The sequence below is a fragment of the Haliotis asinina genome, chromosome 11 (genome assembly GCF_037392515.1).
Source record: "Haliotis asinina isolate JCU_RB_2024 chromosome 11, JCU_Hal_asi_v2, whole genome shotgun sequence".
NCBI classification, from domain to species: Eukaryota; Metazoa; Mollusca; class Gastropoda; order Lepetellida; family Haliotidae; genus Haliotis; species Haliotis asinina.
The window spans coordinates 30,576,580-30,648,668 of NC_090290.1; positions in this window are offsets into that span (position 1 = coordinate 30,576,580).

Below are 72,089 nucleotides of genomic sequence, written 5' to 3' on the forward strand. Positions count from 1 at the left end.
AATTAAATGTTCAATTGGCAAGGTATAAAATTATAAGAAATCTGCCATCGTTATTTCATTTAATTCGATTTACGTTTTTGCTTAAAGAGACATTCATCGGTACGCTTTCACGGCAAACGGACTATAATCACGAAAGCGATGAGCAGTGATAAGCACATCACAATTTACAACATTCCCACCCACGGACGACAGTTTGTTTTAATTCATTTACATTGAATGTTCCATACCCCTATGTCACTTTGGGTTTAACTTGTAATTTTAAATTTACAATGGGTTATACCTGTATTGTATTAGCCGTTGATTATGTTTTAGCTATAATGTCTTACATAAATACATCTGTAATTAATGAAAGAAAATTTTGTTTCGTTTTCTTTCAATAATGAATATTACCAGGTCTTACTTGGCTCACGCTAAATAAGAAAACATGCCTCCGTGCAAACACTTGTGATTGAGGTGCTGTCAATAGCTCTAATCCTTTGTTTCGGGTTCGGCGACTGGGATTAGGTTGCGTAAGCGAGCGACCCGAAGCGAGCGACTGAAGCCCGCTTGGAGTTTGAGCACCCACCTATAGTGACGTGAAATATTCGTCGTGGGGACAGAAAGTCTTGAAATCCTGTAGAGGTAGGACGACTTCAAGGATTCTTCGGAGGGGCGACAGAGGACCATACAGGTAGGTGTATCCATATCTATTTGGAAGAAAATATGCATCTTCAAAAAGTCTCTCATAGTACACAGCCCTTTAGGTATAGATGGGAAAGGTTGATACTGGTTTCTGCATGTAAACGGAGTTGTAGTGTAGCCTAGTTGTTCAAGTGTTGACACGTCATGTTCAGTACCATTGTTCGAGTCCTCACTTAAATATTATGTCCCACGCCCACTTATGAGGCAAGTCGTTGGAATATTGCCCAAAGCGGCAGAAAACCACACTTACTCGCTGTTGTTAATGCAATCTACAAACGCGAGAAATGTGATTACTGATGCTTATGCATGACTCATTTCTTTCAGACGCAGGAACCCTGGCACACTCTGGATTTGGTGTTGTGTCACTCTAAACCCTTCCACCTGGACTTTAGTACACTGGCTTTCCGAGGGTCCGATGGGATGAGCTTTTGTCTCATGGTGGCTCCACTGTGCGTCTGCTCTCCGCGTAGCCCCCTGCCGAGCGTACATGGAGTAGGTTCGGTGCTAGGGCCTGACTGTACAGTCAGGATGGTTGTTACAGCAACCCAGCTAGTTTAGGGTTGGCACACTCTGTGGCCCCAGTCTTTTCAGCACCCCCAGTAGACCCAATGCTGACTGCACTTGACTGGTAGATTAGGGGTTAGTGTACATAGGGCCCCCTTCGTGCATGCCCTGTACGATGCTATCTATAGATAGTATAACTTAGTGTTAACCCACCATTCCGTCCTTCAATAGGTAGTTCGAGGCAAAGGAAGTCCCGGATGGTCACTTTGAAAGTCAGTGTACTGGCCACCTGCTGGTAAAGCATTCACTATTTCAGTTTAAGACTTTTGTTTTCCACGTCCCGACATATTTGCTTTGCATTTAAATGTAAGGGGATCGTCGAATACCCGCATGGTTAAAGTGTTCGCTCATGACGCTCCAAACAAACCTATTTCGATTTTCAATATCTGAATGATGTGTGGAGCCGATATTTGTTGTTTCTCACCGTGATATAGCTGGTATGCTGGTTAAAGCAGTGTAAAAACGACACTCGTGCAGTCTTAATATGTGCTGGAAGTATAAATTATGATACAGAATACTGTTTACCTTTATTAGCAGAAGCCACTGTCTTCTTCCAAACGATCTTTTAAAGAAAACACACAGTGCCTCCTTGTGTACAATGACGTCTACTGCCAAGTCACAACTTGATTTTCGTGTTTGAGATATGTTCTCGTGGAATCATACATTTTGCATTTATTCACACAGTACAAATGATGTAAAATATGTTTACCTTTATTATCAGGAGCGTGGATGCCATCGTCCTGGGGGCGGAAATGGACCCTGAAGTCCCCCAGAGGCAGGACGACTGCCGAGAAGATATTCCGTGGACAGCGGTGGATCAAGGTCTCTTCTGGAGCAGCATGTGGATGTTTTACTGTTCGGACATTTTGTGACAATGTACTCTGCGTGTCTACTACTGTAAACCCTCCAGTAGAATAGGTAGCGTTGCATACGTTGAGGGAACACGGTTCCAGAGTTTTTTTTCTCAAAAATGTTTTTTATCTCTGGTTTTACGTGTCGGGCTTCAGTTACCTTTGACCTTGTTCAAATCCCAAATTTGATCAAGATCAATTTAGACACACAATCTGCGACAACAATGTTGGTGTTTCTGTTCGAGGATTTGGTACTGTTCCATGTTGGGAATGATGACATTAATAAAACATAATCCGCACAGCTGGTCCAATTGTACTTGTTTGTTTTGCTGTTTTGTTTGTGAAACTTGTGAACTGGAGAAGAATTGTTTTTGTCCATGGAAATCGGATGTGCACGACTTTATCGCCTTATAGGAGTGCTTGATTTTAGCCATACACTGCCATGCACTGCTAAACACCGCCAACACAGAAACACATCACGAAACAAGTCCAACGTTAAAACAATAGATCAATACACGGGGGTATTCTAATGTCTACAAACCAGAACGTACAATACAAAAGCCTATCAACATTACTAGATCACATCGCACAGACCTTTAGTTCAATGTATGTACTAAACAATCCAGTGGTGTCTGTAGATGAGACAAGACATTAAATGAAAAGCTCCCACCAACATCCAACAGTCTAGAATATTACATTGCGCAAGTAAACAACCAAGTGCATGTTTGCCAATCATATTCCTTTACCAGTTGACCATGGTTAGAGCATTTGTGATGGTCAGCGTACCCCTGTTCAGGTGTTCAGATGTCGAGAGATGCTGCTCTCCATGGAATGGTTGAACTGACACAGAGTAAATGCAATAAAGTCAGTATGCCATCAGAGAGAGATCTATATCAAAGCAGATAAACTGAACAAATTGTAAGCTTCTGAATGTATCAAAAGTGATTAACAGTTATCTGACAGACCATTTGAATAGCTACTACGAGAGCTTAGAGTCAGTTATCGATCGTGAAGCATAGTTTTCTAATACTTTGGATACTGCTATTTCATCAAATAGTCAATGGCGGTCATTTTCATTATTTTCAAAAGCAAATATATGTCAAAAAATTTTACACCCTTTAGCAATACACAAACGTCACAATGACAGTGATCAGATTGATATTAGTTAAACTATCCATGATTAACTTTGAGATGTTGTCGGCCAGCAAACCAAATGTCATGAAAATGCTCACAGACCTCCACCACATAAAATGGCCTGTGAAAACTTGAGTATTAAAGGCCTTTTCATGAGCCAAAGACATCATACTAATTGAAGATAGTGTCAAACAAAGTCAGTACTGGGGAGACTACGACATCACCTGTTTTGTGCCCGAGTCACCACTCTAGAAGATACAAGTGTCAAAAAACATAAAAAGTATCAACATTGGCCGTAAATGGACACATTCGGTGTTAATTTTTATGTAAATGTAACTGCCGAGAAGACAATTCAAAATGGCGGTCATTTCCATTATTTTCAAAAGCAAATATATGTCCAAAAACATATACACACTTTAGCAATACACAAAAGTCACAATGACAGTGATCAGATTGATATTAGTAAAACTTCACGGGATTATCCTTCCTGGGGTGCCAAAGTTCACTTTCACGAAACTCTGCTTTGACCCTCTAGCACTCCATCAGGAACCCTCCTCTATCATTTGAGCTGGTTTTTGGAACTGTAGCTCCGATTCACATTTTTACATATTTCCAAACCATGATGTATCCACTATGACCCTTTCACGTGATTACCCTTCCTGGGGTGCCAAAGTTGACTTTCACGAAACTGTGTTTGGACCCTCTAGCACTCCATCAGGAACCCTCCTCTATCATTTGAGCTGGTTTTTGGAACTGTAGCTCCGATTCACATTTTTACCTATTTCCCAACCATGATGTATCCACTATTACCGTTTGACCTGATTACCCTCGCTGGGGTGCCAAAGTTGACGTTCACGAAACTGTGTTTTGACCCTCTAACACTCCATCAGGAACCCTCCTCTATCATTTGAGCTGGTTTATAGAACTGTAGCTCCGATTCATATTTTTACCTATTTCCAAACCATGATGTATCCACTATGACCCTTTCAAGGGATTAACCTTCCTTTGGTGCCAAAGTTGAACTTCACGAAACTGTGTTTGTACACTCTAGCACTCCAGCAGGAACCCTCCTCTATTATTTGAGCTCGTTTTTAGAACTGTAGCCCCGATTCACATTTTCACCTATTTCCAAACTATGATGTATCCCCTATTTCCTTCTCACGGGATTACCCTCCCTGGGGCGCCAAAGTTGACTTTCACGAAACTGTGTTTTAAACCTCTAGCACTCCATCAGGAACCCTCCTCTATCATTTGAGCTGGTTTTTTGAACTGTAGCTCCGATTCACATTTTTACCTATTTCCAAACCATGATGTATCCCCTATGACCCTTTGACGGGAATACCCTTCCTGGGGTGCAAAAGTTGACCTTCTCAAAACTGTGTTTGGACCCTCTAGCACTCCACCATTAACCCTCCTCTATCATTTGAGCTGGTTTTAGGAGCTGTAGCTCCGATTCACACTTTTAACTATTTCCAAACCATGATGTATCCCCTATGACCCTTTCACGGGATTACCCTTAATGGGGTGCCAAAGTTGACTTTCACCAATTTGTGTTTGGACCCTCTAGCACTCCATCAGGAACCCTCCTCTATCATTTGGGCTGGTTTTTTGAACTGTAGCTCCGATTCACATTTTTACCTATTTCAAAAACCATAATATATCCCCTATGACGCTTTCACGGGATTACCCTTCCTGGGGTGCCAAAGTTGACTTTCACGAAACTGTGTTTGGACCCTCTAGCACTCCATCAGGAACCCTCCTCTATCATTTGAGCTGGTTTTTACAATTGTGGCTCCGATTCACCTTTTTCCCTATTTCCAAACCATGATGTATCCACTATTACCCTTTCACGGGATTACCCTTCCTGGGGTGCCAAAGTTGACTTTCACGAATTTGTGTTTGGACCCTCTAGCACTCCACCAGGAACCCTCCTCTATCATTTGAGATGGTTTTGAGAGCTGTACCTCCGATTCACATTTTCACCTATTTTCAAACCATGATGTATCCGCTATGACCCTTTCACGGGATTACCCTTACTGGGGTGCCAAAGTTGACTTTCACAAAAATGTGTGTTGACCCTCTAGCACTCCACCAGGAACCCTCCTCTATCATTTCAGCTGGTTTTGAGAGCTGTACCTCCGATTCACATTTTTACCTATTTCCCAACCATGATGTATCCACTGATTACCCTTTCACGGGATTACCCTTCCTGGGGTGCCAAAGTTGACTTTCACGAATTTGTGTTTGGACCCTCTAGCACTCCATCAGGATCCCTCCTCTATCATTTGAGCTGGTTTTTTTAACTGTACCTCCGATTCACATTTTTACCTTTTTGAAAAACCATAATCTGTCCACTATGACGCTCTCACGGGTCTACCCTTCCTGGGATGCCAAAGCTGACTTTCACAAAAAAGTGTGTTGACCCTCTAGCACTCCACCAGAAACCCTCCTCTATCATTTGAGCTGGTTTTTAGAATTGTGGCTCCGATTCACCTTTTCACCTATTTCCAAAGCATGATGTATCCACTATTACCCTTTCACGGGATTACCCTCCCTGGGGTGCCAAAGTTGACTTTCACAAATTTGTGTTTGGACCCTCTAGCACTCCATTAGGAACCCTCCTCTATCATTTCAGCTGGTTTTGAGAGCTGTACCTCCGATTCACATTTTTACCTATTTCCCAACAATGATCTATCCCCTATGTCCCTTTCACGGGATTACCCTTCCTGGGGTGCCAAAGATGACTTTCACAAAAATGTGTGTTGACCTTCAAGCACTCCATCAGGAACCCTCCTCTATTATTTGAGCTGGTTTTGAGAGCTGTAGCTCCGATTCACATTTTTACCTATTTCCAAAGCATGATGTATCCACTATTACCCTTTGACCTGATTACCCTTCCTGTGGTGCCAAAGCTGACTTTCACGAAACTGTGTTTTGACCCTCTAGTACTCCATCAGGAACCCTCCTCTATCATTTGAGCTGGTTTCACAACCTGTAGCTCCGATTCCCCATTTTACCTATTTCCAAACCATGATGTATCCACTATTATACTTTCACGGGATGACCCTACCTGAGGTGCCAAAGTTGACCTTCACAAAAATGTATGTTGACCCTCTAGCACTCCATCAGGGACCCTCCTCTATCATTTGAGCTGGTTTTTAGAACTATATCTCCGACTCACCTTTTCACCTATTTCCAAACCATGATGTATCCCCTATGACCCTTTAACAGGATTACCCTTCCTGGGGTGCCAAAGCTAAATTTGACGAATTTGTGTTTAGACCCTCTAGCACTCCACCAGGAACCGTCCTCTATCATTTGAGCTGGTTTTAAAACCTGTAGCTCCGACTCACATTTTCACCTATTTCCAAACCATGATGTATCCCTTATTTCCCTTTCACGGGATTACCCTTTATGGGGTGCCAAAGTTGACTTTCACGAAACAGTGTTTGGACTCTCCAGCACTCCAACAGGAACACTACCCTATCATTTGAGGTGGTTTTAAAACCTGTAGCTCCGATTCACCTTTTTACCTATTTCCAAACCATGATGTGTCCCTTATTACGATTTGACGGAATTAGCCTTCAAGGGGTGCCAAAGTTGACTTTCACAAAACTGTGTTTGGACCCTCTAGCACTCCGTAAGGAACCCTCCTCTATCATTTGAGCTGGTTGTGTGAGCTGTAGCTCCGATTCACATTTTTACCTATTTCCAAAACATGATGTATCCACTTTCCCCTTTCACGTGATTACTTTTCCTGGGGTGCCAAAGTTGACTTTCACGAAACTGTGTTTTGACCCTCTAGCACTCCTTTAGGAACCCTCCTCCATCACTTGAGCTGGTTTTAAGAGCTGTAGTTCCGATTCACATTTTTACCTATTTCCAAACCATGATGTATGACCCTTTCACGTTATTACCCTTGCTCAGGTGCCAAAGTTGACTTTCACAAATTTGTGTTTGGACCCTCTAGCACTCCATCAGGAACTCTCCTCTATCATTTGAGATGGTTTTTAGAACTGTAGCTCCGATTCACATTTTTACCTATTTCCAAACCATGATGTATCCACTATTACCCTTTCACGGGATTACCCTTCCTGGGGTGCCAAACCTGACTTTTCCAAATTTGTGTTTGGACCCTCTAGCACTCCATCAGGAACCCTCCTGTATCATTTGAGCTGGTTTTGAGAGCTGTAGCTCCGATTCACATTTTCACCTATTTTCAAACCATGATGTATCCGCTATGACCCTTTCACGGGATTACCCTTACTGGGGTGCCAAAGTTGACTTTCACAAAAATGTGTGTTGACCCTCTAGCACTCCACCAGGAACCCTCCTCTATCATTTCAGCTGGTTTTGAGAGCTGTACCTCCGATTCACATTTTTACCTATTTCCCAACCATGATGTATCCACTGATTACCCTTTCACGGGATTACCCTTCCTGGGGTGCCAAAGTTGACTTTCACGAATTTGTGTTTGGACCCTCTAGCACTCCATCAGGATCCCTCCTCTATCATTTGAGCTGGTTTTTTTAACTGTACCTCCGATTCACATTTTTACCTTTTTGAAAAACCACAATATGTCCACTATGACGCTTTCACGGGTCTACCCTTCCTGGGATGCCAAAGTTGACTTTCACAAAAAAGTGTGTTGACCCTCTAGCACTCCACCAGAAACCCTCGTCTATCATTTGAGCTGGTTTTTAGAATTGTGGCTCCGATTCACCTTTTCACCTATTTCCAAAGCATGATGTATCCACTATTACCCTTTCACGGGATTACCCTCCCTGGGGTGCCAAAGTTGACTTTCACAAATTTGTGTTTGGACCCTCTAGCACTCCATTAGGAACCCTCCTCTATCATTTCAGCTGGTTTTGAGAGCTGTACCTCCGATTCACATTTTCACCTATTTCCCAACAATGATCTATCCCCTATGTCCCTTTCACGGGATTACCCTTCCTGGGGTGCCAAAGATGACTTTCACAAAAATGTGTGTTGACCTTCAAGCACTCCATCAGGAACCCTCCTCTATTATTTGAGCTGGTTTTGAGAGCTGTAGCTCCGATTCACATTTTTACCTATTTCCAAAGCATGATGTATCCACTATTACCCTTTGACCTGATTACCCTTCCTGTGGTGCCAAAGCTGACTTTCACGAAACTGTGTTTTGACCCTCTAGTACTCCATCAGGAACCCTCCTCTATCATTTGAGCTGGTTTCACAACCTGTAGCTCCGATTCCCCATTTTACCTATTTCCAAACCATGATGTATCCACTATTATACTTTCACGGGATGACCCTACCTGAGGTGCCAAAGTTGACCTTCACAAAAATGTATGTTGACCCTCTAGCACTCCATCAGGGACCCTCCTCTATCATTTGAGCTGGTTTTTAGAACTATATCTCCGACTCACCTTTTCACCTATTTCCAAACCATGATGTATCCCCTATGACCCTTTAACAGGATTACCCTTCCTGGGGTGCCAAAGCTAAATTTGACGAATTTGTGTTTAGACCCTCTAGCACTCCACCAGGAACCGTCCTCTATCATTTGAGCTGGTTTTAAAACCTGTAGCTCCGACTCACATTTTCACCTATTTCCAAACCATGATGCATCCCTTATTTCCCTTTCACGGGATTACCCTTTATGGGGTGCCAAAGTTGACTTTCACGAAACAGTGTTTGGACTCTCTAGCACTCCAACAGGAACACTACCCTATCATTTGAGGTGGTTTTAAAACCTGTAGCTCCGATTCACCTTTTTACCTATTTCCAAACCATGATGTGTCCCTTATTACGATTTGACGGAATTAGCCTTCAAGGGGTGCCAAAGTTGACTTTCACAAAACTGTGTTTGGACCCTCTAGCACTCCGTAAGGAACCCTCCTCTATCATTTGAGCTGGTTGTGTGAGCTGTAGCTCCGATTCACATTTTTACCTATTTCCAAAACATGATGTATCCACTTTCCCCTTTCAAGTGATTACTTTTCCTGGGGTGCCAAAGTTGACTTTCACGAAACTGTGTTTTGACCCTCTAGCACTCCATCAGGAACCCTCCTCTATCATTTGAGCTGGTTTTAAGAGCTGTAGTTCCGATTCACATTTTTACCTATTTCCAAACCATGATGTATGACCCTTTCACGTTATTACCCTTGCTCAGGTGCCAAAGTTGACTTTCACAAATTTGTGTTTGGACCCTCTAGCACTCCATCAGGAACTCTCCTCTATCATTTGAGATGGTTTTTAGAACTGTAGCTCCGATTCACATTTTTACCTATTTCCAAACCATGATGTATCCACTATGACCCTTTGACCGAAATACCCTTCCTGGGGTGCCAAATTTGACTTTCACGAAACTGTGTTTGGACTATCTAGCACTCCACCAGGAACCCTCCTCTATCATTTGAGCTGCTTTTATAACTTGTAGCTCCGATTCACCTTTTTACCTATTTCCAAAGCATGATGTATCCACTATAACCCTTTCACGGGATTACCCTTCCTAAGGTGCTAAATTTGACTTTCACAAAACTGTGTTTTGACACTATAACACTCCATCAGGAACCCTCCTCTATCATTTGAGCTGGTTTTGAGAGCTGTATCTCCGATTCACATTTCTACCTATTTCCAAACCATGATGTATCCCCTTTGACCCTTTCACGGGATTACCCTTCCTGGGGTGCCAAACCTGACTTTTCCAAATTTGTGTTTGGACCCTCTAGCACTCCATCAGGAACCCTCCTGTATCATTTGAGCTGGTTTTGAGAGCTGTAGCTCCGATTCACATTTTACCTATTTCCAAACCATGATGTATGCACTATGACCCTTTGACCGAATTACCCTTCCTGGGGTGCCAAAGTTGCCTTTCACGAAATTGTGTTTGGACCCTCTAGCACTCCATCAGGAACCCTCCTCTATCATTTGAGCTGCTTTTATAACTTGTAGCTCCGATTCACATTTTTACCTATTTCCAAACCATGATGTATCCACTATAACCCTTTCACATGATTACCCTTTATGGGGTGCCAAAGTTGACTTTCACGAAACTGTTTTTTGACTCTCTAGCACTCCATCAGGAACCCTCCTCTATCATTTGAGCTGCTTTTATAACTTGTAGCTCCGATTCACATTTCTACCTATTTCCAAACCATGATGTATCCACTATAACCCTTTCACATGATTTCCCTTTATGGGGTGCCAAATTTGACTTTCACGAAACTGTTTTTGGACCCTCTAGCACTCCATCAGGAACCCTCCTCTATCATTTGAGCTGGTTTTTAGAACTGTAGCTCCGATTCACGTTTTTACCTATTTCCAAACCATGATGTATCCCCTATGACCCTTTGACCGAAATACCCTTCCTGGGTGCCAAATTTGACTTTCACGAAACTGTGTTTGGACTATCTAGCACTCCACCAGGAACCCTCCTCTATCATTTGAGCTGCTTTTGTAACTTGTACCTCCGATTCAACTTTTTACCTATTTCCAAACCATGATGTATCCACTATAACCCTTTCACGGGATTACCCTTCCTGAGGTGCTAAATTTGACTTTCACAAAACTGTGTTTTGACCCTTTAACACTCCATCAGGAACCCTCCTATATCATTTGAGCTGGTTTTGAGAGCTGTATCTCCGATTCACATTTCTACCTATTTCCAAACCATGATGTATCCCCTTTGACCCTTTCACGGGATTACCCTTCCTGGGGTGCCAAAGTTGACTTTCACAAAAAAGTGTGTTGACCCTCTAGCACTCCACCAGGAACCCTCCTCTCTCATTTGAGCTGGTTTTTAGAACTGTGGCTCCGATTCACATTTTTACCTATTTCCAAACCATGATGTATCCACTATGACCCTTTCATGGGATTACATATCCTGAGGTGCTAAAGTTGACTTTCACGAAATTGTGTTTGGACCCTCTAGCACTCCATCAGGAACCCTCCTCTATCATTTGATATGGTTTTTAGAACTGTAGCTCCGATTCACATTTTTACCTATTTCCAAACCATGATGTATCCACTATTACCCTTTCACGGGATTACCCTTCCTGGGGTGCCAAACTTGACTTTCACAAGTTTGTGTTTGGACCCTCTAGCACTCCATCAGGAACCCTCCTCTATCATTTGAGCTGGTTTTGAGAGCTGTAGCTCCGATTCACATTTCTACCTATTTCCAAACCATGATGTATGCACTATGACCCTTTGACCGAATTACCCTTCCGTAGGTGCCAAAGTTGCCTTTCACGAAATTGTGTTTGGACCCTCTAGCACTCCATCAGGAACCCTCCTCTATCATTTGAGCTGCTTTTATAACTTGTAGCTCCGATTCACATTTTTACCTATTTCCAAACCATGATGTATCCCCTATGACCCTTTCACGTGATTACCCTTCTTGGGGTGCCAAAGTTGACTTTCACGGAACTGTGTTTGGACCCTCTAGCACTCCATCAGGAACCCTCCTCTATCATTTGAGCTGGTTTTTAGAACTGTAGCTCCGATTCACATTTTTACCTATTTCCAAACCATGATGTATCCCCTATGATCCTTTGACCGAAATACCCTTCCTGGGGTGCCAAATTTGACTTTCACGAAACTGTGTTTGGACTATCTAGCACTCCACCAGGAACCCTCCTCTATCATTTGAGCTGCTTTTATAACTTGTAGCTCCGATTCACATTTTTACCTATTTCCAAAGCATGATGTATCCACTTTTCCCCTTTCACGTGATTACCCTTCCTGGGGTGCCAAAGTTGACTTTCACGAAACTGTGTTTGGACTATCTAGCACTCCACCAGGAACCCTCCTCTATCATTTGAGCTGCTTTTATAACTTGTAGCTCCGATTCACCTTTTTACCTATTTCCAAACCATGATGTATCCACTTTAACCCTTTCACGGGATTACCCTTCCTGAGGTGCTAAATTTGACTTTCACAAAACTGTGTTTTGACCCTTTAACACTCCATCAGGAACCCTCCTCTATCATTTGAGCTGGTTTTGAGAGCTGTATCTCCGATTCACATTTCTACCTATTTCCAAACCATGATGTATCCCCTTTGACCCTTTCACGGGATTACCCTTCCTGGGGTGCCAAAGTTGACTTTCACAAAAAAGTGTGTTGACCCTCTAGCACTCCACCAGGAACCCTCCTCTCTCATTTGAGCTGGTTTTTAGAACTGTGGCTCCGATTCACATTTTTACCTATTTCCAAACCATGATGTATCCACTATGACCCTTTCATGGGATTACATATCCTGAGGTGCTAAAGTTGACTTTCACGAAACTGTGTTTGGACCCTCTAGCACTCCATCAGGAACCCTCCTCTATCATTTGAGCTGGTTTTTAGAACTGTAGCTCCGATTCACATTTTTACCTATTTCCAAACCATGATGTATCCACTATTACCCTTCACGGGATTACCCTTCCTGGGGTGCCAAACTTGACTTTCACAAATTTGTGTTTGGACCCTCTAGCACTCCATCAGGAACCCTCCTGTATCATTTGAGCTGGTTTTGAGAGCTGTAGCTCCGATTCACATTTTACCTATTTCCAAACCATGATGTATGCACTATGACCCTTTGACCGAATTACCCTTCCTGAGGTGCCAAAGTTGACTTTCACAAATTTGTGTTTGGACCCTCTAGCACTCCATCAGGAACCCTCCTCTATCATTTGAGCTGGTTTTTAGAACTGTGGCTCCGATTCACATTTTTACCTATTTCCAAACAATGATGTATCCACTATGACCCTTTCATGGGATTACATATCCTGAGGTGCTAAAGTTGACTTTCACGAAACTGTGTTTGGACTATCTAGCGCTCCACCAGGAACCCTCCTCTATCATTTGAACTGCTTTTATAACTTGTAGCTCCGATTCACCTTTTTACCTATTTCCAAAGCATGACGTATCCACTATTACACTTTTACCTGATTACCCTCCCTGGGGTGCTAAATTTGACTTTCACAAAACTGTGTTTTGACCCTTTAACACTCCATTAGGAACCCTCCTCTATCATTTGAGCTGGTTTTGAGAGCTGTATCTCCGATTCACATTTCTACCTATTTCCAAACCATGATGCATGCACTATGACCCCTTGACCGAATTACCCTTCCTGAGGTGCCAAAGTTGACTTTCACGAAATTGTGTTTGGACCCTCTAGCACTCCATCAGGAACCCTCCTCTATCATTTCAGCTGCTTTTATAACTTGTAGCTCCGATTCACATTTTTACCTATTTCGAAACCATGATGTATCCCCTATGACCCTTTCACGTGATTACCCTTCTTGGGGTGCCAAAGTTGACTTTCACGGACCTGTGTTTGGACCCTCTAGCACTCCATCAGGAACCCTCCTCTATCATTTGAGCTGCTTTTATAACTTGTAGCTCCGATTCACATTTCTACCTATTTCCAAACCATGATGTATCCATTATAACCCTTTCACATGATTACCCTTTATGGGGTGCCAAAGTTGACTTTCACGAAACTGTTTTTGGACCCTCTAGCACTCCATCAGGAACCCTCCTCTATCATTTGAGCTGGTTTTTAGAACTGTAGCTCCGATTCACATTTTTACCTATTTCCAAACCATGATGTATCCCCTATGACCCTTTGACCGAAATACCCTTCCTGGGGTGCCAAATTTGACTTTCACGAAACTGTGTTTGGACTATCCAGCACTCCACCAGGAACCCTCCTCTATCATTTGAGCTGCTTTTATAACTTGTAGCTCCGATTCACCTTTTTACCTATTTCCAAAGCATGATGTATCCACTATAACCCTTTCACGGGATTACCCTTCCTAAGGTGCTAAATTTGACTTTCACAAAACTGTGTTTTGACACTATAACACTCCATCAGGAACCCTCCTCTATCATTTGAGCTGGTTTTGAGAGCTGTATCTCCGATTCACATTTCTACCTATTTCCAAACCATGATGTATCCCCTTTGACCCTTTCACGGGATTACCCTTCCTGGGGTGCCAAAGTTGACTTTCACAAAAAAGTGTGGTGACCCTCTAGCACTCCACCAGGAACCATCCTCTCTCATTTGAGCTGGTTTTTAGAACTGTGGCTCCGATTCACATTTTTACCTATTTTCAAACCATGATGTATCCACTATGACCCTTTCATGGGATTACATATCCTGAGGTGCTAAAGTTGACTTTCACGAAACTGTGTTTGGACCCTCTAGCACTCCATCAGGAACCCTCCTCTATCATTTGAGATGATTTTTAGAACTGTAGCTCCGATTCACATTTTTACCTATTTCCAAACCATGATGTATCCACTATTACCCTTTCACGGGATTACCCTTCTTGGTGTGCCAAACTTGACTTTCACAAATTTGTGTTTGGACCCTCTAGCACTCCATCAGGAACCCTCCTCTATCATTTGAGCTGGTTTTGAGAGCTGTAGCTCCGATTCACATTTTACCTATTTCCAAGCCATGATGCATGCACTATAACCCTTTCACGGGATTACCCTTCCTTAGGTGCTAAATTTGACTTTCACAAAACTGTGTTTTGACCCTTTAACTCTCCATCAGGAACCCTCCTCTATCATTTGAGCTGTTTTGAGAGCTGTAGCTCCGATTCACATTTTACCTATTTCCAAACCATGATGTATCCACTATAACCCTTTCACGGGATTACCCTTCCTAAGGTGCTAAATTTGACTTTCACAAAACTGTGTTTTGACCCTTTAACACTCCATCAGGAATCCTCCTCTATCATTTGAGCTGGTTTTGAGAGCTGTATCTCCGATTCACATTTCTACCTATTTCCAAACCATGATGTATCCCATTTGACCCTTTCACGGGATTACCCTTCTTGGGGTGCCAAAGTTGACTTTCACAAAACTGTGTTTTGACCCTTTAACACTCCATCAGGAATCCTCCTCTCTCATTTGAGCTGGTTTTTAGAACTGTGGCTCCGATTCACATTTTTACCTATTTCCAAACCTTGATGTATCCACTATGACCCTTTCATGGGATTACATATCCTGAGGTGCTAAAGTTGACTTTCACGAAACTGTGTTTGGACCCTCTAGCACTCCATCAGGAACCCTCCTCTATCATTTGAGATGGTTTTTAGAACTGTAGCTCCGATTCACATTTTTACCTATTTCCAAACCATGATGTATCCACTATTACCCTTTCACGGGATTACCCTTCCTGGGGTGCCAAACTTGACTTTCACAAATTTGTGTTTGGACCCTCTAGCACTCCATCAGGAACCCTCCTCTATCATTTAAGCTGCCTTTATAACTTGTAGCTCCGATTCACATTTTTACCTATTTCAAAACCACGATGTATCCCCTATGACCCTTTCACGTGATTACCCTTCTTGGGGTGCCAAAGTTGACTTTCACGGAACTGTGTTTGGACCCTCTAGCACTCCATCAGGAACACTACTCTATCCTTTGAGGTGGTTTTAAAACCTGTAGCTCCGATTCACCTTTTTACCTATTTCCAAACCATGATGTATCCCCTATTACGATTTGATGGGATTAGCCTTCAATGGGTGCCAAAGTTGACTTTCACAAAACTGTGTTTGGACCCTCTAGCACTCCGTGAGGAACCCTCCTCTATCATTTGAGCTGGTTGTGTGAGCTGTAGCTCCGATTCACATTTTTACCTATTTCCAAAACATGATGTATCCCCTATGACCCTTTCACGGGATTACTTTTCCTGAGGTGCCAAAGCTGACTTTCACGAAACTGTGTTTTGACCCTCTAGCACTCCATCAGGAAACCTCCTCTGTCATTTGAGCTGGTGTTGAGAGCTGTAGTTCCGATTCACATTTTTACCTATTTCCAAACCATGATGTATCCCCTATGACCCTTTCACGGGATTACCCTTCTTGGGGTGCCAAAGTTGACTTTCACAAATTTGTGTTTGGACCCTCTAGCACTCCATCAGGAATCCTCCTCTATCATTTGAACTGGTTTTAAGTTCTCTATCTCCGATTCACATTTTTACCTATTTCCAAACCATGATGTATCCACTATTACCCTTTCACTTGATTACCCTTCTTGGGGTGCCAAAGTTGACCTTCACAAAACCGTGTTTGTACCCTCTAGCACTCCATCAGGAACCCTCCTCTATCATTTGAGCTGTTTTTTAGAACTGTAGCTCCGATTCACTTTTTTACCTATTTCCCAACCATAATGTATCCACTCTGACCCTTTCACAGGATTACCCTTCCTGGGGTGCCAAAGCTGACTTTCACAAAACTGTGTTTGGACCCTCTAGCACTCCATCAGGAACCCTCCTCTATTATTTGAGCTGGTTTGAAAACCTGTAACTCCGATTCACCTTTCTGCCTATTTGTAAACCATGATGTATCCACTATTACCCATTCACGTGATTACCCTTTCTGGGGTGCCAACTTACATCTGACTACAGAGTGCAATACACCCTGAAAGTTGACGTAAGCACGATGCAATATGTTTATTATTGTTAAGGCTGTTGCTAATTAATGTGAAACTATGTTTTACGACACTATTTGGAATGTTGGTATTCCCCGAACGGAAGCGAGGGATATACAGATATTTAGCCACAAGTGTGCCTATCTATTACCAAACTCAACTTTCAAACATGGGCTGGTTACCCACAATGGCCTCATTTAGAACGCAACGTTATAGAGGAGACGTGGCGTCCTTGCATTGCTCACGACATCACCTCACCATGCCAAAGTAATATTTTCCCATCGTATGAAAAATATGAACCCCGATATTTTCGATCTCGTAGTTAATATGGCTCATGGGCCAATCTGGTAGAAATATTAATATTCATTATTCTGCTGGAGTAGATCATTCGGGTATCCTTGGTGCTGTAAGTTGGAGACCCACTTGCTTTTAGCATTGTCCTTGTGATACTCCGTGGTGGGTGGGTGGCTCGGATGATGAACCATATTACACTAACCATGGCTTACACCTATGAAATTCCGCCCAAAAGCCCAAAATGTCCACTTGAAATTGACCCTATTGATACTGATCACAGACCTTCTTCATCGATTGAGTATTGGCCTCTTTTCCTTGTGATCGAGATTCCTGACAAGACACCGTAAAAGGTGAACCCCTTTGCTGTATCCAAGGGTATTGAAGTAGTACAGGAGGAGGCAGCTGAAAAATCTGATGTCGTAGTCTCCCCAGTACTGACTTTGTTTGACACTATCTTCAATTAGTATGATGTCTTTGGCTCATGAAAAGGCCTTTAATACTCAGGTTTTCACAGGCCATTTTATGTGGTGGAGGTCTGTGAGCATTTTCATGACATTTGGTTTGCTGGCCGACAACATCTCAAAGTTAATCATGGATAGTTTAACTAATATCAATCTGATCACTGTCATTGTGACGTTTGTGTATTGCTAAAGGGTGTAAATTTTTTTGACATATATTTGCTTTTGAAAATAATGAAAATGACCGCCATTGACTATTTGATGAAATAGCAGTATCCAAAGTATTAGAAAACTATGCTTCACGATCGATAACTGACTCTAAGCTCTCGTAGTAGCTATTCAAATGGTCTGTCAGATAACTGTTAATCACTTTTGATACATTCAGAAGCTTACAATTTGTTCAGTTTATCTGCTTTGATATAGATCTCTCTCTGATGGCATACTGACTTTATTGCATTTACTCTGTGTCAGTTCAACCATTCCATGGAGAGCAGCATCTCTCGACATCAGAACACCTGAACAGCGATACGCTGACCATCACAAATGCTCTAACCATGGTCAACTGGTAAAGGAATATGATTGGCAAACATGCACTTGGTTGTTTACTTGCGCAATGTAATATTCTAGACTGTTGGATGTTGGTGGGAGCTTTTCATTTAATGTCTTGTCTCATCTACAGACACCACTGGATTGTTTAGTACATACATTGAACTAAAGGTCTGTGCGATGTGATCTAGTAATGTTGATAGGCTTTTGTATTTACGTTCTGGTTTGTAGACATTAGAATACCCCCGTGTATTGATCTATTGTTTTAACGTTGGACTTGTTTCGTGATGTGTTTCTGTGTTGGCGGTGTTTAGCAGTGCATGGCAGTGTATGGCTAAAAACAAGCACTCCTATAAGGCGATAAAGTCGTGCACATCCGATTTCCATGGACAAAAACAATTCTTCTCCAGTTCACAAGTTTCACAAACAAAACAGCAAAACAAACAAGTACAATTGGACCAGCTGTGCGGATTATGTTTTATTAATGTCATCATTCCCAACATGGAACAGTACCAAATCCTCGAACAGAAACACCAACATTGTTGTCGCAGATTGTGTGTCTAAATTGATCTTGATCAAATTTGAGATTTGAACAAGGTCAAAGGTAACTGAAGCCCGACACGTAAAACCAGAGATAAAAAACATTTTTGAGAAAAAAAACTCTGGAACCGTGTTCCCTCAACGTATGCAACGCTACCTATTCTACTGGAGGGTTTACAGTAGTAGACACGCAGAGTACATTGTCACAAAATGTCCGAACAGTAAAACATCCACATGCTGCTCCAGAAGAGACCTTGATCCACTTCTGTCCACGGAATATCTTCTCGGCAGTCGTCCTGCCTCTGGGGGACTTCAGGGTCCATTTCCGCCCCCAGGACGATGGCATCCACGCTCCTGATAATAAAGGTAAACATATTTTACATCATTTGTACTGTGTGAATAAATGCAAAATGTATGATTCCACGAGAACATATCTCAAACACGAAAATCAAGTTGTGACTTGGCAGTAGACGTCATTGTACACAAGGAGGCACTGTGTGTTTTCTTTAAAAGATCGTTTGGAAGAAGACAGTGGCTTCTGCTAATAAAGGTAAACAGTATTCTGTATCATAATTTATACTTCCAGCACATATTAAGACTGCATGAGTGTCGTTTTTACACTGCTTTAACCAGCATACCAGCTATATCACGGTGAGAAACAACAAATATCGGCTCCACACATCATTCAGATATTGAAAATCGAAATAGGTTTGTTTGGAGCGTCATGAGCGAACACTTTAACCATCCGGGTATTCGACGATCCCCTTACATTTAAATGCAAAGCAAATATATCGGGACGTGGAAAACAAAATTTCATCTAAGTCTTAAACTGAAATAGTGAATGCTTTACCAGCAGGTGGCCAGTACACCGACTTTCAAAGTGACCATCCGGGACTTCCTTTGCCTCGAACTACCTATTGAAGGACGGAATGGTGGGTTAACACTAAGTTATACTATCTATAGATAGCATCGTACAGGGCATGCACGAAGGGGGCCCTATCTACACTAACCCCTAATCTGCTAGAGAGTCCAAACACAGATTCGTGAAAGTCAACTTTGGCACCACAGCAAGGGTAATCCCGTGAAAGTATAATAATGGCTACATCATGGTTATGAAATAGGTAAAAATGTGAATCGGAGCAACAGTTCTAATAACCACATCAAATGATAGAGGAGGGTTCCTGGTGGAGTGCTAGAGGGTCCAAACACAGTTTCGTGAAAGTCAACTTTGGCACCCCAGGGAGGGTAATCCCGTGAAAGGGTCATAGGGGATACATCATGGTTGGGAAATATGTAAAAATGTGAATCGGAGCTACAGCTCACACAACCAGCTCAAATGAAAGAGGAGGGTTCCTGATGGAGTGCTAGAGAGTCAAAACACAGTTTCGTGAAAGTCAACTTTGGCACCCCAGGAAGGGTAATGAGGTCAAAGGGTAACAGTGGATACATCATGCTTTCGAAATAGGTAAAAATGTGAATCGGAGCTACAGCTCTCAATACCAGTTCAAATGAGAGAGGAGGGTTCCTGATGGACTGCTAGAGGGTCCATACACAGTTTCATGAAAGTCAACTTTGGCACCCCAGGAAGGGTAATCCCGTGAAAGGGTCATAGGGGATACATCATGGTTGGAAATAGGTAAAAATGTGAATCGGAGCTACAGGTTTTAAAACCAGCTCAAATGATAGAGGAGGGTTCCTGATGGAGTGCTAGAGGGTCCAAACACAGTTTCGTGAAAGTCAAATTCGGCACCCCAGGAAGGGTAATCCCGTGAAAGGGTCATAGGGGATACATCATGGTTGGGAAATAGGTAAAAATGTGAATCGGAGGTACAGCTCTTAAAATCAGCTCAAATGATAGAGGAGGGTTCCTGATGGAGTGCTAGAGGGTCCAAACACAGTTTCGTGAAAGTCAACTTTGGCACCCCAGGAAGGGTAATCACGTGAAAGGGTCACAGGGGATACATCATGGTTTGGAAATATGTAAAAATGTGAATCAGAGGTACAGGTTTTAAAACCAGCTCAAATGATAGAGGAGGGTTCCTGATTTAGTGCTAGAGAGTACAAACACAGATTCGTGAAAGTCAACTTTGGCACCACAGCAAGGGTAATCCCGTGAAAGTATAATAATGGATACATCATGGTTTTGAAATAGGTAAAAATGTGAATCGGAGCAACAGTTCTAATAACCACATCAAATGATAGAGAGGGTTCCTGGTGGAGTGCTAGAGAGTCCAAACACAGTTTCGTGAAAGTCAACTTTGGCACCCCAGGAAGGGTAATGAGGTCAAAGGGTAATAGTGGATACATCATGTTTTGGAAATAGGTAAAAATGTGAATCGGAGCTACAGCTCACACAACCAGCTCAAATGAAAGAGGAGGGTTCCTGATGGAGTGCTAGAGAGTCAAAACACAGTTTCGTGAAAGTCAACTTTGGCACCCCAGGAACGGTAATCCCGTGAAAGGGTCATAGGGGATACATCATGGTTGGGAAATATGTAAAAATGTGAATCGGAGGTACAGGTCTTAAAACCAGCTCAAATGATAGAGGAGGGTTCCTGATTTAGTGCCAGAGAGTCCAAACACAGATTCGTGAAAGTCAACTTTGGCACCACAGGAAGGGTAATCCCGTGAAAGTATAACAATGGATACATCATGGTTTTGAAATAGGTAAAAATGTGAATCGGAGCAACAGTTCCAATAACCACATCAAATGATAGAGGAGGGTTCCTGGTGGAGTGCTAGAGGGTCCAAACACAGTTTCGTGAAAGTCAACTTTGGCACCCCAGGAAGGGTAATCACGTGAAAGGGGAAAAGTGGATACATCATGTTTTGGAAATAGGCAAAAATGTGAATCGGAGCTACAGCTCACACAACCAGCTCAAATGATAGAGGAGGGTTCCTGATGGAGTGCTAAAGAGTCAAAACACAGTTTCGTGAAAGTCAACTTTGGCACCCCAGGAAGGGTAATCCCGTGAAAGGGTCATAGGGGATACATCATGGTTGGGAAATAGGTAAAAATGTGAATCGGAGGTACAGCTCTAAAAACCAGCTCAAATGGTAGAGGAGGGTTCCTGATGGAGTGCTAGAGGGTCCAAACACAGTTTCGTGAAAGTCAACTTTGGCACCCCAGGGAGGGTAATCAGGTAAAAGTGTAATAGTGGATACGTCATGCTTTGGAAATAGGTAAAATGTGAATCGGAGCTACAGCTCTCAAAACCAGTTCAAATGAGAGAGAAGGGTTCCTGATGGAGTGCTAAAGAGTCAAAACACAGTTTCGTGAAAGTCAACTTTGGCACCCCAAGAAGGGTAATCCCGTGAAAGGGTCATAGGGGATACATCATGGTTGGGAAATATGGAAAAATGTGAATCGGATGTACAGCTCTAAAAACCAGCTCAAATGATAGAGGAGGGTTCCTGATGGAGTGCTAGAGGGTCCAAACACAGTTTCGTGAAAGTCAACTTTGGCACCCCAGGAAGGGTAATCACGTGAAAGGGTCATAGGGGATAGATCATGGTTTGGAAATAGGTAAAAATGTGAATCGGAGGTACAGCTCTTAAAACCAGCTCAAATGACAGAGGAGGGTTCCTGATTTAATGCTAGAGATTACAAACACAGATTCGTGAAAGTCAACTTTGGCACCCCAGGAAGGGTAATCCCGTGAAAGGGTCATAGGGGATACATCATGGTTGGGAAATAGGTAAAAATGTGAATCGGAGCTACAGCTCTTAAAGCCAGTTCAAATGAGAGAGGAGGGTTCCTGATGGAGTGCTAGAGGGTCCATACACAGTTTCATGAAAGTCAACTTTGGCACCCCAGGAAGGGTAATCCCGTGAAAGGGTCATAGGGGATACATCATGGTTGGAAAATAGGTAAAAATGTGAATCGGAGGTACAGCTCTTAAAGCCAGTTCAAATGAGAGAGGAGGGTTCCTGATGGAGTGCTAGAGGGTCAAAACACAGTTTCATGAAAGTCAAATTTGGCACCCCAGGAAGGGTAATCCCGTGAAGGGGTCATAGGGGATACATCATGGTTGGGAAATAGGTAAAAATGTGAATCGGAGCTACAGGTTTTAAAACCAGCTCAAATGATAGAGGAGGGTTCCTGATGGAGTGCTAGAGGGTCCAAACACAGTTTCGTGAAAGTCAACTTTGGCACCCCAGGAAGTGTAATCACGTGAAAGGGGAAAAGTGGATACATCATGTTTTAAAAATAGGTAAAAATGTGAATCGGAGCTACAGCTCTCAAAACCAACTCAAATGATAGAGGAGGGTTCCTGATGGAGTGCTAGAGGATCCATACACAGTTTCATGAAAGTCAACTTTGGCACCCCAGGAAGGGTAATCCCGTGAAAGGGTCATAGGGGATACATCATGGTTGGGAAATAGGTAAAAATGTGAATCGGAGGTACAGCTCTAAAAACCAGCTCAAATGGTAGAGGAGGGTTCCTGATGGAGTGCTAGAGGGTCCAAACACAGTTTCGTGAAAGTCAACTTTGGCATCCCAGGAAGGGTAATCACGTGAAACGGGAAAAGTGGATACATCATGTTTTGGAAATAGGTAAAAATGTGAATCGGAGCTACAACTCACACAACCAGCTCAAATGATAGAGGAGGGTTCCTGATGGAGTGCTAAAGAGTCAAAACACAGTTTCGTGAAAGTCAACTTTGGCACCCCAGGAAGGGTGATCCCGTGAAAGGGTCATAGGGGATACATCATGGTTGGGAAATAGGGAAAAAGGTGAATCGGAGGTACAGCTCTCAAAACCATCTCAAATGATAGAGGAGGGTTCCTGGTGGAGTGCTAGAGGGTCCAAACACAAATTCGTGAAAGTCAACTTTGGCACCCCAGGAAGGGTAATCCCGTGAAAGGGTAATAGTGGATACATCATGGTTTGGAAATAGGGAAAAATGTGAATCGGAGGTACAGCTCTAAAAACCAGCTCAAATGATAGAGGAGGGTTCCTGATGGAGTGCTAGAGGGTCCAAACACAGTTTCGTGAAAGTCAACTTTGGCACCCCAGGAAGGGTAATCACGTGAAAGGGTCATAGGGGATAGATCATGGTTGGGAAATATGTAAAAATGTGAATCGGAGGTACAGCTCTTAAAACCAGCTCAAATGACAGAGGAGGGTTCCTCATTTAGTGCTAGAGAGTCCAAACACAGATTCGTGAAAGTCAACTTTGGCACCCCAGGAAGGGTAATCCCGTGAAAGGGTCATAGGGGATACATCATGGTTGGGAAATAGGTAAAAATGTGAATCGGAGCTACAGCTCTTAAAGCCAGTTCAAATGAGAGATTAGGGTTCCTGATGGAGTGCTAGAGGGTCCATACACAGTTTCATGAAAGTCAACTTTGGCACCCCAGGAAGGGTAATCACGTGAAAGGGTCATAGGGGATACATCATGGTTGGGAAATAGGTAAAAATGTGAATCGGAGCTACAGCTCTTAAAGCCAGTTCAAATGAGAGAGGAGGGTTCCTGATGGAGTGCTAGAGGGTCAAAACACAGTTTCATGAAAGTCAACTTTGGCACCCCAGGAAGGGTAATCCCGTGAAAGGGTCATAGGGGATACATCATGGTTGGGAAATAAGTAAAAATGTGAATCGGAGCTACAGGTTTTAAAACCAGCTCAAATGATAGAGGAGGGTTCCTGATGGAGTGCTAGAGGGTCCAAACACAGTTTCGTGAAAGTCAACTTTGGCACCCCAGGAAGTGTAATCACGTGAAAGGGGAAAAGTGGATACATCATGTTTTGAAAATAGGTAAAAATGTGAATCGGAGCTACACCTTTCAAAACCAACTCAAATGATAGAGGAGGGTTCCTGATGGAGTGCTAGAGGGTCCATACACAGTTTCATGAAAGTCAACTTTGGCAAACCAGGTAGGGTAATCACGTGAAAGGGTCATAGGGGATACATCATGGTTGGGAAATAGGTAAAAATGTGAATCGGAGGTACAGCTCTAAAAACCAGCTCAAATGGTAGAGGAGGGTTCCTGATGGAGTGCTAGAGGGTCCAAACACAGTTTCGTGAAAGTCAACTTTGGCACCCCAGGAAGGGTAATCACGTGAAAGGGGAAAAGTGGATACATCATGTTTTGGAAATAGGTAAAAATGTGAATCGGAGCTACAACTCACACAACCAGCTCAAATGATAGAGGAGGGTTCCTGATGGAGTGCTAAACAGTCAAAACACAGTTTCGTGAAAGTCAACTTTGGCACCCCAGGAAGGGTAATCCCGTGAAAGGGTCATAGGGGATACATCATGGTTGGGAAATAGGTAAAAATGTGAATCGGAGGTACAGCTCTAAAAACCAGCTCAAATGATAGAGGAGGGTTCCTGATGGAGTGCTAGAGGGTCCAAACACAGTTTCGTGAAAGTCAACTTTGGCACCCCAGGAAGGGTAATCACGTGAAAGGGAAAAGTTGATACATCATGGTTTGGAAATAGGTAAAAATGTGAATCGGAGCTACAGATCTTGAAACCAGCTCAAATGATAGAGGAGGGTTCCTGATTTAGTGCTAGAGTGTCCAAACACAGATTCGTGAAAGTCAACTTTGGCACCCCAGGAAGGGTAATCCCGTGAAAGGGTCATAGGGGATACATCATGGTTGGGAAATAGGTAAAAATGTGAATCGGAGCTACAGGTTTTAAAACCAGCTCAAATGATACAGGAGAGTTCCTGATGGAGTGCTAGAGGGTCCAAACACAGTTTCGTGAAAGTCAACTTTGGCACTCCAGGAAGGGTAATCACGTGAAAGGGGAAAAGTGGATACATCATGTTTTGAAAATAGGTAAAAATGTGAATCGGAGCTACAGTTCTTAAAGCCAGTTCAAATGAGAGAGGAGGGTTCCTGATGGAGTGCTAGAGGGTCCATACACAGTTTCATGAAAGTCAACTTTGGCAAACCAGGTAGGGTAATCACGTGAAAGGGTCATAGGGGATACATCATGGTTGGGAAATAGGTAAAAATGTGAATCGGAGGTACAGCTCTAAAAACCAGCTCAAATGGTGGAGGAGGGTTCCTGATGGAGTGCTAGAGGGTCCAAACACAGTTTCATGAAAGTCAACTTTGGCACCCCAGGAAGGGTAATCCCGTGAAGGGGTCATAGGGGATACATCATGGTTGGGAAATAGGTAAAAATGTGAATCGGAGGTACAGCTCTAAAAACCAGCTCAAATGGTAGAGGAGGGTTCCTGATGGAGTGCTAGAGGGTCCAAACACAGTTTCGTGAAAGTCAACTTTGGCACCCCAGGAAGGGTAATCACGTGAAAGGGGAAAAGTGGATACATCATGTTTTGGAAATAGGTAAAAATGTGAATCGGAGCTACAACTCACACAACCAGCTCAAATGATAGAGGAGGGTTCCTGATGGAGTGGTAGAGAGTCAAAACACAGTTTCGTGAAAGTCAACTTTGGCACCCCAGGAAGGGTAATCCCGTGAAAGGGTCATAGGGGATACATCATGGTTGGGAAATAGGTAAAAATGTGAATCGTAGCTACAGCTCTTAAAACCAGCTCAAATGATAGAGGAGGGTTCCTGATTTAGTGCTAGAGGGTCCAAACACAGTTTCGTGAAAGTCAACTTTGGCACCACAGCAAGAGTAATCCCGTGAAAGAAAGACAATGGATACATCATGCTTTGGAAATAGGTAAAATGTGAATCGGAGCTACAGCTCTCAAAACCAGTTCAAATGATAGAGGAGGGTTCCTGATGGAGTGCTAGAGGGTCTATACACAGTTTCGTGAAAGTCAACTTTGGCACCCCAGGAAGGGTAATCCCGTGAAAGGGTCATAGGGGATACATCATGGTTGGGAAATAGGTAAAAATGTGAATCGGAGCTACAGGTTTTAAAACCAGCTCAAATGATAGAGGAGGGTTCCTGATGGAGTGCTAGAGGGTCCAAACACAGTTTCGTGAAAGTCAACTTTGGCACCCCAGGAAGGGTAATCACTTGAAAGGGGAAAAGTGGATACATCATGTTTTGGAAATAGGTAAAAATGTGAATCGGAGCTACAGCTCACACAACCAGCTCAATGATAGAGGAGGGTTCCTGATGGAGTGCTAGAGAGTCAAAACACAGTTTCGTGAAAGTCAACTTTAGCACCCCAGGAAGGGTAATCCCGTGAAAGGGTCATAGGGGATACATCATGGTTGGGAAATAGGTAAAAATGTGAATTGGAGGTACAGCTCTTAAAGCCAGCTCAAATGATAGAGGAGGGTTCCTGATGGAGTGCTAGAGGGTCCAAACACAGTTTCGTGAAAGTCAACTTTGGCACCCCAGGAAGGGTAATCATGTGTAAGGGGAAAAGTGGATACATCATGTTTTGGAAATAGGTAAAAATGTGAATCGAAGCTACAGCTCACACAACCAGCTCAAATGATAGAGGAGGGTTCCTGATGGAGTGCTAGAGAGTCAAAACACAGTTTCGTGAAAGTCAACTTTGGCACCCCAGGAAGGGTAATCCCGTGAAAGGGTCATAGGGGATACATCATGGTTGGGAAATAGGTAAAAATGTGAATCGTAGCTACAGCTCTTAAAACCAGCTCAAATGATAGAGGAGGGTTCCTGATTTAGTGCTACAGAGTCCAAACACAGTTTCGTGAAAGTCAACTTTGGCACCACAGCAAGAGTAATCCCGTGAAAGAAAAACAATGGATACATCATGCTTTGGAAATAGGTAAAATGTGAATCGGAGCTACAGCTCTCAAAACCAGTTCAAATGATAAAGGAGGGTTCCTGATGGAGTGCTAGAGGGTCTATACACAGTTTCATGAAAGTCAACTTTGGCACCCCAGGAAGGGTAATCCCGTAAAAGGGTCATAGGGGATACATCATGGTTGGGAAATAGGTAAAAATGTGAATCGGAGCTACAGGTTTTAAAACCAGCTCAAATGATAGAGGAGGGTTCCTGATGGAGTGCTAGAGGGTCCAAACACAGTTTCGTGAAAGTCAACTTTGGCACCCCAGGAAGGGTAATCATGTGAAAGGGGAAAAGTGGATACATCATGTTTCGGAAATAGGTAAAAATGTGAATCGAAGCTACAGCTCACACAACCAGCTCAAATGATGGAGGAGGGTTCCTGATGGAGTGCTAGAGAGTCAAAACACAGTTTCGTGAAAGTCAACTTTGGCACCCCAGGAAGGGTAATCCAGTGAAAGGGTCATAGGGGATACATCATGGTTGGGAAATAGGTAAAAATGTGAATCGTAGCTACAGCTCTTAAAACCAGCTCAAATGATAGAGGAGGGTTCCTGATTTAGTGCCAGAGAGTCCAAACACAGTTTCGTGAAAGTCAACTTTGGCACCACAGCAAGAGTAATCCCGTGAAAGAAAAACAATGGATACATCATGCTTTGGAAATAGGTAAAATGTGAATCGGAGCTACAGCTCTTAAAGCCAGCTCAAATGATAGAGGAGGGTTCCTGATGGAGTGCTAGAGGGTCCAAACACAGTTTCGTGAAAGTCAACTTTGGCACCCCAGGAAGGGTAATCATGTGAAAGGGGAAAAGTGGATACATCATGTTTTGGAAATAGGTAAAAATGTGAATCGAAGCTACAGCTCACACAACCAGCTCAAATGATAGAGGAGGGTTCCTGATGGAGTGCTAGAGAGTCAAAACACAGTTTCGTGAAAGTCAACTTTGGCACCCCAGGAAGGGTAATCCCGTGAAAGGGTCATAGGGGATACATCATGGTTGGGACATAGGTAAAAATGTGAATCGTAGCTACAGCTCTTAAAACCAGCTCAAATGATAGAGGAGGGTTCCTGATTTAGTGCTACAGAGTCCAAACACAGTTTCGTGAAAGTCAACTTTGGCACCACAGCAAGAGTAATCCCGTGAAAGAAAAACAATGGATACATCATGCTTTGGAAATAGGTAAAATGTGAATCGGAGCTACAGCTCTCAAAACCAGTTCAAATGATAGAGGAGGGTTCCTGATGGAGTGCTAGAGGGTCTATACACAGTTTCGTGAACGTCAACTTTGGCACCCCAGGAAGGGTAATCCCGTGAAAGGGTCATAGGGGATACATCATGGTTGGGAAATAGATAAAAATGTGAATCGTAGCTACAGCTCTTAAAACCAGCTCAAATGATAGAGGAGGGTTCCTGATTTAGTGCTAGAGAGTCCAAACACAGTTTCGTGAAAGTCAACTTTGGCACCACAGCAAGAGTAATCCCGTGAAAGAAAAACAATGGATACATCATGCTTTGGAAATAGGTAAAATGTGAATCGGAGCTACAGCTCTCAAAACCAGTTCAAATGATAGAGGAGGGTTCCTGATGGAGTGCTAGAGGGTCCATACACAGTTTCGTGAAAGTCAACTTTGGCACCCCAGGAAGGGTAATCCCGTGAAAGGGTCATAGGGGATACATCATGGTTGGGAAATAGGTAAAAATGTGAATTGGAGCTACAGGTTTTAAAACCAGCTCAAATGATAGAGGAGGGTTCCTGATGGAGTGCTAGAGGGTCCAAACACAGTTTCGTGAAAGTCAACTTTGGCACCCCAGGAAGGGTAATCACTTGAAAGGGGAAAAGTGGATACATCATGTTTTGGAAATAGGTAAAAATGTGAATCGGAGCTACAGCTCACACAACCAGCTCAATGATAGAGGAGGGTTCCTGATGGAGTGCTAGAGAGTCAAAACACAGTTTCGTGAAAGTCAACTTTAGCACCCAAGGAAGGGTAATCCCGTAAAAGGGTCATAGGGGATACATCATGGTTGGGAAATAGGTAAAAATGTGAATCGTAGCTACAGCTCTTAAAACCAGCTCAAATGATAGAGGAGGGTTCCTGATTTAGTGCTACAGAGTCCAAACACAGTTTCGTGAAAGTCAACTTTGGCACCACAGCAAGAGTAATCCCGTGAAAGAAAAACAATGGATACATCATGCTTTGGAAATAGGAAAAATGTGAATCGGAGCTACAGCTCTCAAAACCAGTTCAAATGATAAAGGAGGGTTCCTGATGGAGTGCTAGAGGGTCTATACACAGTTTCATGAAAGTCAGCTTTGGCACCCCAGGAAGGGTAATCCCGTAAAAGGGTCATAGGGGATACATCATGGTTGGGAAATAGGTAAAAATGTGAATCGTAGCTACAGGTTTTAAAACCAGCTCAAATGATAGAGGAGGGTTCCTGATGGAGTGCTAGAGGGTCCAAACACAGTTTCGTGAAAGTCAACTTTGGCACCCCAGGAAGGGTAATCATGTGAAAGGGGAAAAGTGGATACATCATGTTTCGGAAATAGGTAAAAATGTGAATCGAAGCTACAGCTCACACAACCAGCTCAAATGATGGAGGAGGGTTCCTGATGGAGTGCTAGAGAGTCAAAACACAGTTTCGTGAAAGTCAACTTTGGCACCCCAGGAAGGGTAATCCAGTGGAAGGGTCATAGGGGATACATCATGGTTGGGAAATAGGTAAAAATGTGAATCGTAGCTACAGCTCTTAAAACCAGCTCAAATGATAGAGGAGGGTTCCTGATTTAGTGCCAGAGAGTCCAAACACAGTTTCGTGAAAGTCAACTTTGGCACCACAGCAAGAGTAATCCCGTGAAAGAAAAACAATGGATACATCATGCTTTGGAAATAGGTAAAATGTGAATCGGAGCTACAGCTCTTAAAGCCAGCTCAAATGATAGAGGAGGGTTCCTGATGGAGTGCTAGAGGGTCCAAACACAGTTTCGTGAAAGTCAACTTTGGCACCCCAGGAAGGGTAATCATGTGAAAGGGGAAAAGTGGATACATCATGTTTTGGAAATAGGTAAAAATGTGAATCGAAGCTACAGCTCACACAACCAGCTCAAATGATAGAGGAGGGTTCCTGATGGAGTGCTAGAGAGTCAAAACACAGTTTCGTGAAAGTCAACTTTGGCACCCCAGGAAGGGTAATCCCGTGAAAGGGTCATAGGGGATACATCATGGTTGGGAAATAGGTAAAAATGTGAATCGTAGCTACAGCTCTTAAAACCAGCTCAAATGATAGAGGAGGGTTCCTGATTTAGTGCTACAGAGTCCAAACACAGTTTCGTGAAAGTCAACTTTGGCACCACAGCAAGAGTAATCCCGTGAAAGAAAAACAATCGATACATCATGCTTTGGAAATAGGTAAAATGTGAATCGGAGCTACAGCTCTCAAAACCAGTTCAAATGATAGAGGAGGGTTCCTGATGGAGTGCTAGAGGGTCTATACACAGTTTCGTGAAAGTCAACTTTGGCACCCCAGGAAGGGTAATCCCGTGAAAGGGTCATAGGGGATACATCATGGTTGGGAAATAGGTAAAAATGTGAATCGGAGCTACAGGTTTTAAAACCAGCTCAAATGATAGAGGAGGGTTCCTGATGGAGTGCTAGAGGGTCCAAACACAGTTTCGTGAAAGTCAACTTTGGCACCACAGCAAGAGTAATCCCGTGAAAGAAAAACAATCGATACATCATGCTTTGGAAATAGGTAAAATGTGAATCGGAGCTACAGCTCTCAAAACCAGTTCAAATGATAGAGGAGGGTTCCTGATGGAGTGCTAGAGGGTCTATACACAGTTTCGTGAAAGTCAACTTTGGCACCCCAGGAAGGGTAATCCCGTGAAAGGGTCATAGGGGATACATCATGGTTGGGAAATAGGTAAAAATGTGAATCGGAGCTACAGGTTTTAAAACCAGCTCAAATGATAGAGGAGGGTTCCTGATGGAGTGCTAGAGGGTCCAAACACAGTTTCGTGAAAGTCAACTTTGGCACCACAGCAAGAGTAATCCCGTGAAAGAAAAACAATGGATACATCATGCTTTGGAAATAGGTAAAATGTGAATCGGAGCTACAGCTCTTAAAGCCAGCTCAAATGATAGAGGAGGGTTCCTGATGGAGTGCTAGAGGGTCCAAACACAGTTTCGTGAAAGTCAACTTTGGCACCCCAGGAAGGGTAATCATGTGAAAGGGGAAAAGTGGATACATCATGTTTTGGAAATAGGTAAAAATGTGAATCGAAGCTACAGCTCACACAACCAGCTCAAATGATAGAGGAGGGTTCCTGATGGAGTGCTAGAGAGTCAAAACACAGTTTCGTGAAAGTCAACTTTGGCACCCCAGGAAGGGTAATCCCGTGAAAGGGTCATAGGGGATACATCATGGTTGGGAAATAGGTAAAAATGTGAATCGTAGCTACAGCTCTTAAAACCAGCTCAAATGATAGAGGAGGGTTCCTGATTTAGTGCTACAGAGTCCAAACACAGTTTCGTGAAAGTCAACTTTGGCACCACAGCAAGAGTAATCCCGTGAAAGAAAAACAATCGATACATCATGCTTTGGAAATAGGTAAAATGTGAATCGGAGCTACAGCTCTCAAAACCAGTTCAAATGATAGAGGAGGGTTCCTGATGGAGTGCTAGAGGGTCTATACACAGTTTCGTGAAAGTCAACTTTGGCACCCCAGGAAGGGTAATCCCGTGAAAGGGTCATAGGGGATACATCATGGTTGGGAAATAGGTAAAAATGTGAATCGGAGCTACAGGTTTTAAAACCAGCTCAAATGATAGAGGAGGGTTCCTGATGGAGTGCTAGAGGGTCCAAACACAGTTTCGTGAAAGTCAACTTTGGCACCCCAGGAAGGGTAATCACTTGAAAGGGGAAAAGTGGATACATCATGTTTTGGAAATAGGTAAAAATGTGAATCGGAGCTACAGCTCACACAACCAGCTCAATGATAGAGGAGGGTTCCTGATGGAGTGCTAGAGAGTCAAAACACAGTTTCGTGAAAGTCAACTTTAGCACCCCAGGAAGGGTAATCCCGTAAAAGGGTCATAGGGGATACATCATGGTTGGGAAATAGGTAAAAATGTGAATCGGAGGTAGAGCTCTTAAAGCCAGCTCAAATGATAGAGGAGGGTTCCTGGTGGAGTGCTAGAGAGTCCAAACACAGTTTCGTGAAAGTCAACTTTGGCACCACAGCAAGAGTAATCCCGTGAAAGAAAAACAATGGATACATCATGCTTTGGAAATAGGTAAAATGTGAATCGGAGCTACAGCTCTTAAAGCCAGCTCAAATGATAGAGGAGGGTTCCTGATGGAGTGCTAGAGGGTCCAAACACAGTTTCGTGAAAGTCAACTTTGGCACCCCAGGAAGGGTAATCATGTGAAAGGGGAAAAGTGGATACATCATGTTTTGGAAATAGGTAAAAATGTGAATCGAAGCTACAGCTCACACAACCAGCTCAAATGATAGAGGAGGGTTCCTGATGGAGTGCTAGAGAGTCAAAACACAGTTTCGTGAAAGTCAACTTTGGCACCCCAGGAAGGGTAATCCCGTGAAAGGGTCATAGGGGATACATCATGGTTGGGAAATAGGTAAAAATGTGAATCGTAGCTACAGCTCTTAAAACCAGCTCAAATGATAGAGGAGGGTTCCTGATTTAGTGCTACAGAGTCCAAACACAGTTTCGTGAAAGTCAACTTTGGCACCACAGCAAGAGTAATCCCGTGAAAGAAAAACAATGGATACATCATGCTTTGGAAATAGGTAAAATGTGAATCGGAGCTACAGCTCTCAAAACCAGTTCAAATGATAGAGGAGGGTTCCTGATGGAGTGCTAGAGGGTCTATACACAGTTTCGTGAACGTCAACTTTGGCACCCCAGGAAGGGTAATCCCGTGAAAGGGTCATAGGGGATACATCATGGTTGGGAAATAGATAAAAATGTGAATCGTAGCTACAGCTCTTAAAACCAGCTCAAATGATAGAGGAGGGTTCCTGATTTAGTGCCAGAGAGTCCAAACACAGTTTCGTGAAAGTCAACTTTGGCACCACAGCAAGAGTAATCCCGTGAAAGAAAAACAATGGATACATCATGCTTTGGAAATAGGTAAAATGTGAATCGGAGCTACAGCTCTCAAAACCAGTTCAAATGATAGAGGAGGGTTCCTGATGGAGTGCTAGAGGGTCTATACACAGTTTCGTGAAAGTCAACTTTGGCACCCCAGGAAGGGTAATCCCGTGAAAGGGTCATAGGGGATACATCATGGTTGGGAAATAGGTAAAAATGTGAATTGGAGCTACAGGTTTTAAAACCAGCTCAAATGATAGAGGAGGGTTCCTGATGGAGTGCTAGAGGGTCCAAACACAGTTTCGTGAAAGTCAACTTTGGCACCCCAGGAAGGGTAATCACTTGAAAGGGGAAAAGTGGATACATCATGTTTTGGAAATAGGTAAAAATGTGAATCGGAGCTACAGCTCACACAACCAGCTCAATGATAGAGGAGGGTTCCTGATGGAGTGCTAGAGAGTCAAAACACAGTTTCGTGAAAGTCAACTTTAGCACCCCAGGAAGGGTAATCCCGTAAAAGGGTCATAGGGGATACATCATGGTTGGGAAATAGGTAAAAATGTGAATCGTAGCTACAGCTCTTAAAACCAGCTCAAATGATAGAGGAGGGTTCCTGATTTAGTGCTACAGAGTCCAAACACAGTTTCGTGAAAGTCAACTTTGGCACCACAGCAAGAGTAATCCCGTGAAAGAAAAACAATGGATACATCATGCTTTGGAAATAGGAAAAATGTGAATCGGAGCTACAGCTCTCAAAACCAGTTCAAATGATAAAGGAGGGTTCCTGATGGAGTGCTAGAGGGTCTATACACAGTTTCATGAAAGTCAGCTTTGGCACCCCAGGAAGGGTAATCCCGTAAAAGGGTCATAGGGGATACATCATGGTTGGGAAATAGGTAAAAATGTGAATCGTAGCTACAGGTTTTAAAACCAGCTCAAATGATAGAGGAGGGTTCCTGATGGAGTGCTAGAGGGTCCAAACACAGTTTCGTGAAAGTCAACTTTGGCACCCCAGGAAGGGTAATCATGTGAAAGGGGAAAAGTGGATACATCATGTTTCGGAAATAGGTAAAAATGTGAATCGAAGCTACAGCTCACACAACCAGCTCAAATGATGGAGGAGGGTTCCTGATGGAGTGCTAGAGAGTCAAAACACAGTTTCGTGAAAGTCAACTTTGGCACCCCAGGAAGGGTAATCCAGTGGAAGGGTCATAGGGGATACATCATGGTTGGGAAATAGGTAAAAATGTGAATCGTAGCTACAGCTCTTAAAACCAGCTCAAATGATAGAGGAGGGTTCCTGATTTAGTGCCAGAGAGTCCAAACACAGTTTCGTGAAAGTCAACTTTGGCACCACAGCAAGAGTAATCCCGTGAAAGAAAAACAATGGATACATCATGCTTTGGAAATAGGTAAAATGTGAATCGGAGCTACAGCTCTTAAAGCCAGCTCAAATGATAGAGGAGGGTTCCTGATGGAGTGCTAGAGGGTCCAAACACAGTTTCGTGAAAGTCAACTTTGGCATCCCAGGAAGGGTAATCATGTGAAAGGGGAAAAGTGGATACATCATGTTTTGGAAATAGGTAAAAATGTGAATCGAAGCTACAGCTCACACAACCAGCTCAAATGATAGAGGAGGGTTCCTGATGGAGTGCTAGAGAGTCAAAACACAGTTTCGTGAAAGTCAACTTTGGCACCCCAGGAAGGGTAATCCCGTGAAAGGGTCATAGGGGATACATCATGGTTGGGAAATAGGTAAAAATGTGAATCGTAGCTACAGCTCTTAAAACCAGCTCAAATGATAGAGGAGGGTTCCTGATTTAGTGCTACAGAGTCCAAACACAGTTTCGTGAAAGTCAACTTTGGCACCACAGCAAGAGTAATCCCGTGAAAGAAAAACAATGGATACATCATGCTTTGGAAATAGGTAAAATGTGAATCGGAGCTACAGCTCTCAAAACCAGTTCAAATGATAGAGGAGGGTTCCTGATGGAGTGCTAGAGGGTCTATACACAGTTTCGTGAAAGTCAACTTTGGCACCCCAGGAAGGGTAATCCCGTGAAAGGGTCATAGGGGATACATCATGGTTGGGAAATAGGTAAAAATGTGAATCGGAGCTACAGGTTTTAAAACCAGCTCAAATGATAGAGGAGGGTTCCTGATGGAGTGCTAGAGGGTCCAAACACAGTTTCGTGAAAGTCAACTTTGGCACCCCAGGAAGGGTAATCCCGTGAAAGGGTCATAGGGGATACATCATGGTTGGGAAATAGGTAAAAATGTGAATCGGAGGTAGAGCTCTTAAAGCCAGCTCAAATGATAGAGGAGGGTTCCTGATGGAGTGCTAGAGAGTCAAAACACAGTTTCGTGAAAGTCAACTTTGGCACCCCAGGAAGGGTAATCCCGTGAAAGGGTCATAGGGGATACATCATGGTTGGGAAATAGGTAAAAATGTGAATCGGAGGTAGAGCTCTTAAAGCCAGCTCAAATGATAGAGGAGGGTTCCTGATGGAGTGCTAGAGAGTCCAAACACAGTTTCGTGAAAGTCAACTTTGGCACCACAGCAAGAGTAATCCCGTGAAAGAAAAACAATGGATACATCATGCTTTGGAAATAGGTAAAATGTGAATCGGAGCTACAGCTCTTAAAGCCAGCTCAAATGATAGAGGAGGGTTCCTGATGGAGTGCTAGAGGGTCCAAACACAGTTTCGTGAAAGTCAACTTTGGCATCCCAGGAAGGGTAATCATGTGAAAGGGGAAAAGTGGATACATCATGTTTTGGAAATAGGTAAAAATGTGAATCGAAGCTACAGCTCACACAACCAGCTCAAATGATAGAGGAGGGTTCCTGATGGAGTGCTAGAGAGTCAAAACACAGTTTCGTGAAAGTCAACTTTGGCACCCCAGAAAGAGTAATCCCGTGAAAGGGTCATAGGGGATACATCATGGTTGGGAAATAGGTAAAAATGTGAATCGTAGCTACAGCTCTTAAAACCAGCTCAAATGATAGAGGAGGGTTCCTGATTTAGTGCTACAGAGTCCAAACACAGTTTCGTGAAAGTCAACTTTGGCACCACAGCAAGAGTAATCCCGTGAAAGAAAAACAATGGATACATCATGCTTTGGAAATAGGTAAAATGTGAATCGGAGCTACAGCTCTCAAAACCAGCTCAAATGATAGAGGAGGGTTCCTGATGGAGTGCTAGAGGGTCTATACACAGTTTCATGAAAGTCAACTTTGGCACCCCAGGAAGGGTAATCCCGTAAAAGGGTCATAGGGGATACATCATGGTTGGGAAATAGGTAAAAATGTGAATCGGAGCTACAGGTTTTAAAACCAGCTCAAATGATAGAGGAGGGTTACTGATGGAGTGCTAGAGGGTCCAAACACAGTTTCGTGAAAGTCAACTTTGGCACCCCAGGAAGTGTAATCACATGAAAGGGGAAAAGTGGATACATCATGTTTTGAAAATAGGTAAAAATGTGAATCGTAGCTACAGCTCTCAAAACCACCTTAAATAATAGAGGAGGGTTCCTGATGGAGTGCTAGAGGGTCCAAACACAGTTTCGTGAAAGTCAACTTTGGCACCCCAGGAAGGGTAATCACGTGAAAGGGGAAAAGTGGATACATCATGTTTTGGAAATAGGTAAAAATGTGAATCGGAGCTACAGCTGACACAACCAGCTCAAATGATAGAGGAGGGTTCCTGATGGAGTGCTAGAGAGTCAAAACACAGTTTCGTGAAAGTCAACTTTGGCACCCCAGGAAGGGTAATCCCGTGAAAGGGTCATAGGGGATACATCATGGTTGGGAAATAGGTAAAAATGTGAATCGGAGGTACAGCTCTTAAAACCAGCTCAAATGATAGAGGAGGGTTCCTGATGGAGTGCTAGAGGGTCCAAACACAGTTTCGTGAAAGTCAACTTTGGCACCCCAGGAAGGGTAATCACGTGAAAGGGGAAAAGTGGATACATCATGTTTTGGAAATAGGTAAAAATGTGAATCGAAGCTACAGCTCACACAACCAGCTCAAATGATAGAGGAGGGTTCCTGATGGAGTGCTAGAGAGTCAAAACACAGTTTCGTGAAAGTCAACTTTGGCACCCCAGGAAGGGTAATCCCGTGAAAGGGTCATAGGGGATACATCATGGTTGGGAAATAGGTAAAAATGTGAATCGTAGCTACAGCTCTTAAAACCAGCTCAAATGATAGAGGAGGGTTCCTGATTTAGTGCTACAGAGTCCAAACACAGTTTCGTGAAAGTCAACTTTGGCACCACAGCAAGAGTAATCCCGTGAAAGAAAAACAATGGATACATCATGCTTTGGAAATAGGTAAAATGTGAATCGGAGCTACAGCTCTCAAAACCAGTTCAAATGATAGAGGAGGGTTCCTGATGGAGTGCTAGAGGGTCTATACACAGTTTCGTGAAAGTCAACTTTGGCACCCCAGGAAGGGTAATCCCGTGAAAGGGTCATAGGGGATACATCATGGTTGGGAAATAGGTAAAAATGTGAATCGGAGCTACAGGTTTTAAAACCAGCTCAAATGATAGAGGAGGGTTCCTGATGGAGTGCTAGAGGGTCCAAACACAGTTTCGTGAAAGTCAACTTTGGCACCCCAGGAAGGGTAATCCCGTGAAAGGGTCATAGGGGATACATCATGGTTGGGAAATAGGTAAAAATGTGAATCGGAGGTAGAGCTCTTAAAGCCAGCTCAAATGATAGAGGAGGGTTCCTGATGGAGTGCTAGAGAGTCAAAACACAGTTTCGTGAAAGTCAACTTTGGCACCCCAGGAAGGGTAATCCCGTGAAAGGGTCATAGGGGATACATCATGGTTGGGAAATAGGTAAAAATGTGAATCGGAGGTAGAGCTCTTAAAGCCAGCTCAAATGATAGAGGAGGGTTCCTGATGGAGTGCTAGAGAGTCCAAACACAGTTTCGTGAAAGTCAACTTTGGCACCACAGCAAGAGTAATCCCGTGAAAGAAAAACAATGGATACATCATGCTTTGGAAATAGGTAAAATGTGAATCGGAGCTACAGCTCTTAAAGCCAGCTCAAATGATAGAGGAGGGTTCCTGATGGAGTGCTAGAGGGTCCAAACACAGTTTCGTGAAAGTCAACTTTGGCATCCCAGGAAGGGTAATCATGTGAAAGGGGAAAAGTGGATACATCATGTTTTGGAAATAGGTAAAAATGTGAATCGAAGCTACAGCTCACACAACCAGCTCAAATGATAGAGGAGGGTTCCTGATGGAGTGCTAGAGAGTCAAAACACAGTTTCGTGAAAGTCAACTTTGGCACCCCAGAAAGAGTAATCCCGTGAAAGGGTCATAGGGGATACATCATGGTTGGGAAATAGGTAAAAATGTGAATCGTAGCTACAGCTCTTAAAACCAGCTCAAATGATAGAGGAGGGTTCCTGATTTAGTGCTACAGAGTCCAAACACAGTTTCGTGAAAGTCAACTTTGGCACCACAGCAAGAGTAATCCCGTGAAAGAAAAACAATGGATACATCATGCTTTGGAAATAGGTAAAATGTGAATCGGAGCTACAGCTCTCAAAACCAGCTCAAATGATAGAGGAGGGTTCCTGATGGAGTGCTAGAGGGTCTATACACAGTTTCATGAAAGTCAACTTTGGCACCCCAGGAAGGGTAATCCCGTAAAAGGGTCATAGGGGATACATCATGGTTGGGAAATAGGTAAAAATGTGAATCGGAGCTACAGGTTTTAAAACCAGCTCAAATGATAGAGGAGGGTTACTGATGGAGTGCTAGAGGGTCCAAACACAGTTTCGTGAAAGTCAACTTTGGCACCCCAGGAAGTGTAATCACATGAAAGGGGAAAAGTGGATACATCATGTTTTGAAAATAGGTAAAAATGTGAATCGTAGCTACAGCTCTCAAAACCACCTTAAATAATAGAGGAGGGTTCCTGATGGAGTGCTAGAGGGTCCAAACACAGTTTCGTGAAAGTCAACTTTGGCACCCCAGGAAGGGTAATCACGTGAAAGGGGAAAAGTGGATACATCATGTTTTGGAAATAGGTAAAAATGTGAATCGGAGCTACAGCTGACACAACCAGCTCAAATGATAGAGGAGGGTTCCTGATGGAGTGCTAGAGAGTCAAAACACAGTTTCGTGAAAGTCAACTTTGGCACCCCAGGAAGGGTAATCCCGTGAAAGGGTCATAGGGGATACATCATGGTTGGGAAATAGGTAAAAATGTGAATCGGAGGTACAGCTCTTAAAACCAGCTCAAATGATAGAGGAGGGTTCCTGATGGAGTGCTAGAGGGTCCAAACACAGTTTCGTGAAAGTCAACTTTGGCACCCCAGGAAGGGTAATCACGTGAAAGGGGAAAAGTGGATACATCATGTTTTGGAAATAGGTAAAAATGTGAATCGAAGCTACAGCTCACACAACCAGCTCAAATGATAGAGGAGGGTTCCTGATGGAGTGCTAGAGAGTCAAAACACAGTTTCGTGAAAGTCAACTTTGGCACCCCAGGAAGGGTAATCCCGTGAAAGGGTCATAGGGGATACATCATGGTTGGGAAATAGGTAAAAATGTGAATCGTAGCTACAGCTCTTAAAACCAGCTCAAATGATAGAGGAGGGTTCCTGATTTAGTGCTACAGAGTCCAAACACAGTTTCGTGAAAGTCAACTTTGGCACCACAGCAAGAGTAATCCCGTGAAAGAAAAACAATGGATACATCATGCTTTGGAAATAGGTAAAATGTGAATCGGAGCTACAGCTCTCAAAACCAGTTCAAATGATAGAGGAGGGTTCCTGATGGAGTGCTAGAGGGTCTATACACAGTTTCGTGAAAGTCAACTTTGGCACCCCAGGAAGGGTAATCCCGTGAAAGGGTCATAGGGGATACATCATGGTTGGGAAATAGGTAAAAATGTGAATCGGAGCTACAGGTTTTAAAACCAGCTCAAATGATAGAGGAGGGTTCCTGATGGAGTGCTAGAGGGTCCAAACACAGTTTCGTGAAAGTCAACTTTGGCACCCCAGGAAGGGTAATCCCGTGAAAGGGTCATAGGGGATACATCATGGTTGGGAAATAGGTAAAAATGTGAATCGGAGGTAGAGCTCTTAAAGCCAGCTCAAATGATAGAGGAGGGTTCCTGATGGAGTGCTAGAGAGTCAAAACACAGTTTCGTGAAAGTCAACTTTGGCACCCCAGGAAGGGTAATCCCGTGAAAGGGTCATAGGGGATACATCATGGTTGGGAAATAGGTAAAAATGTGAATCGGAGGTAGAGCTCTTAAAGCCAGCTCAAATGATAGAGGAGGGTTCCTGATGGAGTGCTAGAGAGTCCAAACACAGTTTCGTGAAAGTCAACTTTGGCACCACAGCAAGAGTAATCCCGTGAAAGAAAAACAATGGATACATCATGCTTTGGAAATAGGTAAAATGTGAATCGGAGCTACAGCTCTTAAAGCCAGCTCAAATGATAGAGGAGGGTTCCTGATGGAGTGCTAGAGGGTCCAAACACAGTTTCGTGAAAGTCAACTTTGGCATCCCAGGAAGGGTAATCATGTGAAAGGGGAAAAGTGGATACATCATGTTTTGGAAATAGGTAAAAATGTGAATCGAAGCTACAGCTCACACAACCAGCTCAAATGATAGAGGAGGGTTCCTGATGGAGTGCTAGAGAGTCAAAACACAGTTTCGTGAAAGTCAACTTTGGCACCCCAGAAAGAGTAATCCCGTGAAAGGGTCATAGGGGATACATCATGGTTGGGAAATAGGTAAAAATGTGAATCGTAGCTACAGCTCTTAAAACCAGCTCAAATGATAGAGGAGGGTTCCTGATTTAGTGCTACAGAGTCCAAACACAGTTTCGTGAAAGTCAACTTTGGCACCACAGCAAGAGTAATCCCGTGAAAGAAAAACAATGGATACATCATGCTTTGGAAATAGGTAAAATGTGAATCGGAGCTACAGCTCTCAAAACCAGCTCAAATGATAGAGGAGGGTTCCTGATGGAGTGCTAGAGGGTCTATACACAGTTTCATGAAAGTCAACTTTGGCACCCCAGGAAGGGTAATCCCGTAAAAGGGTCATAGGGGATACATCATGGTTGGGAAATAGGTAAAAATGTGAATCGGAGCTACAGGTTTTAAAACCAGCTCAAATGATAGAGGAGGGTTACTGATGGAGTGCTAGAGGGTCCAAACACAGTTTCGTGAAAGTCAACTTTGGCACCCCAGGAAGTGTAATCACATGAAAGGGGAAAAGTGGATACATCATGTTTTGAAAATAGGTAAAAATGTGAATCGTAGCTACAGCTCTCAAAACCACCTTAAATAATAGAGGAGGGTTCCTGATGGAGTGCTAGAGGGTCCAAACACAGTTTCGTGAAAGTCAACTTTGGCACCCCAGGAAGGGTAATCACGTGAAAGGGGAAAAGTGGATACATCATGTTTTGGAAATAGGTAAAAATGTGAATCGGAGCTACAGCTGACACAACCAGCTCAAATGATAGAGGAGGGTTCCTGATGGAGTGCTAGAGAGTCAAAACACAGTTTCGTGAAAGTCAACTTTGGCACCCCAGGAAGGGTAATCCCGTGAAAGGGTCATAGGGGATACATCATGGTTGGGAAATAGGTAAAAATGTGAATCGGAGGTACAGCTCTTAAAACCAGCTCAAATGATAGAGGAGGGTTCCTGATGGAGTGCTAGAGGGTCCAAACACAGTTTCGTGAAAGTCAACTTTGGCACCCCAGGAAGGGTAATCACGTGAAAGGGGAAAAGTGGATACATCATGTTTTGGAAATAGGTAAAAATGTGAATCGAAGCTACAGCTCACACAACCAGCTCAAATGATAGAGGAGGGTTCCTGATGGAGTGCTAGAGAGTCAAAACACAGTTTCGTGAAAGTCAACTTTGGCACCCCAGGAAGGGTAATCCCGTGAAAGGGTCATAGGGGATACATCATGGTTGGGAAATAGGTAAAAATGTGAATCGTAGCTACAGCTCTTAAAACCAGCTCAAATGATAGAGGAGGGTTCCTGATTTAGTGCTACAGAGTCCAAACACAGTTTCGTGAAAGTCAACTTTGGCACCACAGCAAGAGTAATCCCGTGAAAGAAAAACAATGGATACATCATGCTTTGGAAATAGGTAAAATGTGAATCGTAGGTACAGCTCTTAAAGCCAGCTCAAATGATAGAGGAGGGTTCCTGATGGAGTGCTAGAGGGTCCAAACACAGTTTCGTGAAAGTCAACTTTGGCACCCCAGGAAGGGTAATCATGTGAAAGGGGAAAAGTGGATACATCATGTTTTGGAAATAGGTAAAAATGTGAATCGAAGCTACAGCTCACACAACCAGCTCAAATGATAGAGGAGGGTTCCTGATGGAGTGCTAGAGAGTCAAAACACAGTTTCGTGAAAGTCAACTTTGGCACCCCAGGAAGGGTAATCCCGTGAAAGGGTCATAGGGGATACATCATGGTTGGGAAATAGGTAAAAATGTGAATCGTAGCTACAGCTCTTAAAACCAGCTCAAATGATAGAGGAGGGTTCCTGATTTAGTGCTACAGAGTCCAAACACAGTTTCGTGAAAGTCAACTTTGGCACCACAGCAAGAGTAATCCCGTGAAAGAAAAACAATCGATACATCATGCTTTGGAAATAGGTAAAATGTGAATCGGAGCTACAGCTCTCAAAACCAGCTCAAATGATAGAGGAGGGTTCCTGATGGAGTGCTAGAGGGTCTATACACAGTTTCGTGAAAGTCAACTTTGGCACCCCAGGAAGGGTAATCCCGTGAAAGGGTCATAGGGGATACATCATGGTTGGGAAATAGGTAAAAATGTGAATCGGAGCTACAGGTTTTAAAACCAGCTCAAATGATAGAGGAGGGTTCCTGATGGAGTGCTAGAGGGTCCAAACACAGTTTCGTGAAAGTCAACTTTGGCACCCCAGGAAGGGTAATCACTTGAAAGGGGAAAAGTGGATACATCATGTTTTGGAAATAGGTAAAAATGTGAATCGGAGCTACAGCTCACACAACCAGCTCAATGATAGAGGAGGGTTCCTGATGGAGTGCTAGAGAGTCAAAACACAGTTTCGTGAAAGTCAACTTTAGCACCCCAGGAAGGGTAATCCCGTGAAAGGGTCATAGGGGATACATCATGGTTGGGAAATAGGTAAAAATGTGAATCGGAGGTAGAGCTCTTAAAGCCAGCTCAAATGATAGAGGAGGGTTCCTGATGGAGTGCTAGAGAGTCCAAACACAGTTTCGTGAAAGTCAACTTTGGCACCACAGCAAGAGTAATCCCGTGAAAGAAAAACAATGGATACATCATGCTTTGGAAATAGGTAAAATGTGAATCGGAGCTACAGCTCTTAAAGCCAGCTCAAATGATAGAGGAGGGTTCCTGATGGAGTGCTAGAGGGTCCAAACACAGTTTCGTGAAAGTCAACTTTGGCACCCCAGGAAGGGTAATCATGTGAAAGGGGAAAAGTGGATACATCATGTTTTGGAAATAGGTAAAAATGTGAATCGAAGCTACAGCTCACACAACCAGCTCAAATGATAGAGGAGGGTTCCTGATGGAGTGCTAGAGAGTCAAAACACAGTTTCGTGAAAGTCAACTTTGGCACCCCAGGAAGAGTAATCCCGTGAAAGGGTCATAGGGGATACATCATGGTTGGGAAATAGGTAAAAATGTGAATCGTAGCTACAGCTCTTAAAAACAGCTCAAATGATAGAGGAGGGTTCCTGATTTAGTGCTACAGAGTCCAAACACAGTTTCGTGAAAGTCAACTTTGGCACCACAGCAAGAGTAATCCCGTGAAAGAAAAACAATGGATACATCATGCTTTGGAAATAGGTAAAATGTGAATCGGAGCTACAGCTCTCAAAACCAGCTCAAATGATAGAGGAGGGTTCCTGATGGAGTGCTAGAGGGTCTATACACAGTTTCATGAAAGTCAACTTTGGCACCCCAGGAAGGGTAATCCCGTAAAAGGGTCATAGGGGATACATCATGGTTGGGAAATAGGTAAAAATGTGAATCGGAGCTACAGGTTTTAAAACCAGCTCAAATGATAGAGGAGGGTTACTGATGGAGTGCTAGAGGGTCCAAACACAGTTTCGTGAAAGTCAACTTTGGCACCCCAGGAAGTGTAATCACGTGAAAGGGGAAAAGTGGATACATCATGTTTTGAAAATAGGTAAAAATGTGAATCGTAGCTACAGCTCTCAAAACCACCTTAGATAATAGAGGAGGGTTCCTGATGGAGTGCTAGAGGGTCCAAACACAGTTTCGTGAAAGTCAACTTTGGCACCCCAGGAAGGGTAATCACGTGAAAGGGGAAAAGTGGATACATCATGTTTTGGAAATAGGTAAAAATGTGAATCGGAGCTACAGCTGACACAACCAGCTCAAATGATAGAGGAGGGTTCCTGATGGAGTGCTAGAGAGTCAAAACACAGTTTCGTGAAAGTCAACTTTGGCACCCCAGGAAGGGTAATCCCGTGAAAGGGTCATAGGGGATACATCATGGTTGGGAAATAGGTAAAAATGTGAATCGGAGGTACAGCTCTTAAAACCAGCTCAAATGATAGAGGAGGGTTCCTGATGGAGTGCTAGAGGGTCCAAACACAGTTTCGTGAAAGTCAACTTTGGCACCCCAGGAAGGGTAATCACGTGAAAGGGGAAAAGTGGATACATCATGTTTTGGAAATAGGTAAAAATGTGAATCGAAGCTACAGCTCACACAACCAGCTCAAATGATAGAGGAGGGTTCCTGATGGAGTGCTAGAGAGTCAAAACACAGTTTCGTGAAAGTCAACTTTGGCACCCCAGGAAGGGTAATCCCGTGAAAGGGTCATAGGGGATACATCATGGTTGGGAAATAGGTAAAAATGTGAATCGTAGCTACAGCTCTTAAAACCAGCTCAAATGATAGAGGAGGGTTCCTGATTTAGTGCTACAGAGTCCAAACACAGTTTCGTGAAAGTCAACTTTGGCACCACAGCAAGAGTAATCCCGTGAAAGAAAAACAATGGATACATCATGCTTTGGAAATAGGTAAAATGTGAATCGTAGGTACAGCTCTTAAAGCCAGCTCAAATGATAGAGGAGGGTTCCTGATGGAGTGCTAGAGGGTCCAAACACAGTTTCGTGAAAGTCAACTTTGGCACCCCAGGAAGGGTAATCATGTGAAAGAGGAAAAGTGGATACATCATGTTTTGGAAATAGGTAAAAATGTGAATCGAAGCTACAGCTAACACAACCAGCTCAAATGATAGAGGAGGGTTCCTGATGGAGTGCTAGAGAGTCAAAACACAGTTTCGTGAAAGTCAACTTTGGCACCCCAGGAAGGGTAATCCCGTGAAAGGGTCATAGGGGATACATCATGGTTGGGAAATAGGTAAAAATGTGAATCGGAGGTACAGCTCTTAAAACCAGCTCAAATGATAGAGGAGGGTTCCTGATGGAGTGCTAGAGGGTCCAAACACAGTTTCGTGAAAGTGAACTTTGGCACCCCAGGAAGGGTAATCACGTGAAAGGGGAAAAGTGGATACATCATGTTTTGGAAATAGGTAAAAATGTGAATCGAAGCTACAGCTCACACAACCAGCTCAAATGATAGAGGAGGGTTCCTGATGGAGTGCTAGAGAGTCAAAACACAGTTTCGTGAAAGTCAACTTTGGCACCCCAGGAAGGGTAATCCCTTGAAAGGGTCATAGGGGATACATCATGGTTGGGAAATAGGTAAAAATGTGAATCGTAGCTACAGCTCTTAAAACCAGCTCAAATGATAGAGGAGGGTTCCTGATTTAGTGCTACAGAGTCCAAACACAGTTTCGTGAAAGTCAACTTTGGCACCACAGCAAGAGTAATCCCGTGAAAGAAAAACAATGGATACATCATGCTTTGGAAATAGGTAAAATGTGAATCGTAGGTACAGCTCTTAAAGCCAGCTCAAATGATAGAGGAGGGTTCCTGATGGAGTGCTAGAGGGTCCAAACACAGTTTCGTGAAAGTCAACTTTGGCACCCCAGGAAGGGTAATCATGTGAAAGGGGAAAAGTGGATACATCATGTTTTGGAAATAGGTAAAAATGTGAATCGAGGCTACAGCTAACACAACCAGCTCAAATGATAGAGGAGGGTTCCTGATGGAGTGCTAGAGAGTCAAAACACAGTTTCGTGAAAGTCAACTTTGGCACCCCAGGAAGGGTAATCCCGTGAAAGGGTCATAGGGGATACATCATGGTTGGGAAATAGGTAAAAATGTGAATCGTAGCTACAGCTCTTAAAACCAGCTCAAATGATAGAGGAGGGTTCCTGATTTAGTGCTACAGAGTCCAAACACAGTTTCGTGAAAGTCAACTTTGGCACCACAGCAAGAGTAATCCCGTGAAAGAAAAACAATGGATACATCATGCTTTGGAAATAGGTAAAATGTGAATCGGAGCTACAGCTCTCAAAACCAGTTCAAATGATAGAGGAGGGTTCCTGATGGAGTGCTAGAGGGTCTATACACAGCTTCGTGAAAGTCAACTTTGGCACCCCAGGAAGGGTAATCCCGTGAAAGGGTCATAGGGGATACATCATGGTTGGGAAATAGCTAAAAATGTGAATCGGAGCTACAGGTTTTAAAACCAGCTCAAATGATAGAGGAGGGTTCCTGATGGAGTGCTAGAGTGTCCAAACACAGTTTCGTGAAAGTCAACTTTGGCACCCCAGGAAGGGTAATCACGTGCAAGGGTAAAAGTGGATACATCATGTTTTGGAAATAGGTAAAAATGTGAATCGGAGCTACAGCTCACACAACCAGCTCAATGATAGAGGAGGGTTCCTGATGGAGTGCTAGAGAGTCAAAACACAGTTTCGTGAAAGTCAACTTTAGCACCCCAGGAAGGGTAATCATGTGAAAGGGGAAAAGTGGATACATCATGTTTTGGAAATAGGTAAAAATGTGAATCGAAGCTACAGCTCACACAACCAGCTCAAATGATAGAGGAGGGTTCCTGATGGAGTGCTAGAGAGTCAAAACACAGTTTCGTGAAAGTCAACTTTGGCACCCCAGGAAGGGTAATCCCGTGAAAGAAAAACAATGGATACATCATGCTTTGGAAATAGGTAAAATGTGAATCGGAGCTATAGCTCTTAAAACCAGCTCAAATGATAGAGGAGGGTTCCTGATGGAGTGCTAGAGGGTCTATACACAGTTTCGTGAAAGTCAACTTTGGCACCCCAGGAAGGGTAATCCCGTGAAAGGGTCATAGGGGATACATCATGGTTGGGAAATAGGTAAAAATGTGAATCGGAGCTACAGGTTTTAAAACCAGCTCAAATGATAGAGGAGGGTTCCTGATGGAGTGCTAGAGGGTCTATACACAGTTTCGTGAAAGTCAACTTTGGCACCCCAGGAAGGGTAATCCCGTGAAAGGGTCATAGGGGATACATCATGGTTGGGAAATAGGTAAAAATGTGAATCGGAGCTACAGGTTTTAAAACCAGCTCAAATGATAGAGGAGGGTTCCTGATGGAGTGCTAGAGGGTCCAAACACAGTTTCGTGAAAGTCAACTTTGGCACCCCAGGAAGGGTAATCACGTGCAAGGGTAAAAGTGGATACATCATGTTTTGGAAATAGGTAAAAATGTGAATCGGAGCTACAGCTCACACAACCAGCTCAAATGATAGAGGAGGGTTCCTGATGGAGTGCTAGAGAGTCAAAACACAGTTTCGTGAAAGTCAACTTTAGCACCCCAGGAAGGGTAATCCCGTGAAAGGGTCATAGGGGATACATCATGGTTGGGAAATAGGTAAAATTGTGAATCGGAGCTACAGGTTTTAAAACCAGCTCAAATGATAGAGGAGGGTTCCTGATGGAGTGCTAGAGGGTCCAAACACAGTTTCGTGAAAGTCAACTTTGGCACCCCAGGAAGGGTAATCATGTGAAAGGGGAAAAGTGGATACATCATGTTTCGGGAAATAGGTAAAAATGTGAATCGAAGCTACAGCTCACACAACCAGCTCAAATGATAGAGGAGGGTTCCTGATGGAGTGCTAGAGAGTCAAAACACAGTTTCGTGAAAGTCAACTTTGGCACCCCAGGAAGGGTAATCCCGTGAAAGGGTCATAGGGGATACATCATGGTTGGGAAATAGGTAAAAATGTGAATCGTAGCTACAGCTCTTAAAACCAGCTCAAATGATAGAGGAGGGTTCCTGATTTAGTGCTACAGAGTCCAAACACAGTTTCGTGAAAGTCAACTTTGGCACCACAGCAAGAGTAATCCCGTGAAAGAAAAACAATGGATACATCATCCTTTGGAAATAGGTAAAATGTGAATCGGAGCTACAGCTCTTAAAGCCAGCTCAAATGATAGAGGAGGGTTCCTGATTTAGTGCTAGAGGGTCCAAACACAGTTTCGTGAAAGTCAACTTTGGCACCCCAGGAAGGGTAATCCTGTGAAAGTATAACAGTGGATACATCATGGTTTGGAAATAGGTAAAAATGTGAATCGAAGCTACAGCTCACACAACCAGCTCAAATGATAGAGGAGGGTTCCTGATGGAGTGCTAGAGAGTCAAAACACAGTTTCGTGAAAGTCAACTTTGGCACCCCAGGAAGGGTAATCCCGTGAAAGGGTCATAGGGGATTCATCATGGTTGGGAAATAGGTAAAAATGTGAATCGTAGCTACAGCTCTTAAAACCAACTCAAATGATAGAGGAGGGTTCCTGATTTAGTGCTACAGAGTCCAAACACAGTTTCGTGAAAGTCAACTTTGGCACCACAGGAAGAGTAATCCCGTGAAAGAAAAACAATGGATACATCATGCTTTGGAAATAGGTAAAATGTGAATCGGAGCTACAGCTCTCAAAACCAGTTCAAATGATAGAGGAGGGTTCCTGATGGAGTGCTAGAGGGTCTATACACAGTTTCATGAAAGTCAACTTTGGCACCCCAGGAAGGGTAATCCCGTAAAAGGGTCATAGGGGATACATCATGGTTGGGAAATAGGTAAAAATGTGAATCGGAGCTACAGGTTTTAAAACCAGCTCAAATGATAGAGGAGGATTCCTGATGGAGTGCTAGAGGGTCCAAACACAGTTTCGTGAAAGTCAACTTTGGCACCCCAGGAAGGGTAATCACGTGCAAGGGTAAAAGTGGATACATCATGTTTTGGAAATAGGTAAAAATGTGAATCGGAGCTACAGCTCACACAACCAGCTCAAATGATAGAGGAGGGTTCCTGATGGAGTGCTAGAGAGTCAAAACACAGTTTCGTGAAAGTCAACTTTAGCACCCCAGGAAGGGTAATCCCGTGAAAGGGTCATAGGGGATACATCATGGTTGGGAAATAGGTAAAAATGTGAATCGGAGCTACAGGTTTTAAAACCAGTTCAAATGATAGAGGAGGGTTCCTGATGGAGTGCTAGAGGGTCCAAACACAGTTTCGTGAAAGTCAACTTTGGCACCCCAGGAAGGGTAATCATGTGAAAGGGGAAAAGTGGATACATCATGTTTCGGGAAATAGGTAAAAATGTGAATCGAAGCTACAGCTCACACAACCAGCTCAAATGATAGAGGAGGGTTCCTGATGGAGTGCTAGAGAGTCAAAACACAGTTTCGTGAAAGTCAACTTTGGCACCCCAGGAAGGGTAATCCCGTGAAAGGGTCATAGGGGATACATCATGGTTGGGAAATAGGTAAAAATGTGAATCGTAGCTACAGCTCTTAAAACCAGCTCAAATGATAGAGGAGGGTTCCTGATTTAGTGCTACAGAGTCCAAACACAGTTTCGTGAAAGTCAACTTTGGCACCACAGCAAGAGTAATCCCGTGAAAGAAAAACAATGGATACATCATCCTTTGGAAATAGGTAAAATGTGAATCGGAGCTACAGCTCTTAAAGCCAGCTCAAATGATAGAGGAGGGTTCCTGATTTAGTGCTAGAGGGTCCAAACACAGTTTCGTGAAAGTCAACTTTGGCACCCCAGGAAGGGTAATCCTGTGAAAATATAACAGTGGATACATCATGGTTTGGAAATAGGTAAAAATGTGAATCGAAGCTACAGCTCACACAACCAGCTCAAATGATAGAGGAGGGTTCCTGATGGAGTGCTAGAGAGTCAAAACACAGTTTCGTGAAAGTCAACTTTGGCACCCCAGGAAGGGTAATCCCGTGAAAGGGTCATAGGGGATACATCATGGTTGGGAAATAGGTAAAAATGTGAATCGTAGCTACAGCTCTTAAAACCAACTCAAATGATAGAGGAGGGTTCCTGATTTAGTGCTACAGAGTCCAAACACAGTTTCGTGAAAGTCAACTTTGGCACCACAGGAAGAGTAATCCCGTGAAAGAAAAACAATGGATACATCATGCTTTGGAAATAGGTAAAATGTGAATCGGAGCTACAGCTCTCAAAACCAGTTCAAATGATAGAGGAGGGTTCCTGATGGAGTGCTAGAGGGTCTATACACAGTTTCATGAAAGTCAACTTTGGCACCCCAGGAAGGGTAATCCCGTAAAAGGGTCATAGGGGATACATCATGGTTGGGAAATAGGTAAAAATGTGAATCGTAGCTACAGCTCTTAAAACCAGCTCAAATGATAGAGGAGGGTTCCTGATTTAGTGCTAGAGAGTCCAAACACAGTTTCGTGAAAGTCAACTTTGGCACCACAGCAAGAGTAATCCCGAGAAAGAAAAACAATGGATACATCATCCTTTGGAAATAGGTAAAATGTGAATCGGAGCTACAGCTCTTAAAGCCAGTTCAAATGATAGAGGAGGGTTCCTGATGGAGTGCTAGAGGGTCCAAACACAGTTTCGTGAAAGTCAACTTTGGCACCCCAGGAAGGGTAATTCTGTGAAAGTATAACAGTGGATACATCATGGTTTGGAAATAGGTAAAAATGTGAATCGAAGCTACAGCTCACACAACCAGCTCAAATGATAGAGGAGGGTTCCTGATGGAGTGCTAGAGAGTCAAAACACAGTTTCGTGAAAGTCAACTTTGCCACCCCAGGAAGGGTAATCCCGTGAAAGGGTCATAGGGGATACATCATGGTTGGGAAATAGGTAAAAATGTGAATCGTAGCTACAGCTCTTAAAACCAACTCAAATGATAGAGGAGGGTTCCTGATTTAGTGCTAGAGAGTCCAAACACAGTTTCGTGAAAGTCAACTTTGGCACCACAGCAAGAGTAATCCCGAGAAAGAAAAACAATGGATACATCATGCTTTGGAAATAGGTAAAATGTGAATCGGAGCTACAGCTCTCAAAACCAGTTCAAATGATAGAGGAGGGTTCCTGATGGAGTGCTAGAGGGTCCAAACACAGTTTCGTGAAAGTCAACTTTGGCACCCCAGGAAGGGTAATTCTGTGAAAGTATAACAGTGGATACATCATGGTTTGGAAATAGGTAAAAATGTGAATCGAAGCTACAGCTCACACAACCAGCTCAAATGATAGAGGAGGGTTCCTGATGGAGTGCTAGAGAGTCAAAACACAGTTTCGTGAAAGTCAACTTTGGCACCCCAGGAAGGGTAATCCCGTGAAAGGGTCATAGGGGATACATCATGGTTGGGAAATAGGTAAAAATGTGAATCGTAGCTACAGCTCTTAAAACCAACTCAAATGATGGAGGAGGGTTCCTGATTTAGTGCTACAGAGTCCAAACACAGTTTCGTGAAAGTCAACTTTGGCACCACAGGAAGAGTAATCCCGAGAAAGAAAAACAATGGATACATCATCCTTTGGAAATAGGTAAAATGTGAATCGGAGCTACAGCTCTTAAAGCCAGCTCAAATGATAGAGGAGGGTTCCTGATGGAGTGCTAGAGGGTCCAAACACAGTTTCGTGAAAGTCAACTTTGGCACCCCAGGAAGGGTAATTCTGTGAAAGTATAACAGTGGATACATCATGGTTTGGAAATAGGTAAAAATGTGAATCGAAGCTACAGCTCACACAACCAGCTCAAATGATAGAGGAGGGTTCCTGATGGAGTGCTAGAGAGTCAAAACACAGTTTCGTGAAAGTCAACTTTGGCACCCCAGGAAGGGTAATCCCGTGAAAGAAAAACAATGGATACATCATGCTTTGGAAATAGGTAAAATGTGAATCGGAGCTACAGCTCTCAAAACCAGTTCAAATGATAGAGGAGGGTTCCTGATGGAGTGCTAGAGGGTCTATACACAGTTTCATGAAAGTCAACTTTGGCACCCCAGGAAGGGTAATCCCGTAAAAGGGTCATAGGGGATACATCATGGTTGGGAAATAGGTAAAAATGTGAATCGGAGCTACAGGTTTTAAAACCAGCTCAAATGATAGAGGAGGATTCCTGATGGAGTGCTAGAGGGTCCAAACACAGTTTCGTGAAAGTCAACTTTGGCACCCCAGGAAGGGTAATCATGTGAAAGGGTCATAGGGGATACATCATGGTTGGGAAATAGGTAAAAATGTGAATCGAAGCTACAGCTCACACAACCAGCTCAAATGATAGAGGAGGGTTCCTGATGGAGTGCTAGAGAGTCAAAACACAGTTTCGTGAAAGTCAACTTTGGCACCCCAGGAAGGGTAATCCCGTGAAAGGGTCATAGGGGATACATCATGGTTGGGAAATAGGTAAAAATGTGAATCGTAGCTACAGCTCTCAAAACCAGTTCAAATGATAGAGGAGGGTTCCTGATGGAGTGCTAGAGGGTCTATACACAGTTTCATGAAAGTCAACTTTGGCACCCCAGGAAGGGTAATCCCGTAAAAGGGTCATAGGGGATACATCATGGTTGGGAAATAGGTAAAAATGTGAATCGGAGCTACAGGTTTTAAAACCAGCTCAAATGATAGAGGAGGGTTCCTGATGGAGTGCTAGAGGGTCCAAACACAGTTTCGTGAAAGTCAACTTTGGCACCCCAGGAAGGGTAATCATGTGAAAGGGGAAAAGTGGATACATCATGTTTCGGGAAATAGGTAAAAATGTGAATCGAAGCTACAGCTCACACAACCAGCTCAAATGATAGAGGAGGGTTCCTGATGGAGTGCTAGAGAGTCAAAACACAGTTTCGTGAAAGTCAAATTTGGCACCCCAGGAAGGGTAATCCCGTGAAAGGGTCATAGGGGATACATCATGGTTGGGAAATAGGTAAAAATGTGAATCGTAGCTACAGCTCTTAAAACCAGCTCAAATGATAGAGGAGGGTTCCTGATTTAGTGCTACAGAGTCCAAACACAGTTTCGTGAAAGTCAACTTTGGCACCACAGCAAGAGTAATCCCGTGAAAGAAAAACAATGGATACATCATCCTTTGGAAATAGGTAAAATGTGAATCGGAGCTACAGCTCTTAAAGCCAGCTCAAATGATAGAGGAGGGTTCCTGATGGAGTGCTAGAGGGTCCAAACACAGTTTCGTGAAAGTCAACTTTGGCAACCCAGGAAGGGTAATCCTGTGAAAGTATAACAGTGGATACATCATGGTTTGGAAATAGGTAAAAATGTGAATCGAAGCTACAGCTCACACAACCAGCTCAAATGATAGAGGAGGGTTCCTGATGGAGTGCTAGAGAGTCAAAACACAGTTTCGTGAAAGTCAACTTTGGCACCCCAGGAAGGGTAATCCCGTGAAAGGGTCATAGGGGATACATCATGGTTGGGAAATAGGTAAAAATGTGAATCGTAGCTACAGCTCTTAAAACCAACTCAAATGATAGAGGAGGGTTCCTGATTTAGTGCTACAGAGTCCAAACACAGTTTCGTGAAAGTCAACTTTGGCACCACAGCAAGAGTAATCCCGTGAAAGAAAAACAATGGATACATCATGCTTTGGAAATAGGTAAAATGTGAATGGGAGCTACAGCTCTCAAAACCAGTTCAAATGATAGAGGAGGGTTCCTGATGGAGTGCTAGAGGGTCTATACACAGTTTCATGAAAGTCAACTTTGGCACCCCAGGAAGGGTAATCCCGTAAAAGGGTCATAGGGGATACATCATGGTTGGGAAATAGGTAAAAATGTGAATCGGAGCTACAGGTTTTAAAACCAGCTCAAATGATAGAGGAGGATTCCTGATGGAGTGCTAGAGGGTCCAAACACAGTTTCGTGAAAGTCAACTTTGGCACCCCAGGAAGGGTAATCATGTGAAAGGGGAAAAGTGGATACATCATGTTTTGGAAATAGGTAAAAATGTGAATCGAAGCTACAGCTCACACAACCAGCTCAAATGATAGAGGAGGGTTCCTGATGGAGTGCTAGAGAGTCAAAACACAGTTTCGTGAAAGTCAACTTTGGCACCCCAGGAAGGGTAATCCCGTGAAAGAAAAACAATGGATACATCATGCTTTGGAAATAGGTAAAATGTGAATCGGAGCTACAGCTCTCAAAACCAGTTCAAATGATAGAGGAGGGTTCCTGATGGAGTGCTAGAGGGTCTATACACAGTTTCATGAAAGTCAACTTTGGCACCCCAGGAAGGGTAATCCCGTAAAAGGGTCATAGGGGATACATCATGGTTGGGAAATAGGTAAAAATGTGAATCGGAGCTACAGGTTTTAAAACCAGCTCAAATGATAGAGGAGGGTTCCTGATGGAGTGCTAGAGGGTCCAAACACAGTTTCGTGAAAGTCAACTTTGGCACCCCAGGAAGGGTAATCATGTGAAAGGGGAAAAGTGGATACATCATGTTTCGGGAAATAGGTAAAAATGTGAATCGAAGCTACAGCTCACACAACCAGCTCAAATGATAGAGGAGGGTTCCTGATGGAGTGCTAGAGAGTCAAAACACAGTTTCGTGAAAGTCAACTTTGGCACCCCAGGAAGGGTAATCCCGTGAAAGGGTCATAGGGGATACATCATGGTTGGGAAATAGGTAAAAATGTGAATCGTAGCTACAGCTCTTAAAACCAGCTCAAATGATAGAGGAGGGTTCCTGATTTAGTGCTAGAGAGTCCAAACACAGTTTCGTGAAAGTCAACTTTGGCACCACAGCAAGAGTAATCCCGTGAAAGAAAAACAATGGATACATCATGCTTTGGAAATAGGTAAAATGTGAATCGGAGCTACAGCTCTCAAAACCAGTTCAAATGATAGAGGAGGGTTCCTGATGGAGTGCTAGAGGGTCTATACACAGTTTCGTGAAAGTCAACTTTGGCACCCCAGGAAGGGTAATCCCGTGAAAGGGTCATAGGGGATACATCATGGTTGGGAAATAGGTAAAAATGTGAATCGGAGCTACAGGTTTTAAAACCAGCTCAAATGATAGAGGAGGGTTCCTGATGGAGTGCTAGAGAGTCCAAACACAGTTTCGTGAAAGTCAACTTTGGCACCCCAGGAAGGGTAATCACGTGAAAGGGTAAAAGTGGATACATCATGTTTTGGAAATAGGTAAAAATGTGAATCGGAGCTACAGCTCACACAACCAGCTCAATGATAGAGGAGGGTTCCTGATGGAGTGCTAGAGAGTCAAAACACAGTTTCGTGAAAGTCAACTTTAGCACCCCAGGAAGGGTAATGCCGTGAAAGGGTCATAGGGGATACATCATGGTTGGGAAATAGGTAAAAATGTGAATCGGAGGTACACCTCTTAAAGCCAGCTCAAATGATAGAGGAGGGTTCCTGATGGAGTGCTAGAGGGTCCAAACACAGTTTCGTGAAAGTCAACTTTGGCACCCCAGGAAGGGTAATCATGTGAAAGGGGAAAAGTGGATACATCATGTTTTGGAAATAGGTAAAAATGTGAATCGAAGCTACAGCTCACACAACCAGCTCAAATGATAGAGGAGGGTTCCTGATGGAGTGCTAGAGAGTCAAAACACAGTTTCGTGAAAGTCAACTTTGGCACCCCAGGAAGGGTAATCCCGTGAAAGGGTCATAGGGGATACATTATGGTTTGGAAATAGGTAAAAATGTGAATCGTAGCTACAGCTCTTAAAACCAGCTCAAATGATAGAGGAGGGTTCCTGATTTAGTGCTAGAGAGTCCAAACACAGTTTCGTGAAAGTCAACTTTGGCACCACAGGAAGAGTAATCCCGTGAAAGAAAAACAATGGATACATCATGCTTTGGAAATAGGTAAAATGTGAATCGGAGCTACAGCTCATAAAACCAGCTCAAATGATAGAGGAGGGTTCCTGATGGAGTGCTAGAGGGTCTATACACAGTTTCGTGAAAGTCAACTTTGGCACCCCAGGAAGGGTAATCCCGTGAAAGGGTCATAGGGGATACATCATGGTTGGGAAATAGGTAAAAATGTGAATCGGAGCTACAGGTTTTAAAACCAGCTCAAATGATAGAGGAGGGTTCCTGATGGAGTGCTAGAGGGTCCAAACACAGTTTCGTGAAAGTCAACTTTGGCACCCCAGGAAGGGTAATCACGTGCAAGGGTAAAAGTGGATACATCATGTTTTGGAAATAGGTAAAAATGTGAATCGGAGCTACAGCTCACACAACCAGCTCAAATGATAGAGGAGGGTTCCTGATGGAGTGCTAGAGAGTCAAAACACAGTTTCGTGAAAGTCAACTTTAGCACCCCAGGAAGGGTAATCCCGTGAAAGGGTCATAGGGGATACATCATGGTTGGGAAATAGGTAAAAATGTGAATCGGAGGTACACCTCTTAAAGCCAGCTCAAATGATAGAGGAGGGTTCCTGATGGAGTGCTAGAGGGTCCAAACACAGTTTCGTGAAAGTCAACTTTGGCACCCCAGGAAGGGTAATCATGTGAAAGGGGAAAAGTGGATACATCATGTTTTGGAAATAGGTAAAAATGTGAATCGAAGCTACAGCTCACACAACCAGCTCAAATGATAGAGGAGGGTTCCTGATGGAGTGCTAGAGAGTCAAAACACAGTTTCGTGAAAGTCAACTTTGGCACCCCAGGAAGGGTAATCCCGTGAAAGAAAAACAATGGATACATCATGCTTTGGAAATAGGTAAAATGTGAATCGGAGCTACAGCTCTCAAAACCAGTTCAAATGATAGAGGAGGGTTCCTGATGGAGTGCTAGAGGGTCTATACACAGTTTCATGAAAGTCAACTTTGGCACCCCAGGAAGGGTAATCCCGTAAAAGGGTCATAGGGGATACATCATGGTTGGGAAATAGGTAAAAATGTGAATCGGAGCTACAGGTTTTAAAACCAGCTCAAATGATAGAGGAGGGTTCCTGATGGAGTGCTAGAGGGTCCAAACACAGTTTCGTGAAAGTCAACTTTGGCACCCCAGGAAGGGTAATCATGTGAAAGGGGAAAAGTGGATACATCATGTTTCGGGAAATAGGTAAAAATGTGAATCGAAGCTACAGCTCACACAACCAGCTCAAATGATAGAGGAGGGTTCCTGATGGAGTGCTAGAGAGTCAAAACACAGTTTCGTGAAAGTCAACTTTGGCACCCCAGGAAGGGTAATCCCGTGAAAGGGTCATAGGGGATACATCATGGTTGGGAAATAGGTAAAAATGTGAATCGTAGCTACAGCTCTTAAAACCAGCTCAAATGATAGAGGAGGGTTCCTGATTTAGTGCTACAGAGTCCAAACACAGTTTCGTGAAAGTCAACTTTGGCACCACAGCAAGAGTAATCCCGTGAAAGAAAAACAATGGATACATCATGCTTTGGAAATAGGTAAAATGTGAATCGGAGCTACAGCTCTTAAAGCCAGCTCAAATGATAGAGGAGGGTTCCTGATTTAGTGCTAGAGGGTCCAAACACAGTTTCGTGAAAGTCAACTTTGGCACCCAAGGAAGGGTAATCCTGTGAAAGTATAACAGTGGATACATCATGGTTTGGAAATAGGTAAAAATGTGAATCGAAGCTACAGCTCACACAACCAGCTCAAATGATAGAGGAGGGTTCCTGATGGAGTGCTAGAGGGTCTATACACAGTTTCATGAAAGTCAACTTTGGCACCCCAGGAAGGGTAATCCCGTAAAAGGGTCATAGGGGATACATCATGGTTGGGAAATAGGTAAAAATGTGAATCGGAGCTACAGGTTTTAAAACCAGCTCAAATGATAGAGGAGGATTCCTGATGGAGTGCTAGAGGGTCCAAACACAGTTTCGTGAAAGTCAACTTTGGCACCCCAGGAAGGGTAATCATGTGAAAGGGGAAAAGTGGATACATCATGTTTCGGAAATAGGTAAAAATGTGAATCGAAGCTACAGCTCACACAACCAGCTCAAATGATAGAGGAGGGTTCCTGATGGAGTGCTAGAGAGTCAAAACACAGTTTCGTGAAAGTCAACTTTGGCACCCCAGGAAGGGTAATCCCGTGAAAGAAAAACAATGGATACATCATGCTTTGGAAATAGGTAAAATGTGAATCGTAGCTACAGCTCTCAAAACCAGTTCAAATGATAGAGGAGGGTTCCTGATTTAGTGCTACAGAGTCCAAACACAGTTTCGTGAAAGTCAACTTTGGCACCACAGGAAGAGTAATCCCGTGAAAGAAAAACAATGGATACATCATGCTTTGGAAATAGGTAAAATGTGAATCGGAGCTACAGCTCTCAAAACCAGTTCAAATGATAGAGGAGGGTTCCTGATGGAGTGCTAGAGGGTCTATACACAGTTTCATGAAAGTCAACTTTGGCACCCCAGGAAGGGTAATCCCGTAAAAGGGTCATAGGGGATACATCATGGTTGGGAAATAGGTAAAAATGTGAATCGGAGCTACAGGTTTTAAAACCAGCTCAAATGATAGAGGAGGGTTCCTGATGGAGTGCTAGAGGGTCCAAACACAGTTTCGTGAAAGTCAACTTTGGCACCCCAGGAAGGGTAATCATGTGAAAGGGGAAAAGTGGATACATCATGTTTCGGGAAATAGGTAAAAATGTGAATCGAAGCTACAGCTCACACAACCAGCTCAAATGATAGAGGAGGGTTCCTGATGGAGTGCTAGAGAGTCAAAACACAGTTTCGTGAAAGTCAACTTTGGCACCCCAGGAAGGGCAATCCCGTGAAAGGGTCATAGGGGATACATCATGGTTGGGAAATAGGTAAAAATGTGAATCGTAGCTACAGCTCTTAAAACCAGCTCAAATGATAGAGGAGGGTTCCTGATTTAGTGCTAGAGAGTCCAAACACAGTTTCGTGAAAGTCAACTTTGGCACCACAGCAAGAGTAATCCCGTGAAAGAAAAACAATGGATACATCATCCTTTGGAAATAGGTAAAATGTGAATCGGAGCTACAGCTCTTAAAGCCAGCTCAAATGATAGAGGAGGGTTCCTGATGGAGTGCTAGAGGGTCCAAACACAGTTTCGTGAAAGTCAACTTTGGCACCCCAGGAAGGGTAATCCTGTGAAAGTATAACAGTGGATACATCATGGTTTGGAAATAGGTAAAAATGTTAATCGAAGCTACAGCTCACACAACCAGTTCAAATGATAGAGGAGGGTTCCTGATGGAGTGCTAGAGAGTCAAAACACAGTTTCGTGAAAGTCAACTTTGGCACCCCAGGAAGGGTAATCCCGTGAAAGGGTTATAGGGGATACATCATGGTTGGGAAATAGGTAAAAATGTGAATCGTAGCTACAGCTCTTAAAACCAACTCAAATGATAGAGGAGGGTTCCTGATTTAGTGCTAGAGAGTCCAAACACAGTTTCGTGAAAGTCAACTTTGGCACCACAGCAAGAGTAATCCCGTGAAAGAAAAACAATGGATACATCATGCTTTGGAAATAGGTAAAATGTGAATCGGAGCTACAGCTCTCAAAACCAGTTCAAATGATAGAGGAGGTTCCTGATGGAGTGCTAGAGGGTCCAAACACAGTTTCGTGAAAGTCAACTTTGGCACCCCAGGAAGGGTAATTCTGTGAAAGTATAACAGTGGATACATCATGGTTTGGAAATAGGTAAAAATGTGAATCGAAGCTACAGCTCACACAACCAGCTCAAATGATAGAGGAGGGTTCCTGATGGAGTGCTAGAGAGTCAAAACACAGTTTCGTGAAAGTCAACTTTGGCACCCCAGGAAGAGTAATCCCGTGAAAGAAAAACAATGGATACATCATGCTTTGGAAATAGGTAAAATGTGAATCGGAGCTACAGCTCTCAAAACCAGTTCAAATGATAGAGGAGGGTTCCTGATGGAGTGCTAGAGGGTCTATACACAGTTTCATGAAAGTCAACTTTGGCACCCCAGGAAGGGTAATCCCGTAAAAGGGTCATAGGGGATACATCATGGTTGGGAAATAGGTAAAAATGTGAATCGGAGCTACAGGTTTTAAAACCAGCTCAAATGATAGAGGAGGATTCCTGATGGAGTGCTAGAGGGTCCAAACACAGTTTCGTGAAAGTCAACTTTGGCACCCCAGGAAGGGTAATCATGTGAAAGGGGAAAAGTGGATACATCATGTTTCGGAAATAGGTAAAAATGTGAATCGAAGCTACAGCTCACACAACCAGCTCAAATGATAGAGGAGGGTTCCTGATGGAGTGCTAGAGAGTCAAAACACAGTTTCGTGAAAGTCAACTTTGGCACCCCAGGAAGGGTAATCCCGTGAAAGGGTCATAGGGGATACATCATGGTTGGGAAATAGGTAAAAATGTGAATCGTAGCTACAGCTCTTAAAACCAACTCAAATGATAGAGGAGGGTTCCTGATTTAGTGCTAGAGAGTCCAAACACAGTTTCGTGAAAGTCAACTTTGGCACCACAGCAAGAGTAATCCCGAGAAAGAAAAACAATGGATACATCATCCTTTGGAAATAGGTAAAATGTGAATCGGAGCTACAGCTCTTAAAGCCAGCTCAAATGATAGAGGAGGGTTCCTGATGGAGTGCTAGAGGGTCCAAACACAGTTTCGTGAAAGTCAACTTTGGCACCCCAGGAAGGGTAATCCCGTGAAAGGGTCATAGGGGATACATCATGGTTGGGAAATAGGTAAAAATGTGAATCGTAGCTACAGCTCTTAAAACCAGCTCAAATGATAGAGGAGGGTTCCTGATTTAGTGCTACAGAGTCCAAACACAGTTTCGTGAAAGTCAACTTTGGCACCACAGGAAGAGTAATCCCGTGAAAGAAAACCAATGGATACATCATGCTTTGGAAATAGGTAAAATGTGAATCGGAGCTACAGCTCTCAAAACCAGTTCAAATGATAGAGGAGGGTTCCTGATGGAGTGCTAGAGGGTCTATACACAGTTTCATGAAAGTCAACTTTGGCACCCCAGGAAGGGTAATCCCGTAAAAGGGTCATAGGGGATACATCATGGTTGGGAAATAGGTAAAAATGTGAATCGGAGCTACAGGTTTTAAAACCAGCTCAAATGATAGAGGAGGATTCCTGATGGAGTGCTAGAGGGTCCAAACACAGTTTCGTGAAAGTCAACTTTGGCACCCCAGGAAGGGTAATCATGTGAAAGGGGAAAAGTGGATACATCATGTTTCGGAAATAGGTAAAAATGTGAATCGAAGCTACAGCTCACACAACCAGCTCAAATGATAGAGGAGGGTTCCTGATGGAGTGCTAGAGAGTCAAAACACAGTTTCGTGAAAGTCAACTTTGGCACCCCAGGAAGGGTAATCCCGTGAAAGGGTCATAGGGGATACATCATGGTTGGGAAATAGGTAAAAATGTGAATCGTAGCTACAGCTCTTAAAACCAACTCAAATGATAGAGGAGGGTTCCTGATTTAGTGCTAGAGAGTCCAAACACAGTTTCGTGAAAGTCAACTTTGGCACCACAGCAAGAGTAATCCCGAGAAAGAAAAACAATGGATACATCATCCTTTGGAAATAGGTAAAATGTGAATCGGAGCTACAGCTCTTAAAGCCAGCTCAAATGATAGAGGAGGGTTCCTGATGGAGTGCTAGAGGGTCCAAACACAGTTTCGTGAAAGTCAACTTTGGCACCCCAGGAAGGGTAATTCTGTGAAAGTATAACAGTGGATACATCATGGTTTGGAAATAGGTAAAAATGTGAATCGAAGCTACAGCTCACACAACCAGCTCAAATGATAGAGGAGGGTTCCTGATGGAGTGCTAGAGAGTCAAAACACAGTTTCGTGAAAGTCAACTTTGGCACCCCAGGAAGGGTAATCCCGTGAAAGAAAAACAATGGATACATCATGCTTTGGAAATAGGTAAAATGTGAATCGGAGCTACAGCTCTCAAAACCAGTTCAAATGATAGAGGAGGGTTCCTGATGGAGTGCTAGAGGGTCTATACACAGTTTCATGAAAGTCAACTTTGGCACCCCAGGAAGGGTAATCCCGTAAAAGGGTCATAGGGGATACATCATGGTTGGGAAATAGGTAAAAATGTGAATCGGAGCTACAGGTTTTAAAACCAGCTCAAATGATAGAGGAGGGTTCCTGATGGAGTGCTAGAGGGTCCAAACACAGTTTCGTGAAAGTCAACTTTGGCACCCCAGGAAGGGTAATCATGTGGAAGGGGAAAAGTGGATACATCATGTTTCGGGAAATAGGTAAAAATGTGAATCGAAGCTACAGCTCACACAACCAGCTCAAATGATAGAGGAGGGTTCCTGATGGAGTGCTAGAGAGTCAAAACACAGTTTCGTGAAAGTCAACTTTGGCACCCCAGGAAGGGCAATCCCGTGAAAGGGTCATAGGGGATACATCATGGTTGGGAAATAGGTAAAAATGTGAATCGTAGCTACAGCTCTTAAAACCAGCTCAAATGATAGAGGAGGGTTCCTGATTTAGTGCTAGAGAGTCCAAACACAGTTTCGTGAAAGTCAACTTTGGCACCACAGCAAGAGTAATCCCGTGAAAGAAAAACAATGGATACATCATCCTTTGGAAATAGGTAAAATGTGAATCGGAGCTACAGCTCTTAAAGCCAGCTCAAATGATAGAGGAGGGTTCCTGATGGAGTGCTAGAGGGTCCAAACACAGTTTCGTGAAAGTCAACTTTGGCACCCCAGGAAGGGTAATCCTGTGAAAGTATAACAGTGGATACATCATGGTTTGGAAATAGGTAAAAATGTTAATCGAAGCTACAGCTCACACAACCAGTTCAAATGATAGAGGAGGGTTCCTGATGGAGTGCTAGAGAGTCAAAACACAGTTTCGTGAAAGTCAACTTTGGCACCCCAGGAAGGGTAATCCCGTGAAAGGGTTATAGGGGATACATCATGGTTGGGAAATAGGTAAAAATGTGAATCGTAGCTACAGCTCTTAAAACCAACTCAAATGATAGAGGAGGGTTCCTGATTTAGTGCTAGAGAGTCCAAACACAGTTTCGTGAAAGTCAACTTTGGCACCACAGCAAGAGTAATCCCGTGAAAGAAAAACAATGGATACATCATGCTTTGGAAATAGGTAAAATGTGAATCGGAGCTACAGCTCTCAAAACCACCTCAAATGATAGAGGAGGTTCCTGATGGAGTGCTAGAGGGTCCAAACACAGTTTCGTGAAAGTCAACTTTGGCACCCCAGGAAGGGTAATTCTGTGAAAGTATAACAGTGGATACATCATGGTTTGGAAATAGGTAAAAATGTGAATCGAAGCTACAGCTCACACAACCAGCTCAAATGATAGAGGAGGGTTCCTGATGGAGTGCTAGAGAGTCAAAACACAGTTTCGTGAAAGTCAACTTTGGCACCCCAGGAAAGGTAATCCCGTGAAAGGGTCATAGGGGATACATCATGGTTGGGAAATAGGTAAAAATGTGAATCGTAGCTACAGCTCTTAAAACCAGCTCAAATGATAGAGGAGGGTTCCTGATTTAGTGCTAGAGAGTCCAAACACAGTTTCGTGAAAGTCAACTTTGGCACCACAGCAAGAGTAATCCCGAGAAAGAAAAACAATGGATACATCATCCTTTGGAAATAGGTAAAATGTGAATCGGAGCTACAGCTCTTAAAGCCAGCTCAAATGATAGAGGAGGGTTCCTGATGGAGTGCTAGAGGGTCCAAACACAGTTTCGTGAAAGTCAACTTTGGCACCCCAGGAAGGGTAATTCTGTGAAAGTATAACAGTGGATACATCATGGTTTGGAAATAGGTAAAAATGTGAATCGAAGCTACAGCTCACACAACCAGCTCAAATGATAGAGGAGGGTTCCTGATGGAGTGCTAGAGAGTCAAAACACAGTTTCGTGAAAGTCAACTTTGGCACCCCAGGAAGGGTAATCCCGTGAAAGAAAAACAATGGATACATCATGCTTTGGAAATAGGTAAAATGTGAATCGTAGCTACAGCTCTCAAAACCAGTTCAAATGATAGAGGAGGGTTCCTGATTTAGTGCTACAGAGTCCAAACACAGTTTCGTGAAAGTCAACTTTGGCACCACAGGAAGAGTAATCCCGTGAAAGAAAAACAATGGATACATCATGCTTTGGAAATAGGTAAAATGTGAATCGGAGCTACAGCTCTCAAAACCAGTTCAAATGATAGAGGAGGGTTCCTGATGGAGTGCTAGAGGGTCTATACACAGTTTCATGAAAGTCAACTTTGGCACCCCAGGAAGGGTAATCCCGTAAAAGGGTCATAGGGGATACATCATGGTTGGGAAATAGGTAAAAATGTGAATCGGAGCTACAGGTTTTAAAACCAGCTCAAATGATAGAGGAGGGTTCCTGATGGAGTGCTAGAGGGTCCAAACACAGTTTCGTGAAAGTCAACTTTGGCACCCCAGGAAGGGTAATCATGTGAAAGGGGAAAAGTGGATACATCATGTTTCGGGAAATAGGTAAAAATGTGAATCGAAGCTACAGCTCACACAACCAGCTCAAATGATAGAGGAGGGTTCCTGATGGAGTGCTAGAGAGTCAAAACACAGTTTCGTGAAAGTCAACTTTGGCACCCCAGGAAGGGCAATCCCGTGAAAGGGTCATAGGGGATACATCATGGTTGGGAAATAGGTAAAAATGTGAATCGTAGCTACAGCTCTTAAAACCAGCTCAAATGATAGAGGAGGGTTCCTGATTTAGTGCTAGAGAGTCCAAACACAGTTTCGTGAAAGTCAACTTTGGCACCACAGCAAGAGTAATCCCGTGAAAGAAAAACAATGGATACATCATCCTTTGGAAATAGGTAAAATGTGAATCGGAGCTACAGCTCTTAAAGCCAGCTCAAATGATAGAGGAGGGTTCCTGATGGAGTGCTAGAGGGTCCAAACACAGTTTCGTGAAAGTCAACTTTGGCACCCCAGGAAGGGTAATCCTGTGAAAGTATAACAGTGGATACATCATGGTTTGGAAATAGGTAAAAATGTTAATCGAAGCTACAGCTCACACAACCAGTTCAAATGATAGAGGAGGGTTCCTGATGGAGTGCTAGAGAGTCAAAACACAGTTTCGTGAAAGTCAACTTTGGCACCCCAGGAAGGGTAATCCCGTGAAAGGGTTATAGGGGATACATCATGGTTGGGAAATAGGTAAAAATGTGAATCGTAGCTACAGCTCTTAAAACCAACTCAAATGATAGAGGAGGGTTCCTGATTTAGTGCTAGAGAGTCCAAACACAGTTTCGTGAAAGTCAACTTTGGCACCACAGCAAGAGTAATCCCGTGAAAGAAAAACAATGGATACATCATGCTTTGGAAATAGGTAAAATGTGAATCGGAGCTACAGCTCTCAAAACCAGTTCAAATGATAGAGGAGGGTTCCTGATGGAGTGCTAGAGGGTCCAAACACAGTTTCGTGAAAGTCAACTTTGGCACCCCAGGAAGGGTAATTCTGTGAAAGTATAACAGTGGATACATCATGGTTTGGAAATAGGTAAAAATGTGAATCGAAGCTACAGCTCACACAACCAGCTCAAATGATAGAGGAGGGTTCCTGATGGAGTGCTAGAGAGTCAAAACACAGTTTCGTGAAAGTCAACTTTGGCACCCCAGGAAGGGTAATCCCGTGAAAGGGTCATAGGGGATACATCATGGTTGGGAAATAGGTAAAAATGTGAATCGTAGCTACAGCTCTTAAAACCAGCTCAAATGATAGAGGAGGGTTCCTGATTTAGTGCTACAGAGTCCAAACACAGTTTCGTGAAAGTCAACTTTGGCACCACAGGAAGAGTAATCCCGTGAAAGAAAAACAATGGATACATCATGCTTTGGAAATAGGTAAAATGTGAATCGGAGCTACAGCTCTCAAAACCAGTTCAAATGATAGAGGAGGGTTCCTGATGGAGTGCTAGAGGGTCTATACACAGTTTCATGAAAGTCAACTTTGGCACCCCAGGAAGGGTAATCCCGTAAAAGGGTCATAGGGGATACATCATGGTTGGGAAATAGGTAAAAATGTGAATCGGAGCTACAGGTTTTAAAACCAGCTCAAATGATAGAGGAGGATTCCTGATGGAGTGCTAGAGGGTCCAAACACAGTTTCGTGAAAGTCAACTTTGGCACCCCAGGAAGGGTAATCATGTGAAAGGGGAAAAGTGGATACATCATGTTTCGGAAATAGGTAAAAATGTGAATCGAAGCTACAGCTCACACAACCAGCTCAAATGATAGAGGAGGGTTCCTGATGGAGTGCTAGAGAGTCAAAACACAGTTTCGTGAAAGTCAACTTTGGCACCCCAGGAAGGGTAATCCCGTGAAAGGGTCATAGGGGATACATCATGGTTGGGAAATAGGTAAAAATGTGAATCGTAGCTACAGCTCTTAAAACCAGCTCAAATGATAGAGGAGGGTTCCTGATTTAGTGCTAGAGAGTCCAAACACAGTTTCGTGAAAGTCAACTTTGGCACCACAGCAAGAGTAATCCCGAGAAAGAAAAACAATGGATACATCATCCTTTGGAAATAGGTAAAATGTGAATCGGAGCTACAGCTCTTAAAGCCAGCTCAAATGATAGAGGAGGGTTCCTGATGGAGTGCTAGAGGGTCCAAACACAGTTTCGTGAAAGTCAACTTTGGCACCCCAGGAAGGGTAATTCTGTGAAAGTATAACAGTGGATACATCATGGTTTGGAAATAGGTAAAAATGTGAATCGAAGCTACAGCTCACACAACCAGCTCAAATGATAGAGGAGGGTTCCTGATGGAGTGCTAGAGAGTCAAAACACAGTTTCGTGAAAGTCAACTTTGGCACCCCAGGAAGGGTAATCCCGTGAAAGAAAAACAATGGATACATCATGCTTTGGAAATAGGTAAAATGTGAATCGTAGCTACAGCTCTCAAAACCAGTTCAAATGATAGAGGAGGGTTCCTGATGGAGTGCTAGAGGGTCTATACACAGTTTCATGAAAGTCAACTTTGGCACCCCAGGAAGGGTAATCCCGTAAAAGGGTCATAGGGGATACATCATGGTTGGGAAATAGGTAAAAATGTGAATCGGAGCTACAGGTTTTAAAACCAGCTCAAATGATAGAGGAGGGTTCCTGATGGAGTGCTAGAGGGTCCAAACACAGTTTCGTGAAAGTCAACTTTGGCACCCCAGGAAGGGTAATCATGTGAAAGGGGAAAAGTGGATACATCATGTTTCGGGAAATAGGTAAAAATGTGAATCGAAGCTACAGCTCACACAACCAGCTCAAATGATAGAGGAGGGTTCCTGATGGAGTGCTAGAGAGTCAAAACACAGTTTCGTGAAAGTCAACTTTAGCACCCCAGGAAGGGCAATCCCGTGAAAGGGTCATAGGGGATACATCATGGTTGGGAAATAGGTAAAAATGTGAATCGTAGCTACAGCTCTTAAAACCAGCTCAAATGATAGAGGAGGGTTCCTGATTTAGTGCTACAGAGTCCAAACACAGTTTCGTGAAAGTCAACTTTGGCACCACAGCAAGAGTAATCCCGTGAAAGAAAAACAATGGATACATCATCCTTTGGAAATAGGTAAAATGTGAATCGGAGCTACAGCTCTTAAAGCCAGCTCAAATGACAGAGGAGGGTTCCTGATGGAGTGCTAGAGGGTCCAAACACAGTTTCGTGAAAGTCAACTTTGGCACCCCAGGAAGGGTAATCCTGTGAAAGTATAACAGTGGATACATCATGGTTTGGAAATAGGTAAAAATGTTAATCGAAGCTACAGCTCACACAACCAGCTCAAATGATAGAGGAGGGTTCCTGATGGAGTGCTAGAGAGTCAAAACACAGTTTCGTGAAAGTCAACTTTGGCACCCCAGGAAGGGTAATCCCGTGAAAGGGTCATAGGGGATACATCATGGTTGGGAAATAGGTAAAAATGTGAATCGTAGCTACAGCTCTTAAAACCAACTCAAATGATAGAGGAGGGTTCCTGATTTAGTGCTACAGAGTCCAAACACAGTTTCGTGAAAGTCAACTTTGGCACCACAGGAAGAGTAATCCCGTGAAAGAAAAACAATGGATACATCATGCTTTGGAAATAGGTAAAATGTGAATCGGAGCTACAGCTCTCAAAACCAGTTCAAATGATAGAGGAGGGTTCCTGATGGAGTGCTAGAGGGTCTATACACAGTTTCATGAAAGTCAACTTTGGCACCCCAGGAAGGGTAATCCCGTAAAAGGGTCATAGGGGATACATCATAGTTGGGAAATAGGTAAAAATGTGAATCGGAGCTACAGGTTTTAAAACCAGCTCAAATGATAGAGGAGGATTCCTGATGGAGTGCTAGAGGGTCCAAACACAGTTTCGTGAAAGTCAACTTTGGCACCCCAGGAAGGGTAATCATGTGAAAGGGGAAAAGTGGATACATCATGTTTTGGAAATAGGTAAAAATGTGAATCGAAGCTACAGCTCACACAACCAGCTCAAATGATAGAGGAGGGTTCCTGATGGAGTGCTAGAGAGTCAAAACACAGTTTCGTGAAAGTCAACTTTGGCACCCCAGGAAGGGTAATCCCGTGAAAGAAAAACAATGGATACATCATGCTTTGGAAATAGGTAAAATGTGAATCGGAGCTACAGCTCTCAAAACCAGTTCAAATGATAGAGGAGGGTTCCTGATGGAGTGCTAGAGGGTCTATACACAGTTTCATGAAAGTCAACTTTGGCACCCCAGGAAGGGTAATCCCGTAAAAGGGTCATAGGGGATACATCATGGTTGGGAAATAGGTAAAAATGTGAATCGGAGCTACAGGTTTTAAAACCAGCTCAAATGATAGAGGAGGGTTCCTGATGGAGTGCTACAGAGTCCAAACACAGTTTCGTGAAAGTCAACTTTGGCACCCCAGGAAGGGTAATCATGTGAAAGGGGAAAAGTGGATACATCATGTTTCGGGAAATAGGTAAAAATGTGAATCGAAGCTACAGCTCACACAACCAGCTCAAATGATAGAGGAGGGTTCCTGATGGAGTGCTAGAGAGTCAAAACACAGTTTCGTGAAAGTCAACTTTGGCACCCCAGGAAGGGTAATCCCGTGAAAGGGTCATAGGGGATACATCATGGTTGGGAAATAGGTAAAAATGTGAATCGTAGCTACAGCTCTTAAAACCAGCTCAAATGATAGAGGAGGGTTCCTGATTTAGTGCTAGAGAGTCCAAACACAGTTTCGTGAAAGTCAACTTTGGCACCACAGCAAGAGTAATCCCGTGAAAGAAAAACAATGGATACATCATCCTTTGGAAATAGGTAAAATGTGAATCGGAGCTACAGCTCTTAAAGCCAGCTCAAATGATAGAGGAGGGTTCCTGATGGAGTGCTAGAGGGTCCAAACACAGTTTCGTGAAAGTCAACTTTGGCACCCCAGGAAGGGTAATCCTGTGAAAGTATAACAGTGGATACATCATGGTTTGGAAATAGGTAAAAATGTGAATCGAAGCTACAGCTCACACAACCAGCTCAAATGATAGAGGAGGGTTCCTGATGGAGTGCTAGAGAGTCAAAACACAGTTTCGTGAAAGTCAACTTTGGCACCCCAGGAAGGGTAATCCCGTGAAAGGGTCATAGGGGATACATCATGGTTGGGAAATAGGTAAAAATGTGAATCGTAGCTACAGCTCTTAAAACCAACTCAAATGATAGAGGAGGGTTCCTGATTTAGTGCTACAGAGTCCAAACACAGTTTCGTGAAAGTCAACTTTGGCACCACAGGAAGAGTAATCCCGTGAAAGAAAAACAATGGATACATCATGCTTTGGAAATAGGTAAAATGTGAATCGGAGCTACAGCTCTCAAAACCAGTTCAAATGATAGAGGAGGGTTCCTGATGGAGTGCTAGAGGGTCTATACACAGTTTCATGAAAGTCAACTTTGGCACCCCAGGAAGGGTAATCCCGTAAAAGGGTCATAGGGGATACATCATGGTTGGGAAATAGGTAAAAATGTGAATCGGAGCTACAGGTTTTAAAACCAGCTCAAATGATGGAGGAGGATTCCTGATGGAGTGCTAGAGGGTCCAAACACAGTTTCGTGAAAGTCAACTTTGGCACCCCAGGAAGGGTAATCATGTGAAAGGGGAAAAGTGGATACATCATGTTTCGGAAATAGGTAAAAATGTGAATCGAAGCTACAGCTCACACAACCAGCTCAAATGATAGAGGAGGGTTCCTGATGGAGTGCTAGAGAGTCAAAACACAGTTTCGTGAAAGTCAACTTTGGCACCCCAGGAAGGGTAATCCCGTGAAAGGGTCATAGGGGATACATCATGGTTGGGAAATAGGTAAAAATGTGAATCGTAGCTACAGCTCTTAAAACCAGCTCAAATGATAGAGGAGGGTTCCTGATTTAGTGCTAGAGAGTCCAAACACAGTTTCGTGAAAGTCAACTTTGGCACCACAGCAAGAGTAATCCCGAGAAAGAAAAACAATGGATACATCATCCTTTGGAAATAGGTAAAATGTGAATCGGAGCTACAGCTCTTAAAGCCAGCTCAAATGATAGAGGAGGGTTCCTGATGGAGTGCTAGAGGGTCCAAACACAGTTTCGTGAAAGTCAACTTTGGCACCCCAGGAAGGGTAATTCTGTGAAAGTATAACAGTGGATACATCATGGTTTGGAAATAGGTAAAAATGTGAATCGAAGCTACAGCTCACACAACCAGCTCAAATGATAGAGGAGGGTTCCTGATGGAGTGCTAGAGAGTCAAAACACAGTTTCGTGAAAGTCAACTTTGGCACCCCAGGAAGGGTAATCCCGTGAAAGGGTCATAGGGGATACATCATGGTTGGGAAATAGGTAAAAATGTGAATCGTAGCTACAGCTCTTAAAACCAGCTCAAATGATAGAGGAGGGTTCCTGATTTAGTGCTACAGAGTCCAAACACAGTTTCGTGAAAGTCAACTTTGGCACCACAGCAAGAGTAATCCCGAGAAAGAAAAACAATGGATACATCATCCTTTGGAAATAGGTAAAATGTGAATCGGAGCTACAGCTCTTAAAGCCAGCTCAAATGATAGAGGAGGGTTCCTGATGGAGTGCTAGAGGGTCCAAACACAGTTTCGTGAAAGTCAACTTTGGCACCCCAGGAAGGGTAATTCTGTGAAAGTATAACAGTGGATACATCATGGTTTGGAAATAGGTAAAAATGTGAATCGAAGCTACAGCTCACACAACCAGCTCAAATGATAGAGGAGGGTTCCTGATGGAGTGCTAGAGAGTCAAAACACAGTTTCGTGAAAGTCAACTTTGGCACCCCAGGAAGGGTAATCCCGTGAAAGGGTCATAGGGGATACATCATGGTTGGGAAATAGGTAAAAATGTGAATCGTAGCTACAGCTCTTAAAACCAACTCAAATGATAGAGGAGGGTTCCTGATTTAGTGCTAGAGAGTCCAAACACAGTTTCGTGAAAGTCAACTTTGGCACCACAGCAAGAGTAATCCCGTGAAAGAAAAACAATGGATACATCATGCTTTGGAAATAGGTAAAATGTGAATCGGAGCTACAGCTCTCAAAACCAGCTCAAATGATAGAGGAGGGTTCCTGATGGAGTGCTAGAGGGTCCAAACACAGTTTCGTG